The sequence below is a fragment of the Podarcis cretensis genome (assembly GCF_951804945.1).
Source record: "Podarcis cretensis genome assembly, chromosome: 7".
NCBI classification, from domain to species: Eukaryota; Metazoa; Chordata; class Lepidosauria; order Squamata; family Lacertidae; genus Podarcis; species Podarcis cretensis.
In genome coordinates, this window is record NC_137176.1 from 46,579,423 (window position 1) to 46,642,717 (window position 63,295).

General features: G+C 39.7%; 1 protein-coding gene and 2 long non-coding RNA genes across 5 annotated transcripts; 1 reads left to right on the forward strand and 2 right to left on the reverse strand.

Moving 5' to 3' along the window:
* Positions 1 to 23,918: 23,918 nt before the first annotated feature.
* LOC307220799 lies at positions 23,919 to 26,037 on the reverse strand. Its single transcript, XR_013841109.1, has 2 exons — positions 25,750 to 26,037; positions 23,919 to 24,698 (listed from the first exon to the last, which is right to left on the reverse strand). It is a non-coding gene; the product is annotated as an uncharacterized lncRNA (long non-coding RNA).
* A 2,916-nt stretch (positions 26,038 to 28,953) lies between these two features.
* Positions 28,954 to 60,057, forward strand: YES1 (YES proto-oncogene 1, Src family tyrosine kinase). 3 transcript variants are annotated; one of them, XM_079982726.1, is made up of 13 exons: positions 28,954 to 29,626; positions 40,765 to 41,037; positions 43,724 to 43,807; positions 45,706 to 45,805; positions 47,400 to 47,498; positions 50,949 to 51,052; positions 51,151 to 51,300; positions 51,484 to 51,639; positions 52,029 to 52,208; positions 53,906 to 53,982; positions 54,337 to 54,490; positions 55,049 to 55,180; positions 56,235 to 60,057. In XM_079982726.1, the coding sequence occupies exons 2-13, from the start codon at positions 40,773 to 40,775 to the stop codon at positions 56,441 to 56,443; spliced, it is 1,710 nt and encodes a 569-aa protein (XP_079838852.1). In that variant the 5' UTR covers positions 28,954 to 29,626; positions 40,765 to 40,772; the 3' UTR covers positions 56,444 to 60,057. The 3 variants fall into 3 exon arrangements, with proteins under 3 accessions (XP_079838852.1, XP_079838850.1, XP_079838851.1); XM_079982724.1 differs by lacking the exon at positions 43,724 to 43,807 and having other exon boundaries at positions 28,962 to 29,626; XM_079982725.1 differs by lacking the exons at positions 28,954 to 29,626; positions 40,765 to 41,037 and having other exon boundaries at positions 43,541 to 43,807.
* Positions 35,739 to 37,849, reverse strand: LOC307219839. The gene is made up of 2 exons (XR_013840593.1): positions 37,771 to 37,849; positions 35,739 to 35,928 (listed from the first exon to the last, which is right to left on the reverse strand). It is a non-coding gene; the product is annotated as an uncharacterized lncRNA (long non-coding RNA).
* Positions 60,058 to 63,295: the final 3,238 nt, after the last annotated feature.

Sequence of the window (63,295 nt, forward strand, 5' to 3'; positions counted from 1 at the left end):
AAAAATCCTATAAAGAACTTTATTCTTGGAGATGACATGCAAATAAACTCAGGAACTAACAGATGGTTTCTAGCATAAGCTTTTGTGGACCAGAGTCCACTTTGCTGGATGCATGAAGTGTTAACCTCAGCTGCCAAATGTATATTTGTGCTAAGCGGCAATGAAATGCAGAAAAATATATAGTCTATGGAAATGCTATGCGATGTATCTGTTATGCAAAGTGACCATTCATGACAGCAGAAATCGGTGATAACATAATATCCTTTGTGTCATTATGCTAATTAACATGGTGGGGCAGGAAACTGTTGTCTATCCAAGGAAATAATTGACACATATCTCATGTGTTTATACATGTGCCTATTAGCCTCAGACGTCCAGTGCACTTACACTACATGTATGAGGCATACGAAGCAGAATAGACACTATGTGCAATCATCAGAAGAAATGTCAAATACTGTATAGTATTTCCTACCCAGAAATAGTACCATACCCACATAGGAAATTAGAAAGACGTTGGGTCTTGAGTATGTGTAAATCAATGTCAGCCAGATTCTTGACTTGCATTATTCATAATTCATTTTATGAATCTTTTGCTGTTCTACTGACCAGAATAAAAAGTAACTCATGATTTAATCATTCAGAAGTGGCTAGGTGTTTCCAGACATGGCTACCCACCTCTATCCCCCTCAATGGTGTTTAGACAGAGCTTTAACCTGTAAGATTATTTTTTGTGTGTTCTCATTATTATTTACATTGTTCATATTTTATTTGTTTATATTTCATCTGTTCTTCATTATGTTTTGATTGGCTAATGCTTTTGAATTTGCTATTTTGCCTGTCATAGCTTTTATCTCTTGCTGTTAGCTGTCATGAAAAGGTGGGATATAAATATCTTTAATGCAACAAATAAAATAAAGTATCCATAGTGATAGTTAGAAAAAATCAAAATGGGATAGTCAAGATCAGTATGAACTGTATTATACAAAAAAATTCAAAAGAATATAACAATGAATGGCAGAATAGGATGAAGGCCAAAATCCTAAATGCACTTACTTGGGAGTAAGCCACATTGAATACAATGGGACTTACTATTGAGTAAGCATGAACGGTGCTGTTAAAATGAAGGCTTGTGCACAGCCAGTGAGAATTTAAAGTCTAGTAATTTTGTTACCTTGAAAAGCAGAAACACTTCTATCTGTTATAAAATAGTTTGTCAGATATGATGGAGTTCACAAATGCAGGGAGCTTTTTAAGTTTCACAAATCCAGAGCTTCCTTGGACACACAGAACCAGCTTCACAGTTTTTCGGATTCAGGCAAAAGACTTCAGCCTGACCTCACAATAAAAGTTTGTTTCCAACTTAGGTGCCAATTAAAGCAGCGTCCATGTGCAGATGCCTGGTATGATGCAAAATGCTCCATGTCTTCTACGCAGATGCCTTTTAGGTAGGATGACTCAGATATACAGATAAAGAATGACCCAAGTAGAGCCATTTTTGGTAAGCTATTTTTCTACTGCTGTGTCCACATATGGAATGAAATGAAAAAGCTCGTCCATCAGAACAGACACTCTTAATTTCTGTTTCAGCCTTGCATATCCACTGACCGTAACGTGACGAATTATAATCTCTGTTTTATAAATGAGAGGTAACATGCTGAAAGACATGTGGGAGGGGGCATATAAAATCACCCCTCAAAGGGGGAAATGACACGGGGCAATGTACACACCGTGATTAGTGATTCTGTAGCCTAATCTCATCCCTAGACCCTTCCCTTCATTTTTCTCTTCTTTTCATGCATAGTATCTCACCTCATCCCATATCATGTAATCATTCCATTTCTCTCCATTCTTTCCTCCCTTAAAAGAACCATCCATGGTTTCCCTGCTACTTGGTATCCTCATAACAATCCTGTGAGCCAAGTTAGACTAGGAGACTGTGAATGACTCAAGGTCACCCAGCTGTCTTCATTTGAACTTGGGCCCCCCTTATCATAGTCCAAAACTTGAACCATTACACCATACTGGCTTTTTACAACATTTCCTACTACCTGAGGCTGCAATCCAGTTCAAACTTACCTGAGAGGAAGTCCCGTTGAACTCAGCATGACTTACTTCCGAGTAGACATGCAGACGGCTGTGCTGCCCATTCTTTTCCAACTCACTGGCACCTCCATTCTCAAGAATTCCCATGGCAACCACCTCATATTCCTGTGGTCTGCATGTTGCTCGATGCAAGCATATACAGGGGGCATTTTCCCATGAGGAGAGCAAACTGGGGAGTTGTGTTTTTTGCTTTTTGCTTTTGTAATGTTAGCCAATTTTCAGGTTCAGCGCATGAGGAGCAAGTAGGCACACAAGTGATTGTTGCTAATCCCCAAAACAACACAAGAGTGTTTATCTCATTGGGTTAAAAAGAAAGTTGAAAGACTTTTTTTAGCTTCTCTGATTTATATATATCCCCAGAAATAATCTTCCCATATAAGATTCTGTATAATGTCATGCAAACTAATGGGAATGTTATCTGCCAATAACTGTGCCAACAGAACATTGGATTTATAATTAAGTGACATTTTATGCGATTGTGGGGGTTCTGATACCTCTTAAAATACCTCTTTAAAAGAGATATTTGTATTTCTGAGGTATAACTTAGTGGAATACGTAATGTCAAACATAAGCACAGAGAAGCAAATAGGCCAAATTCTTAATAATTAATCAAAAGGCCATTTCATCTCACCAGAGGAGAGAAGATAAGTGAATAAAAGACATCCCTGGTTTCTTGCTCCAAAATGCATTACGCATCATTAGCAGGATAACCATTTACTCTGTTTTTCTTGTGGTATCACTTAAAGAGATGTCGAAGGGTCAAAGTGTCCTTGTTTTGACTGCAGAAACTTTTGTCGCTCTACATTGATTTTAGATGGGATTGGTAAAAACCCCATAGTAAAATCCTTGACTTTTTGCTAAGGATTTTTTGTCAGATGGGTTTAACAGTCTTCTAGAACTACTAGGTTGAGGTTAATGCAAAGCAGGGCTGCATTCAGTCTTGCTTGGTTTATTGTGGTGTTTTTTAAAACTATAATCCTCTTGGTTGATGTGGTTTGAAATTATACAACAAGATGCAAGAACGAGATGCAAAATCAGGATCTTTTCATGTGTGTTAAGTGATCCTGACTATACAATATTGCTTAAGAACGTAAATGCATCTTTCAGGATCAGGTCCACCTGGTCCAACAGTCTCTGCAAGAATACCAGCAATCAGCCAGACCACTAAAATCTCTGTGGTCCACCAATGAACCATGATTTACCTTCTGGTTTCCCCACTCACCACCATCACTCACTACTGGAATAAAGAAATAAAGGTATCTCCAGCTGGAGGTATGCAGAAGAACTGAGAAGTACACCTGAAAGATCCCCAAAATTAACATGATCTTAAGAGTGTGTGTGTGTGTGTGTGTGTGTGTGTGCGCGCACACACACACACACACACACACACACACACACACACATAACTGGATATTTGAAACTTGCCTAGGAGATGCCACTCCAAAATATTATAGAAAACTGGGAAGGCAGAAATTCCATAGCTTCTCTACGCAATTTAAATTAGGACTAGAGTTTTCAGGACAAGGTTCATAACAGTAAGAACAGTGCCAAGGGGAAACTGTGTGATAGTCTTTCTTACAAGTTTTGAATAAAATTTTGGATAGATGCTTAAAATAAAAATACATTGTTTTAAAGTCAGAAGAGGGATGTTTGAATCCACATATTGCCTCCTAGATTAAAGCTTCTTGTTTAAACCTATCCCTGTTGCTAAAGAATCATTCTCATCTTATTTTGTGAGACTGTGTGATCCACTGGATGTGAAGCAAACTTGATATTTATTTAAAACCAACCATTTTGAAAAATGTCAACCCTTGTCCCAGTCATTGACCAAGGAAACTTTGTCATTTTTTGTTTAAACTGGAGGTTGGGTTGAGCTCGTAATTTTCCATATACTGCAATCCAGAAAAATATGGCAGCTGCATTCAGTCCAGTGCAGAAATAGAAATTCAGAGCCAAACAAGATGTGGTCTTCATTTTGAGGAGGGGGCAGGGAGAACAGCCCTGTGAACATCTGTTTCCCATGGTTCAAACATTCTCTCAAGGGGCCTGGTTCTAAACTGAGATGGAGGTTTCTGTTATTTGCTTCTTCCTATATTTTAGAACCGTATTAAGAATACCTTGGGAAATACTCAATTCATTCAAGCAGGCTACTAAACAAGATGTTATAAGAGCCCTTGGCAATTTTCAGAGGAATTTCCTACTAGGTTAAAGCACCTATGTGGGAATAACCATACATAATTTGATTGTTATAGCCTGAACTACACTTTTTCTTTTTAACCATGTAAATATAAACCATGTGGGGTTTTTTTACAGTGAAATTGTGCATTTCTGGGTTTTCAACCTAAGATACCAAAAATCATCATTCTATAAGACTATAAAATACTTCCTTCAAACAAATAAAGCCATCATAGAAAGCCTAGTGCTTTTGATAGCAGCTTTGCTAATATTTCAGCCCTACATTACCCATAACAATAAGTGAGATGACTTTGATGAATACCCCATATTTCATGTCTGGGTAAGCCAATCAACTTCTACCAGCTCCCAACATTTCATAAGGATGGGAGGACCAAACTATAGTGGCAGGACATTTGGATGAGTGGCAGAAGCGCCTTCAAGTATCCACATGTTTCTTTCAACAGATTCCACCAATAAGCAGCTCTTAAACATGAAGTTCTCCTATAAACCCATGGAGTTCCTTGTATGGACTGGTGTTAGCATCACCTTATGAAATGTTGCTAAAGACGAGCAGCTACCTAGTCGCTAAGAAAGCAGACAATGATTGATGCCCTTCCCAAAAGATGTACTTTCTGTCACTATGAGTGAGAAGGAAAGTTATGAATGCAGAACAGCAGAAATTCCACACAACATTTTACAGTCACTGATACTTTTTTTTGTGGAACATGATTAATCTCATAGCATTGAGGTAAACAAAATATTATTGAAAACTGCATTACTCATCCATACAGGATGGAATAATTGAAAAGAGTTCTCAGCTATATGTAAAGATGCCCTTCACCTGAATGTGTTTTTACTTCCTTCCTCTTTTCAGTGTTGATTCATGGCCGGGTTTGTCATTCCACTCAGCTGTGAACTTGTGTCCTACAAGTGCGTTGGGACACAGGATTTGAGTGATTCAGTCCTGTAGATATATTTCTATCCTACTGAACAAAATCATTCATTTTCATTTAGGGTTCACGGTTGACACTCCTGAAAGCCATAATGTCATCTCACTGGAATGTTCTTCTGGTATTGTCATCATAAGGCAGTGTTTTCCAGAATGAGGATCTGCATGAGAGGTTTTAGAAAACATTCTTGGGACTAAAGGGTATAGCAACACAGTTTTCTCAAAAGGGCTGATGACAATGCACCAAGGCAATGCCAAAAGCAAGCAGATTCCGGACATGACCACGGCACTGAGCAATGCACAGTGATTCATATCATCCTTATTACAACAAGGGAAAGTGCACTGTGAAAATCAAAGTGCTGATAGAACATCTGCTTTGCTCTCTGGCATCTCAAGATAGGGCTGAGATGGATCCCTGTCTGTGTAGATAACATGGAGCAAGATCATGGGTGGGAAACCTGTGGTCTTTCAAATGTTATTGCACTACAACTCCCATCAACTCCAGCCAGCATGGGCAATGGTCAGGGTTAAAGGGAGTTGTAGTCCAGCAAATCTGAAGCGCCACAGATTTCCCATCCCCAATCTAGATGGCCCAATGGTCTGACTTGGTATAAAACAGCTTTCTATGTCCCTATGCTTCCTAAAGCAATTTCCCAGTTCCAGTCAGTACATAGAAAAGGTTTCTATGTTTCTCATGGACACTAGAAAGTTGGCTGGTGAACTGAAGGATGGAAGGACATATTTTGTGGGATAACCAGTCTCATATAACCAACGTGCTGAAGTCTAATTAACACATGAAGGGGTTAAGACCATAGAGTAAGCTGTCCTGCCAGGTTTAGCTAGGTCATTCCCCCTCACCTTGAGAGGAAGGTAATCGAAGCTATTGTTCTCTCCTAGTCTTCCTTAGAAGCTCAGTGTGCAAAGGAGTCTGAGCTGGTTCTTCCAGCCTCTCTTGAGTTCCCATACCAATCATTTAGGAACTTTAAACACTGCAATTAAGCCAAGTTTTACTGCCTGTGTTTTCTGACTGATGTAGGAAAAGCACATGAACTTGACCTTTGAAGAGTTTGTAAGTAAACCAATTGTTAACTTACTAAATGTGTGGTCTTCTTCTATGCTAGTGGAAAAGGGGAACTTTGGAAGGAACTTAGAAGGGCATATTTTAAAGGTCTAACAGTCTATATTTCCACACTTTGCTGCATACAGTATTTTGTGATTTTAAATCTCTGCTGGGGTTATCTCACCAATCTGGATCTTGGTATTTTTATTCTCCGTTATAAAATTCCCATACAAAAACATATTTTTCCTGGGCTACCAAGCTGAATGGGATGTGATGGGTTTCATATACAGAAACACAAATTTTCCTAAACCCTCAGGGTTCTACAAAGCCTCATTTCAGTTTGTTTATTAAAGGCCTAGGGAAACTCAGTGGCTGGTGGAGAGAAAAAATGTTTTCTTGTTCTTTTACATAATTGCTTTCTGAAAGCCACTAAGAGGATCATTTTACACCACAAGGTCTTTCAAACGGACATCACAAAGTCTGACAGGGAATGTTTCAAATGTTTCAGAACTTTCAACGTCTGAAAAAACATTTCCTTGAACTTTTATTTATCATTTTATCCTTTCATTCTACGTCAGCATCAGTGGGAAGGTGAAAAGGTTAAGATAAGGTGCTTTCTGGAAAATAAATACATTTCAGTTCCAAGAAATCAGCCATCATGTCATCCATGGAACCCCGTGTCTGGTCTTCTAATAATGCAGGATCCATGTTCATGGCAGAAAGTGAAGTCTCAATTTGTTAAAGAGCAACTTTAATGAAGACCCATTCATGCTGAATTACACCAAATACATTAATGCAAATGGCTATATTTTAATGCAAACATGTTTCCATGAAAAGCATACTTCGACATGTTTTATTTAACATACCATATTTTTATATATACATCTTTTAATATATGCATAAATGTTTATGTTGAAATGAAACTAAATTTAAATACAGTTGGTGCAGGCATCAGAGCTAAATTGTAGGCACCTGTCATCCGGAAACCAGAAACCAGACCTAAATTCAGACCCAGAGCCTATAAATACTTTAACTCTATAACTGCCTAGACAAAGTTCCACCCTGAACAGGAATGGTATCCCTTACCAATGAGGAGAACAAATGGGCATTCTGAGCAAGTAAAATCACTCCTTGCCACCAGAAACCTTTACTACTTAGGGCAGGAGTAGGAAGCTCATAGCCCTGCAAGTGTTGTTGGACTCCAGTTCCCATCAGCCCCAGTTAGCATGGCCAATGGCCAGAGATAATGGGAGTTCTAGTCAAGCAACATCTGAAGGGTCATAGGTTCCCCAACCACGGCTTAGGCCCTCACTTTTCCAGTGAGGCAACTCTAGACTCAGACACCTTCCCCCACTCTCCCGCTGTTCTGTAGCTCTTACCTGTAACCCTGGTGTCTTATTACACAGAACATCTAAACAGTGATATAGATTACTGGTTCTGGCTCTAGGAGCTCCTGGAATTAAGAGGATATCAAGCACCATTTATTTAAACAAGCAAGGTATGGGGATTACATACCTTCCAGTGAAGCCAATAGACATTAACATTACTTTCAGCTGTGCTGGATCATCTTGGCAGATAATGGTAAGATCCCTATTCTCAAAGAATAGGCACAGATGACATGTCAGATGGAGCTGGTTTTCTTTTTCAAAGCACCTCTAGCCAGCCTAATTACCTGAGCATCAAGTAGCAAGACTAAGCCAAAGAGAGCAGCCATTGCAAACATTCCTCTATTAAAGAAAGTATGATCCTGCCTGGATCAGCTGGACTGTACACTATCATCACATCTGATTTATGTGTGCTCTGCTTCAGTTCTTTGCTTACCTCTGCTGCTCCTGTTTGTTAGTTCAAGCCTTTCCATCCCCTCCCCTCACCAAAAAAGATGCATATTTTGTGGAGCTTTCTGCAGCAAGAGTAATGTGAAAGCCTGCAGCAGCTTCTTAACATGGCAAAATAGTCCATTGTATTATGTTTGCATGTAGCACCGATTGGTGACATTCATTGCCCTACACCAAGGTCCGTAAAAATATCATGCATGAAGCAACTCTGAAAAGCCAGCTCAGGCAAGGTCCTCTAGCCCTTTTCAATAGCTTTCTACAAAATCATTTGTAATCAGCATTCTTACAAAGCACAGCCCACCAAGAAATTGACTTGAACAAGCCTCATGGGAGCAAACAGGAAATGTGTGAGGCAGTTGCATCTACTTTATCAAGGGTGTCTCCAGGTTTGAGGGTGCCTAGGGTAAAATTATCTCTACTGGTACCCCACAGGGCTTAACTGTGGCAGCAGAACTTTGAGTTCCCCTACAAGTAGCATCAGGTGACTGAGTCAAGACGCCATTTTAATTTCCCACAATGCTTCAGAGTGATCCTACCTCAAGATTTAATATGGCAACTAGACCTATGTAGCTATCCAGTGCTGTTTAGTCTTCAACAGTTTGGGATTGTCTTGCAATTCCTCCTACCTTTGGATTTGGCTACAGTGAGTTGAAAAGAAATGCTATAGGGTCTTCTTTAGGCATTTAGTACTTTGCATATGAAGCAACCAATTTTTACTTGTATCTAGGAGGCTACCGGTCTGATGAATGAATGCATTGAATGCATGGATAAATGAAAGAATGGTCCCATAAGGTCTTTCAGTTGTAACAGAATTTAAAAGTTAAGTAACCTTTAACACATTTTCCCCCAAGTACCAAAATTGTTATTCACCCAGCAGTGGTGCCTTTTTCTTTTCTCTTTTCCCCCTCGCTAGACAGACTGTGAAAGTAATTTGTGGCCTTTTACATCTTTAATGCAGGACAGGGCTTAGTCATTTCACAAGGAGATAGATGAGTTCAGCGTGGGTCAGTACCTCCGGGGCAATTTGTTAATTAGGAATCCACACAGCTGTGTTCAGGTATAGCATTCTGGAAAATGCAGTGATGAATGGTGGATTCCAACACAAAAGACTCTTGCTTTTGGATGCTAGTGTTGCAGCTGACATTCAAGAGTAGTAGTCTTGTGTAATATCCCAAACAGTTCCATTTCCCCTCTGCTCCCCACAATATGCTCAGACATCACTGAAAAGGTAGAAGGAAGATCTAAAATAAAAACATTTATCACTCTCCTCAACAAATTTGTTTAACTCTTGCCAAAGATATAGGCTGACTTCAACATCTGAAGTTGCATCTGCCTGGGAGATTATTCTCCCTGCCGTTTGAGTTTGCCTGTTGCAGTGATAGGAAGATACCAAGTAGCCTTTATTGAACTAGACAGAAGTACACAGAAAAGTATGCTATTTCCAGTTTTCAGACCCAGTACATAATGAAGCCTCAGAGGAATCCTGATAGACGTAAAGGTCACAGTTTTACTTTCTGTGTTAAATACTGTAGTTGCGTTGGAATTTCAAGACGTTCTCCTGTCTCCTACCCTGCAAGTGTCATTTGGTAACAACAATATCCAAAGTATCTGCCATGTTAGTCTGTTGCAGGGAGAAAGGGAGTGGGGGATGACAATTGGCTTGTAGCGCCTTAAAGACTATTTTGTCATAAGAAGGAGGAGGAGGAGGAGTTTGGATTTGATATCCCGCTTTATCACTACCCGAAGGAAGAAGAAGAAGAAGAGTTTGGATTTGATATCCCGCCTTTCACTCCCTTTAAGGAGTCTCAAAGCGGCTAACATTCTCCTTTCCCTTCCTCCCCCACAACAAACACTCTGTGAGGTAAGTGGGGCTGAGAGACTTCAAAGAAGTGTTACTGGCCCAAGGTCACCCAGCAGCTGCATGTGGAGTAGCGGAGACGCGAACCTGGTTCCCCAGATTACGAGGCTACCACTCTTAACCACTACACCACACTGGCTCTCATGGAAGCTTTCATGGAATAGAGCACACGTCATCAGATGTATGAAGTGCTATTCTGAATATGGGTGTAGCCAAGAGGGGGCAGGGGGAGTTGCTCCCCAATCAGTAAAAAAATAAAAAATACAAATATGAGGTTCTGCTCCCACCTAACAAAAGCCTTTCCCCCCAACCAAAATCCTGAGTACGCCCATGATTCTAAATTAACAGTATGTGTACCGATGGCTGGGCAGGGATGGGGAATTGGTAGGGATTCCGACAGGTGTTCCTGTGCCCAATTTACTGTGTGTGTACTGTGCTCTTCAAGAAAACAGATTTGCATAAAATGCCAGGTTTAATTGTTTCTCACATCCATTACATCAGCAGACACTCTCTGCCCTGTTCTAGTAAAGTTGCCCATCTCAATGCAGATTTCCTGGAATTGGAGGAGAGAAAGTTGGAGGAGATAGACTTGAGGTCTTTTAAGTTTAGCAAGATATCTCACTCATGTTCAAGTTAGGGCAGATCTACACCAAACATTTAAAGCACATCAACTCACATTCAAAGCACATGACTTCTCCAAAGAATGATGGGAAATATAGTTTGTTAAGGGTGCTGTGAATTGTAACACTGTTAGTGGGAACCACAGTTCCCAGGAACTGTTGTAAAGTAGAAATGGGTGCATTCAGTAATGTTTTAACCTTTGGAAAGCAGTTTCCTTTTATTTATCTGTAACCATATGGGTATAGCCTAGCCCTAGCACAACCATTTAATGGGATTTTTCTTTTCTCCTCCTAGAAAGGTTGCTATAAATTTGCCCATCTAACTATTCTTCATGCATATGGAAGAAAAGATACCTAAAGGTTTTATAACCCAGAGGTCATAAAAGACTCTGGAAGTTGAAGCAACTTGGTATAGCACTGATGAGCAATGCTGAATCCATCACAGTTCTAAATAAAGTCTTCTGGGAGATGTAAAGTTTCAGTGTTTTTGATATAGAACAGAAGTAGAATTTATCAGATGAAAAAAGTGCTTTGTGCATTCATTCACTTCCAGTTGTAAATCACTCTCTCCTTTTTTACAATATCTATTTGTCTTCCTTTTTTCACAGCAATAAAAAGAAGTAATTTTTTTTGCCCTGTTTTAATCACCATTTAATGAACTCATTCCGAGCATGGGAAAAGAAAGCCACAAGATTGGATAGTATGTCCAAAGCTCAATTGTTATTTATAGAACAAAGAACATATGACAAATATTCCCCACATTTGCTTTTCAGTCATTATCAAGGTTCCAGGAAAGAAAACGGCACTTCTGGTAAGTTTTCTTTGTGCAATACCTCTTCAGTGCTGTGATACAGCAGTTCATAAGAAGAACATATGGACTCCCAGAGCAGTACATGCATAACAGTAAGAACTTTATTTCATTTCTAGTTTAGTATTACATACCATGACAAATAATGGTGGGAAGCTATTAGGTACGGGGGAGAATTTTGGTCCTAATTCATACTTCCAAAAACATTACACAAACCTTTTGAAATTTTCCCAATTTTGCAATGCAGTTTGCCAACCCAAAACTTCACTTAAAAAAAAAAGCATTTTGTTGCACACCACCCCAATCTCTGAGGAGAGATTCCAGGGATTTCAGATCCATCTTTCCTTTTTGGAAATGAGGCCCAGTGGAGACTTTGGTGTCATTATGATATATGGTTTATTTATACATATACACAACCTGAGCCTACTATGGAGGGGTTCACAACAAAAAGGCCTTGTTTATCCCATAGCTGTATCCTTGGATTCAAGCAGAAAACAGTCATGGCCCTCTCTCTCTCTCTCTCTCTCTCTCTCTCTGTCTTTCTAGCCTGTAGCATTTTTCTCTAGGTCACATCACAGCCAACTCTGCCCTCAACACTCAGGCTTTGTCCTTCTAGCTATCTGAGAGCTAGAGGAGGGAAACCACCCATTTGCCATCAGTCATGATGCCCCCTCTCCTTTGCTCTCTTAATGGCCCATCGCCTTTCCAATGTTCTTTTTGTATTTTATTGTATTTTAATATTTATTTATAATATTGTATTTTAGTGTTTTGTTGGAAGCCGCCCAGAGTGGCTAGGAAAACCCAGCCAGATAGGCGGGGTATAAATTATTATTATTATTATTATTATTGGCTCATCACCTTTCATAAATGAAGTTAACAACAGCAACATAGATGAGAATCAACTGGCAGATCTCTTGGTGATTTGCAGGAGGTCATTAATGATTCCTGACTCCCAATTGTTTAACAACGGCCACAAAAAACAACTCTCCCCTAAATTAACCTGCTGAAATGAAGAAAGCTGGCAGATGAGGGAAAGGATAACCAAGACTGAAGAAGAACCGTGAGCTCCAGTTCTGGTACTCAGAACAAAATCCTGAACTTGCTATTATTCGATTATATGTCTTTTGCTCCTAGACTTTGTGTGGTGGATCCGAGGATTTAGTAACAGAAATGGATTATATCTTGCAAGCCTGATGTCTGTTCACCCCTGCTCTAAAAAAGACAAGTCTGGCTTTTCAATAAGCAGCTCTTGTTCTGTTAGACAAATGCTGATATGCAGAGCAACTCCTAATATAAATTCTGTTTGCCTACTGCTCATAAACTTTAGCAAGGATGAAAGCAAGGGGCAGCACCTCTCCTACCACCGAACAGATTATTGGCTCTGTTGCCCCTAGTTACCTACAAGGCAATTGAAAAGGAACCCCACTTTACATAAGAAGCAGTGGGTGGTTCAAGCAGTACAGGCATATAGCAGATGCATAATATTCCCAATTCCCCAGCTGGGGAACTCCCTAGGGAACCCCCAGGGGAAGAAGTCTCAGAGCCAGAGGATTGGTGGTGGGATGGTGCTGAGTGGTCAGAGGGAGAAGAGAGAGCAGACTGGGAGGAAGACATGTTGCAAGCTGAAGACATAATAGGGTTTAGGTGAGCAGGAAGAGGCTGGGGCAGAGAGCAGTCCAGAATCAGAGGCAGAAGCAGAAGCTGGAGAGGAGGGGGGGCAATGAGGTGGGCTGCTGAAGAGGCCAGGGAGTCTTCCAGTTCTGCTGTGACCAGCTCCCCTCCCTCCAGTCTCCCAGAACATGAAGAGGAACGAAGAGGGAGCACAGAGAGACAAGATAAAGGAGCTTCAGATTGCTGGGAAAGGACCTGGGGGAGGAGTCTTGAAGAGTGGTGGGAAAGCAGGAAACATCATTCCTCACAGCTGCCTCATTGGGGCAAGACCGACTAGGAAGAGTTGCTGTGCTCACTAGGCCTGTGTGGTTTTGGTTTCTTTGACTAAAGAGTTAAATTCACTGGTGTCTTGTGAGTTATTGCTGTTCTGCCCCAGACTGCCACTCCTGACAATACATTGCCTGATTCACATATTGCTTCTTTTGTTTATTCCCTCCGTATATCGGCCAATTTACCAATATATAAACCCACTTATGTACCTTTTCACCTAGATATTGGGGATAATTTACTCACCTGTTCCTTTCAGACAACTCTGCAGTGCCTATTGATCCAGTAATTAGAATATTAAAGATTCATTAATATCACTTCTCTTCATCCAAGTGCATGAATCACACTGGCAAAGTTCTATGTCTAAAACTGCCAAACCGAAAATAACCTTTCCCATCAAAGACACATTTCATTGTTATTCCTTTCCAATTTAAGAATGATTCTGAGAAAAGGAAATGGGAAGTCAGACATCTTGTTTCCTGAAACTGAATAACTTAAGGCTAGGGTGTCTTTTTTTTCTTGTAAGAAGAATTATATGGGGGAAGGTATTATTCCCAGGGGTAGCATAATACCAGCTCATTCCCTACCTTCCACAAGCTGTCTATGCAAATCTTCATCTCATTTTAGGTAATGACATGTGGGTAGAAGAGAATGGATTTCCTATGGGAAGGTTCTATATCAGATGTGGTATTTAGTTTATGAAAACAGCAAATAGATCTGTAGGGGGCAAACCTATCGAAACCTTATTTGATCTGACTGGAAATTAGTCCCTCAGCAGCCACTGCTGAAGGTGAAATGCCACTAACCAAGTGACTTTTCAGTATGTGCATAATACAAGATTGCTCCCACTCTGTTGAGTTCAGGTTCTGACATTTCTTCTATTCCACCCCCCAACATTTATAAGCAAGCAGTACTAATGATGATCCTAACTTGTGAAGTTGCATTAAATCAGGAGTGGTGCATGCACAGTCTTTCACACATACAAAAGTTAATACTGTATGTTCTATTCTGCCTAATTGGCAGTTTCCTTAATTCTGGGGTCCTTTCAATAGTGTGCAAGACTGCCACTACCTAATCAGACTTGCAACCAGTTACTACCCAACCCATGCCAGCAGCCGCCACAGCAGCTGGGACTCAGGAGCACCAGTGCTGGGTGAGCTAGTGTCAAGGTGGGCTATGCTCAGCAGTCCAGGGGACATGCACAAGCCAGCAAGGGGTCCCTTCATTACCACATGGTCCCTCTTTGGGTTAACCTTCTCAGGTGGGAACTTGGAAGAGAAGTCTTGGCCTGGTGAGGCTGAGCCCAGAACTTTCTTCTACATTCCTCGAATCTGGCACCGATTCTTGAGAGAGGCTGCTGCTGAAAGGAAGCAACTTGGCTCTTTTGCAGTGGCGTTATGCACACGCCACTGCAAATGCGAACAAAACACACAAACCAGTTTCTCAACTGCTTCCCCTTACCCAGGATACATGTGGGCACTCAGAGGTGACACAAGACGTTTTGCTGCCTGAGGCAAAGGACAAGACAGCATCTTCTCTCGTTGCTGAGAGGATTTCCAACACTGGTGATGGGTCAGCGTCCTCCACTGAACCTGAGGTTAGCAAGCTAACTTAGTCGGCACTAGACAAGCTGTGTGGCTGTCTTCCAGCATTCATCACAGTTCCTCAGCACCTGCTGCCTGAAAAATAATAAATAATAATAATTTATTATTTGTACCCCGCCCATCTGGCTGGGCTTCCCCAGCCACTCTGGGCAGCTTCCAAAATATATATATATTAAAAAAGCATTTGCCTCACCCTGTCTAGTATTAGGACCAGCCTTACCTGTGCAACACAAAGCTGTGCAAAATAAACTAACTTCCTAAATAATAAAATTAACCATGAGGTGGGAGAGAGAACTGGAGTCTACAAAAAAAAAAATGTGGCTTTTCCTTTCTTTGAACCCAGACTCAGACAGTCCAAAGAGGGATCAGGTTAGCCAAAAGTTTTGATAGACTGGCAATCTTTAACTCTACTTGCGGCAGGAGTTCATAGAGTTGATTCAGCATACAGGACTTAGTGTTCAGGTTCAAGTAGTGGGACAAGAGAGCAGGATGTTCCTTTGTTGTGGTGCCAGAAACTGACCCCAACAAAGGCACATGCACAAAAGTCACCATCCACACACTATTACACCTGCATTCTTTCCTTTTCCATGGAGAATACAGCTGCATAAGAAGATTCTTTTAAGGAAGAGAGGTTGGGTTTAGCAATGACTCCTTAGGCATTTATCATCTCTAGAAGTGGAATCACTGATGAAACTATATGTAAAAGCATCTCTATAACAAAGGGACAACCCTTCTTTCTGAGATAGCAATATGATGTCTGTACTCGCTTACTTTGTATAGGCCACTGCTTTAGTTGCTATGATACAAATGGCCACTGTTACAGCTAAATCCAAACCACAGGATCATTAAACAGGCAGGCTGTGGCTGTGTGCCCAATGCACCAGTCTACCTCTGCAAAACTCCTTCTCAGAAGGATGAATGCATCTCAGCTCACTTATTTCCAGGCTGCTGGAATCATATTCTGGTCTGATAGGCAACAAATTACACTTGCTCTCAGTGATTCATAATGAATCATGTCTGGGGCCCAGAAGGATTGAAATTATCACTCTGAACACAAGATGGCACTTGGAACCTACGTATTTTATAACAAAACCTGGGATGCCCTTTGGACAATTTTGGGGTGAAATTACTATCCTTTAAAGAAAGATCTATAGCATCAAAATTCACAGCCACATGAATTCCTGAAATTGATAGTTCTTGTATCTATTATCCCATAATTTTTTGAAGGAAGTAAATGCTCTCACTTGTTTATATCCACACAGAAGTCAGATGTCTATTAAAAGCATTGCCAGACGTGTAAAGCAATTACTGGTTTGGTGTGGCAGAGGCCTATAAGCAGCCAGCGATACTGAGCAGCAATCAGATTTTTTCACAAATAAATATTTTTTTTAATTTAAAATTGAGTTGGGGGAGGGCAGGAAGGAGAGGGTTTCCAATGCCTTCCTGCTTGTTTCCAAGGAAACACATTCATTTCTGGATGCACTGGAGGGGGGTGGGGCTGGATGTATATGCACTGTTGAAAATAGGAGGGGTGGGTCTAAGGGTTGACACAGGGGCAGAGAGATGAAAAAACAAAATACGCAAATTTGCAATGTATAGTCCTTGAAACTCTGAACTGGAAAACCGGCATGATTTGTATACAAAGTGGTCACGTACAGAACCACAGAGGGCAAGAGAGGGCAAATAGAATAGGGGAAACATGAATTTTCAGTTGCGGTGTCTATGGTCCCTCATACACACAGCACAGATCACACTGCACACATACACTCCACATATTCACAGCTACACGTTCATCTCTCCCTCTGTCACACAAGCAGTCAACACACACACCTGTCTACCCCCCCCCACACACCATATGCATCTCTCATTCTCTCTCGGACCACACAAACAGACACACTTCCCCTTCCGCTCCACTCTCAGACACCAACCTGGCATGTGAAGGCCACCAAATTGCATAGCTGTCAACTTTTCCCTATATTTAAGGGAACTTCCCTTATTCCAAATAGGATTCCTCGCAAGAAAAGGGAAAAGTTGACAGCTATGCCAACTTGGCACGTACAGGAGCCAGTTTGGCAATCCCTGATGTAGACAATCACATTGTTACTATATATATTTAGCCTCCATGTGTCTTTCCTCATAAACCGCAAAAGACCTTCGACTTTGACTGTGCTCTGCTTAAAACAGCCCAAAGTCTGTTAAAACAGGCATTTTATAGAGTCCTACAAGAATAAACCAATAAATCATTTGCTGTGGACACTGGCCAATTACAGTAATACTAGGAATCTAGAAGTGGATGGATGCGCAGGGAGAGGGTGCCAGCTGGCAAGCAGGAATGAAGCCTCTACAAACTATAAATTGACTTTTAAATAAAAGATTGAAGAATCAGGGGGAGAGAGAGAGATAAAGATAGAGGCCAGTACATTTGTTTACAATTGGGAGAAATGTGGAATTTACTCCTTCCCCCTGTCTTTTGAGATAATAAACCACTTAGCTCCCTTGTACAATCCCAATTTAAGATCCTGTGTAATGCCCAGCACAATTGTTTTACTTGGCCCTTACTTGCCATTCTCTTTCAATTATACACAAAAGGTTAACTCAATATCCCAGAATGCCATTTGAGCTATTTGTGTAAAATCGTTTGTAAAGGGCTGTTCAAATGGTGTGTGGTGATTAGATTTTTCTACTCAGCATTGTCAAATTAATTGTTATAAGCAAGTTAAAGTGTGCATGCACGTGTGCACACACACACACACACAGAGCGCACATATTCCAAAGTTTTATTCTTTTTTAATATCACCATTGTGTATGTATAGTCTCCTAAAAAAAGAGCAGGCTGTGTACTCACCAGACATCTAAAGCACATTTAAACTGCGTTCTTCCCGCCCCAGCCAGTGTAATGTATGTATTATCAACTAAGTGCAGTATCTAGCACACTTACCCTTTAAGAGAAACAACTGGAGAGATGTCCTGGAGAGCGGACTTAAAACTGGCTGTAGAAGTTTGCCACTACTTTAGGCAGGCTCCCAGGCCTCTTTAGAAATAATGTTTGTTAACCATTAACTCAGCCTGTTGTGAGTTTCTGCATAAACAGTTGAAAAGAACATATGGTGTCAGAAGTTTTCTGGGACATGCTTTTCACACAGAGCAATACAATAAGTATGCCATCCATGGATTTTGAAACTAGAAGCACAGCAGAGAACTGGACTAGATGAAAAGAGTTGATGGATCTGCTGTTTTCAGGACCAGAAGCAGCTGAATCCCTTTTGGTCTGAAGCCCCAAAGCTGCTCATTTGCCAATATGTTTTATATATTTGAAAAAGTATATATACTACTTGATTGTAGTAAAACCTCTAAATGATTTGCAAAAATATCAATGCTATCAAGAAAAACAGTTTAAAACATTTTAAAATAATTAAAATTAATAGTAAAAAAAAAAGATTAAAGCACTACAGCATACCATATTTACTCAAGTCTAATGCGCCATCGAATCTAATGTGCACCTTAATTTTCACAACGTAATTTGGCCCAAAAAGGTGAGCATTAGATTTGAGTAAATACAGTATATGTATTTACAGTATATGCCTAAACAAAAATGTTTTAAACAGCTGCCCAAAAAGAGGACAGCAGAGGCACCTAGAGTGCAGTGATGCATTGGGCAAAAGGGCAGGTACACCTGTAGTGCTTGGATCGCTAGTGGCAAGTTTACAGAAGCAGAAAAAACAGCCCCCAAAAGGATGTTTGAACCTTTTGAGGTAGACTGCAAAGCAAGGGGAAGGGGAAGCAAATCTGTTCAGTCTATTTAGCCCTCTGTCACAAAAGACTCTGGACAGTTTGTCGTTCTCCTCCGCCTCCTTCCCTACTTTCAGTGGGTTTAACCGTCAACACTCCTGAAAGAAGTTCCTCCAGTCATGGCACCATCTGGTCCAGACGAGCTTGTTAGCCAACTGGGACAAGAGCACAAGTCAGCCATCATTAGGCATCAAAGACTCACCTATTATTCTGTCTGCATGCTTGCTCTGAGTCATATGCTTCCTTTCAGAAGTGATTAATGAGTCCTAACAGCTGCTGTAAAAGAATAATTATATATCTAATGCACAGGTCATTGAAAGAAAGGATAAGATGATCTGTGTATTTACTGTTCAAACATCTTTGGGTTCTCAGAAAAAGCTTGGCTTTATCATAAGATCATCCAAGAAGTATATGAGTGAAATATTTTTTACAGAAAAATATTTTGAGTCATTTTCTCTAATATTCTGAAGAACACCAGCATTTGTCCTGAGAAATGAGACCAGGAATTTAAGACCTTCAGATCAATACACATTTTTAGAGTTGTATGTCTGCAGGTTATACAGTGGTACCTTGGTTCTCAAACGCCTTGGTTCTCAAACACCTTAGTTCCCAAATGCCGAAAACTCGGAAGTAAGTGTTCTGGTTTTTTAATGTTTTTCAGAAGCTGAAGATCCAATGTGGTTGTCAGCTATTGTTTCCAGGGCGCCTGCACCAATCAGAAGCTCCGCCTTGGTTTTTGAACATTTCAGAAGTCAGACAGACTTCCGGAGCGGATTAAGTTTAGTGCTTTTGTTTTTGCTATTTATTTTTTAGGCTTTTGGGTTAATTTGTTTTTGTGACTGTGTGGAACCCATTCCAGCTACTGATTGATTGATTGATTGATTGATTGATAGTGTGACTGTGGAAATGGATAAAAGCCTCCCATCGAAACAATGACTATCTTCAGTGCAGGTAAGAAAAATAATAATAATAATAAATCATCTACAATATAGTCCTATTTATTTTATAATACAGTACATTGATTATTGCTTTCATTTTATAGATCAATGGTCTCATTAGATAGTAAAATTCATGTTGAATTGCTGTTTTAGAGGTTCAAAACAAAATAATAATAAAAAAATCCTTCCAGTAGCACCTTAGAGACCAACTAAGTTTGTTATTGGTATGAGATTTCATGTGCATGCACTCTTCTTCAGATAGAGGTTGTTTTTAAAATTCTGGAACGGATGAATCCATTTTGCATTACTTTCTATTGGAAAGCATGCCTTGGTTTTGGAACGCTTTGGTTTTGGAATGGACTTCCAGAATGGATTAAGTTTGAGAACCTAGGTACCACTGTATTTCTATATGCTAATGTAGGTAGGTACTGTCAGGGTGAAGGGACGCAGGTGGCGCTGTGGGTTAAAGCCTCAGCGCCTAGGGCTTGCCGATCGAAAGGTCGGCGGTTCGAATCCCTGCGGCGGGGTGCGCTCCCGCTGCTCGGTCCCAGCGCCTGCCAACCTAGCAGTTCGAAAGCACCTCCGGGTGCAAGTAGATAAATAGGGACCGCTTACCAGCGGGAAGGTAAACGGCTTTTCCGTGTGCGGCTCTGGCTCTGGCTCTGGCTCTGGCCAGAGCAGCGATGTCACGCTGGCCACGTGACCCGGACAGCGCTGGCCCCTGGCCTCTTAAGTGAGATGGGCGCACAACCCCAGAGTCTGTCAAGACTGGCCCGTACGGGCAGGGGTACCTTTACCTTTTTACTGTCAGGGTGTGTTGGGGTCGCACGCCAGGTTGTCATATCTCCAGATCCAGACGGCTCCCAGTTGTTCTGGTGGGGGTGGGAAGAGTCACATGGGGAAAGACAGGCAAATCTAAAACTGGCAACTGAAGATTAGATGGACCAGGAACAATAGCACTATCCAAGGCAGGTCACAGTCCATAAGCAGCAAGGCATGTTGCCAAGACTGGGGCTGCTTACAGACAAGTGGCTCTTCCACTGTAAGCTTACCGTGAAAATTGCAGCGGATTTCCCACAGTATCAGGAGCATCAGAGGGCACAATGAGCTGCTGTGCTTGGGCCATTTGAAGCTCAGTACTTATCCGGGTGGTGCTGTGGGTTAAACCACAGAGCCTAGGGCTTGCCGATCAGAAGGTCAGCGGTTCAAATCCCCGCGACGGGGTGAGCTCCCGCTGTTCGGTCCCTGCTCCTGACAACCTAGCAGTTCAAAAGCACGTCAAAGTGCAAGTAGATAAATAGGTACCGCTCCGGCAGGAAGGTAAAGGGCGTTTCCGTGCACTGCTCTGGTTCGCCAGAAGCGGCTTAGTCATGTTGGCCACATGACCCGGAAGCTGTAAGCCGGCTCCCTCGGCCAGTAAAGCGAAATGAGCGCCACAACCCCAGAGTCGGCCATGACTGGTCCTAATGGTCAGGGGTCCCTTTACCTTTTACTTATCCACTACTGTATAATCCTTATGGTGGACACCATTTCATCAGTTTTGTTTTTTTAATCAATCTTTTTGATATTGCTAGAATAATGGATCTAAAATGCTTTTCTAGTGCCTTTTTTTTTTTAGTGAAAAAGAAGTCTAGAGTGATGAAACCTCAGTATTCATTCCTGCGTCCAACCCTCCAAACATCTTTTTCACTGTTACATCTTTTTCTTGAAAATATTTCAGTAACCCCCTCCACCGAAATAACCAAGTTCTTCTAGCAGTACTTGCTAATACAAAGAGACACTGAAGTAATTCTTAGAAAATCTATGTCCCCATGCTACATGACCAGGTTGGTTGTCCTGAGACTCAACATCACTAACCTGCTCATAGAAGCACATTGAAGTTGAAAGTGCCATTCCAATGTATTGCACTGAGGGGTATGTTTTGTATGAATTGACCTAATGTGGTAGTAACTATAGGAATCAAGGGAATGAGCTAATGTGGCTATGTTTCTGCCTTCCAAATGCATAAGCACTGACTCAAAAAAACCTGAGCTACGATATGAGGCACTGGAACAAAACTGCCAGGTTTGATCAAGAAGAGCTTTGTACACGTGGAAATCCCTGAACAGGAAATGTAATTTATCCATTCAGAGTTCTACCTGCACATGTTTACCCAAACGTGTGTGTGTGTGTGTGTGTGTGTGTGTGTGTGTGTGTGTGTGGAGGGAGAGATAGTTACTATAGACAGAGTATGACCTCAGTACAAAACTGAAAAATATGTTTTCTACGTAGCACGGGCTAAATAATAAAGAGGCATGAATCTGACATCAGAAACTGCAACATCCAAAAACTGGCGTGGGAACATTTCAGCACCCCATGACATCCTGTAGCTGACCTTAAGATGACCATTTAAGAACAAAGAAATCTCAGAGACAGGCTGCAATATGAAACTGCTAAATTATAATTCATAAAGAGGTTCAACGTTATCATGTATACCAGGCATGCCCTGCACCCAAAAAAATGGGGTAAATCACTGCCAATTTTTAACTCTGTAAGTAGATCACAGTCTCTTGGGAGTTGGCAATCCCTGATGTATACTGAATCAGGATAAATTTCAGTTGTGCTACATGAGTTCATTGCCTTCCAATGCCAGGTTATCTGCATTACTAATATTTTGTATGAATGGCCACTGTTAATAACATAAAGGTAAAGGGACCCCTGACCATTAGGTCCAGTCATGACCGACTCTGGGGTTGTGGCGCTCATCTCGCTCTATAGGCCAAGGGAGCAGGCGTACAGCTTCCAGGTCATGTGGCCAGCATGACGAAGCCGCTTCTGGTGAACCAGAGCAGCGCACGGAAACGCCGTTTACCTTCCCGCCGGAGCGGTACCTATTTATCTACCTGCACTTTTACGTGCTTTTGAACTGCTAGGTTGGCAGGAGCAGGGACTGAGCAACAGGAGCTCACCCCGTCACAGGGATTCGAACGGCCTGTCTTCTGACCGGCAAGTCCTAGGCTCTGTGGTTTAACCCACAGTGCCACCTGTGTCCCTGTTAATAACATAATTAGCACTAATTTTCCTTCTCATCTTGCTGTGTGTAATTCATTGCTGCTGTCATATGTATGCATGCCTGCAACTCATGACAACACTTCAAACTTCTGATGAAGTGGATGGTAGTCCACAGTAATAAATTTGTTAATATTTAAGAGGCACAACACTGTTGTTTTTGCTGCAACAGAGTAACATGGCTACTCATCTGGAAATTAACAATTAGGTCATACTTGAGTTTAATTTCAGCTTCAGTTCAGCAGATGGTGCTATGCCCCTGCTAGTTTTAAGGACCACAAAATCTTTTAAAATGCCATTATAAATTATTTGCTTGTTAAATTTCTATCATAAAGAATAGTCATAGTGATTTATTTTATTTTAAAAAATCATGTATTTTTAATAGATTATAAAAAGGCATTTTCTCTTTTGCTTGTTTAGCTTGCTATGTTCTAGAACAGACATAGGCAAACTCAGCCCTCCAGGTGTTTTGGGACTACAACTTCCATCACCCCTAGCTAACAGGACCAGTGGTCAGGGATGATGGGAGTTGTAGTCCCAAAACATCTGGAGGGCCGAGTTTGCCTATGCCTGTTCTAGACATACCCTAAATTAAAATGAGTTTGGGACTATGCTAGTGAATGATGTCAAACCATGTGCATCCTTTAATATTGCAGCCCTATACATGTAAAACTCACAAGCAGTTCCACAGAGTTATGGGCCTTATTGCCCATAAGTACACTTAGGATTGCAACATCTTGTATCCACTCAAACACAAGTTCTAGTGAGTTCATTCCTTATGGAGTACAGGATTCCAAAATGTAAAAGTAAGCAGTCACTTTTAATTTAAAAGATTTCTTATCTAATGAGAGACCTCACACAACAAATTAAGTAGATTTAAATCGTATGCATGTTTATGTTGTTAATTAAGAGATAAATCCTGTCATCTATTTAAAATTCAAGAGTAACCCAGTTTCCTTGTTCCAAATCATTGCACTGGTTATGCAAGTTTCTCACATGAGTGGCAATTGTTCCCATCCATTAAATATTGGAAGCTCAGCATTAACTTGAAAATGAAATGCCTGGCCAGAATTACAAACTATTTTTATTTAATATTTTCATTCTTGTTTTTGTAAATCTTGTTTATGAAAAACTGTAAAATTCTACCTGTTTCATAGGACACATAATCTGACTAAAAAGCAATAGAACCACAAGAATTTCAAGTGTTTTATTTAAACATTTAAAAGGTTTAAGAACACATTTCAAATGAAAAAAATATTGCAGACTGACAATGGATACAATCCTGCTGTTGCAAGAGAAGAATCAAAGTGTGAGCTACACAATGCCCTGGAGAGGTGAACAAGGAAGTGGTTATTTTAAGCAGCCATAAGCAACACTCATGTGTCAACAAATGGAGACAGGATATAGAGAGATAAAGATTAGCGAACAGCAATACGGTTTGCTTTATATAATGTAATCCGGTTTGTCTGCTGTAACTGCTTCTGACACAAACATTTCTGAACAGCAAAGACCTAGAATTGTTAATACAATGTTTGCAAATGCTTTTCAGTAGTGAACAATTTGGGTCACTCAAAAAGTAGTCTATTTTGCTTTTCTTTTTTAAACAAGAGTTTTCCTAGAAAGAAATTGAAAATGCAATCTTTACCAAGCCCACATGTAGGCTTTGTTTACCACATGGAGCAAATAAACAGTCAACAGATGCTTAAGGAAAGTGTATTTATTAATCTGTTGTTTTTCATACAGATTACTAGAAGAGCAGCCATTAAATATGTATTATCTGTTTATTTATGAACCACCATTCATATACATGTCTCAGAGTAATTTACAGAAACTTCATAAAAACAGCTTAATATGAGCTAAAACAGCTAATGTTAGAAATGTAGAACTCTGATCCTAATAGCTCTCATTTTAAATCGAGCTTTAAAAAGTGACTATGGGCACATTTCAAATAAGTCAAACGATGATCACTGAGACTTCTTTATAAGTGAACTGTAGTTTGTTTGTTTTTTTAAATAATATTTATTAAAGTTTCAAAAAAGTTACAAGAATAAGAAAGAAAAAAAGAAGAAAAAGAAGCAAAAAATACAAAATACAAAAAAGTAAAAACAATTAAAAACAAATCAACCTTTCCATGTCTTGTCTTTCATTTGCTTGTTTCCCTGACCTCCTCACACCTCCCTTTTTCGTATCCTAGTTCAATTAGCGATTTCAGCAAATCCTTTCAATTTTTGCTTTTATCTTAATAATTTATCTTAATATATTACCTTAACTTTAATATATTAACATTACCTTCTCACCTATTAACAATCCATTTTTACATACTCCTTTGTAACATTACTGCTAAAACCACATAACTTCATTCCAACATCCTTCTAACATTCCTTAATTTTACAATGTTTCTGTAGATAGTCTTTAAATTTCTTCCAATCTTCTTCTACCGACTCTTCTCCCAGATCTTGGATTCTGCCAGTCATTTCCGCCAGTTCCATGTACTCCATCACCTTCATCTGCCATTCTTCCCGGGTGGGTAGATCTTGTGTCTTCCAATACTTTGCGATGAGTATTCTTGCTGCTGTTGTGGCATACATAAAAAAAGTTCTATCCTTCTTTGACACCAATTGGCTGACCATGCCCAGGAGAAAGGCCTCTGGTTTCTTCAAAAAGGTATATTTAAATACCTTTTTCATTTCATTATAAATCATCTCCCAGAAAGCCTTAATCCTTGGGCACGTCCACCAAAGGTGAAAGAATGTACCTTCAGTCTCTTTACATTTCCAACATTTATTATCAGGCAAATGATATATTTTTGCAAGCTTGACTGGTGTCATGTACCACCTGTATATTATTTTCATAATATTCTCTCTTAAGGCATTACATGCCGTAAACTTCATACCTGTGGTCCATAACTGTTCCCAGCCAGCCAGCATAATATTATGTTCCACATCTTGTGCCCATTTTATCATAGCAGATTTCACCATTTCATCCTGAGTGTTCCATTTCAACAGCAAGTTATACATTCTTGACAAAATCTATAAGTGAACTGTAGTTTGTTAAGGATGCTGGGATTTGTAGCTCTGTGAGAGGAAAGCTACAATTCCCAGGTTCCTTGGGTATGAAGTGTAAATGTGAACTGGATGTGCTTTAAATGTTTGGTGTGGATCTGCCTACTGTCACAAATGTGATCTTACACTAGTTTTGAGTTCATGTGCTGCAATCACAGTCTGAAACGGATACGTTTGAATAATGATTTAGCATCTAGGTGGTATACGCCAATGTGATTTGGTCTTTATTAATTAGAACTGCTTGCCTACAGCTGATTTTTTTTTTTAAGTAATTTTTATTGGGTTTTCACATTTTAAAAACACACACAGATGAAAACAAAAACAAAACATGTATAATTTCATAACCTTACTTTCTTAACCCCACTCCCTAACTTCCCCCCACCCCCCCTTCATACATCCCAAATCCAATAATTAGCTCAGCAGGTTCTTATCTCTCTTCTTTAACATATTATTGTTATTTTTAAAATTAATTCTTATTACTTGGCCAAATTTTACTTGTCCAATTTTCTTATAAATATTAAGTCCTTTTCTAAGGTCGACCCAAATTCCCTTCCACGAATTTCCCCCTTTTTATATTGAATGTAGGTCATAATAGCCAAACACAAAAGTCATAAAAGTTTTAAAATTCTGTTCTCCCCTCCCTCCCTACCCCGGTTTCTGTCCCTTCCCAAATAGATGTCCACAAAACAGTTCTTAGCCTGGATTCCTCACATCAGAGGCCTTCAAATCTCTGTCAGTCTCTCTCTGCCGGTTTTGTTGGTAGCCCTCTTTGTTGGTCCTCAGTTCTCGAAGGAGCTCTGGCACAGTCTCATCAGATTTTCTTCCATCCAAAATACTTGGTAACAGCTGCTGCAACAAGCCAACTGATCTCCCATACTCAAAGAGGAAGCCCCAATCATATTTCTTGTTTCTTTTAAGTTCCAGTATTCCAAGTGTTCCATGGGCTTCCTCTTTCCACTTTCGCATCTTTCGCAGATTGGTAATCCCAAGATCTTCTTCTTTATGTTCTAGCAGTGTAGGCTTCAGATTGGTACTCTCCTGTAGTTTCTTAACTCCTTCTTCCCTCTCCTGGATGTGCTTTAAATGTTTGGTGTGGATCTGCCTACTGTCACAAATGTGATCTTACACTAGTTTTGAGTTCATGTGCTGCAATCACAGTCTGAAACGGATACGTTTGAATAATGATTTAGCATCTAGGTGGTATACGCCAATGTGATTTGGTCTTTATTTATTAGAACTGCTTGCCTACAGCTGATAATAAGTTACTGTATATAATTTGCAGTTTTCACATTTACAGGCAATAGGTCAGCAATTACTAACATGCTTTCCCTCCCTTGTGTTTCCAAAATGTACAATCTACCATGGCACTTTCTGTTAACTACATATGCAAGAAGTGTACCTAGGTAGCAGTGCATATGAAAGTGCTTAGAAAACCTTTTTAAAAAATATTTGTTTTGTAAAATTCCTGGAGACCCAGTTCTCAAAGTCCAGAAGTCTCATGCAACTGTATGCAATTGGCTGTGCTGTTGCTTGTTTCTGCATATCAACGTTCATTTTTCTCTTCTACTTCCAGGCTTGTCATGTAGTCACTTTCCTTTCCTTTGCCTAATTTATTATACATCCTTAGTGTAACAAGAGGTATTTTGGTTGCTATGCAACTTTTCTAATTGCTAGAATGTGATGCCTAGTATGTCCTTGTTGATCAGTATTAAGCGTTTCCAATGATGAAAATAACTGTGTGCACTAGGGAAAAATTAGTCTATGACGGCTGATATAACAGAGGTACTAAACCTGCCTTTTTGTGCCTTCCTTTCCTATCATTTCCATTACAGTTAACAAGGGGAAGGTATTTATGGGCCTTTTACCAGGTGAAATGTTGACCAAAATACAATGTGTATGAGACAAGCAAACACTGTGGGTAGTTTTGTGTGTATTAAATAAAATGTTTCCAATGAAAATACAACGATTTCTAGTTGTGGTTACTTTATACACTCCTGGACAATTTCTTATATATTTTTGTTATTTTTTTTCCTTTTCGGTATTGTTACCTCAGATTTTATGTGAGCAATTTACATAAAACAATTTTATAGTTATATATAGTATAGCTTATATAATTTACAATATAATCTTAAGGGAAAGTTGATTTTACTGATAGTTGACATATGGTATATATAACCTCATATGATACCAAGAAGCAAGCATGCTTGTTCTGTTCTGTTTCTGCATTGCAAATAACTATACACAAGACACATAAAAGTATTAAGTTGGGTTTCTTAAGCTCTACTTTTTTAGTAAGAATAAAAATTCGTATTCAATATGAATGGACTAAATATGGACTAACGTTAAGCCTTCACATAGCTCAGCCTAAGTGAAAGTCAAGTACTGAATTTTAGAACTTGAGCACAGAACTTCAAGCAACTTTGGGAAATGCTTCATTCAGGACTTTAAAGACTAAGTGGCAACAGAAGTAGTATACTGACACACTGCAATAAGTTTCAAAATGCATTCAGTTGCTTGTTTTAGTACTTGGCTTTGTTTCACAAACAGAATTCAACACACACATTTTATAAAACATTCGTTTTTAGTGATAGAGCATGATATTTTCCTGGACCATTGCTAAGCAGATCAACTCTTGCAAGCTTAAGACACTCTTGCAGGGCTCAAGAGCAATTATTATAAAAGCCTTCCAATGCATCCAGCACTAATTTGGACCCTTGCGCTGCCAGGTCAGACCTAGAGCATTTTCTAGGGTTGTTATACCAATGGTTCACTTAAAACGTTTTAATTTAGTGTATAGTCTCCAAGGACTTTTAAAAAATCAGTTTAGCTGAAGCCACGACTCTGAACACAATATAACAACCACCCAAAGTCTTTTTAAGCGGAAGCCAATTGTGCTGACAGAAACAGCCCTCTGCCGCGTCGACTGCTTTTTGAGGAAGAAGCCCCGATTTATTTCCTGACGATGCGCAAACACGGATTGGCCACGGGACACCAGGCGCGTCGTGAGGATGGACGGCAGCGCTTAAATTTTCCTATATTAACACTGCATTCACAACACCGTCGTCGTCATTATGGAATAAACTTGCGAAACAAGCCCTCCGCGATCCCTGCCCCACCCCAGGGCTGCTCTTCCCAGCAGGCTCCCGAGTCCCGCTCCCAAAGCTTCCCTTCCCGCCGCCTCTCTTCTCCCGGAGGCACCACCAGCCCAGGATTCCCAGGGAGCGGCCTGGGCCAGGCGGCGCCAAGCCAAAGAGGCTCAGCGGGAGAGAGTCAGGGGGCGCTGTCGGAGAGCCCGCCGCCTTCCGTCGAGGGAGCCCGACTTTCCCCTCCTCAGCAACAGCTGCTGCCCCCTTCCTCCTCCCTCGCCGGGTCTCCGCCGGCCGCCATGTTAGGTCGGGATGGTGAACTCGGGCTTTGCTGAGGGGGACCCGGCGCCTCCTCCGCCTCCGCCTCCGCCTCCTCCCTGGTGCGCGTGGAAGGATAGCGAGCGAGGGCCCTGGCTTCCCGGCTCCTCCCTCTCCCCACGGCCTGGGCTCGCGTGCCGCCGCCGCCGCCGCCGCCTCGCCAAGCGGCCGCCCAGATCTCTCTCTCAGCCCGGGGAACCCTAGGCCGGGGCTGATGCCGAGGGGCTGAAGGCTCCGGGCGGCACCTGCGCGGTGGGGGCGTCGCGTCGGGCGCCCCCTTCCTGCCTCCATCTCCCCCTCACGCGCTCCTGCTCCCCTTTACTCGACGGGCCGGAGGTGCCTCCTGCCCTGAGGCGGAAGCGAGGGCGCCCTCACGCCCTCAGTCCCAGAGGAGGACTCGGCGCTTTCTCCCGGAGCGGGCCCAGGAAAAAGCAGGTGAGCGTCCCGAGCGCTTCCGTCGCCTTCCCCGCTCTCTCCCGGGAGGCGGAGGCGCCTGCAGAGCGCTAGGCCCCGCGTGCTTCTCCTCCCCCGTCCCCCCCACCGACCCCTCCGGTCGGGAGGGCTCGGCTTCTTATGGTACTAGCGGGGGGGGGGGCTCTTCCTTCTTTGCTCCCCACTTCCAGAGTTTTTAAGCAACTCCTTCCGCCCATATGGGTTCCCCCCTTTCGTTTAGGAGAGTTGGCGCCTGTCAATCACGCAACAGTGTGGGAATATTTCAAAAACGCTGCCTTTAAAAGTTTCATTTCCATGGGGTGGGGGGCGTTTGGATGTCGTCCCCCCCCCCACTTTCTCCTTCCCCGCTCCCTCCCCTTCTCGTGTGTAGAGGTGGCAGCCTGGCAGGAGACGCGCCTTCTGCTTGTGTTTGCTCCTGAAAGCCAGATAACAACTGTTCCCAACAGAAGGGGTCCTCTTCGCCCTCGCTTGCTTTGATTGACGATCCCAACAAGTTTCCTGGTTAGGCTTTGTTTGTTTTGTTTGTTTTGGCAAGGGGAGGAGAGGAAATAGGAGAGGAAACTCAAGTACTGTACCAAGTTATGCTTTCCAACCTTCACAAGCGCCCTTTCCAGTCTTCTCAACTTTTAAACTCCTGGAATATGTCTCGAAGTGAGTTGATGAAGTCTCTCTTTGTAGTCCCCTCAAGCATATGCTGTATGTTGCTAATAAAGTAAGCCGGGACCATTTGCTCTCTTGAGTGTCAACGTCGTTTAAAGGATTTAGCACAGTTCTTAGTTTTAAATGTACAGTAGTCTGTTTCTCAGCCCCAAAAACTGCAACTGTGTTGTTGTGGGTCAGAAGGAATTCAGAAACTAAAAGCTGATTCCTGATCTGCACTTTGGTCCCGATATATGTTTATTGTTTTCCAAACAATGATACCAGAGATCATGACTCTTAAGAATCATTAAGCATTTATTACAGAACAAAATACAACTGTGGTTTCCTTCAAGCATTTGGGGTTTTTATTTTCCCACTGGGGGGGGGAAGTAACTTCCTTTAGAAACTTCATGAGAATTCATGACATGAAGACATAATGAACTTGCTTAAGTTAACAAGGCGGTATACAAAATGTATAGGATAATGGCACATTTCAGTTAGTATATCTATGTGTCCACAGGCTACATCATTTTGAAGTGTAATTAGTATTTACTTGAATTTACAATCAAAACAATTTATTAAATGTTAGGTCCTAAACAAAAATTTTTTTTTTCTTTGAAATGAATATGTTCATGTACTTACATGCACTGAGCATGTTTAAACCTTAAATTAATCATGAGCAGTTTCACTCTTAACAGTTAATATAATATTTACTGTGAGTCCACCCATCACATTTTGTGATACTGTACTATGTTATGTAATTTTTAAAGTATGCTGATTAGGGAGGGACTGTAATGATTTGTTGTCAGTACTTGGGGAATATTAAAGTTGCATTGTCAAATAAAAACCATTTCAAGTTCAGATATTAACTGAAGTGTCTTGGAGTAAAACAGTCTGAAACTACTTTGCAGCAGATTAGCATTTTGCTTTAATTTTTATTTTGAAAACCAGTGGAGTAAATGATATAGTTAAAAGTAGTTTTAAAGGAGGAAAGCACTTCTTTATGCAATAATAAAATAATCAGTATTGAAGGCCTTGTTCTCTAGTTAAGAACACATGCAACTTTTAGTGTTCCAAAGAAATTTCAGCGTTGAAAGAAATTATAATCAAACAAGCATATAAGTTTATCAATGAATCACTTTGAGTTGTATCTAATGTTAGTCCTATTCAAAGTCATTTATTTCAGTGGATCTTCTCTGACTTAGTTAGATATCACCCCTAGGCTGCAATTCTATACACATTTACCTGACAATATCAATGAACTCAGTAGCCTTTACATCTAAGAACAAGCATAGGATTATGCAGGCTGTATGTGTGTAAAATATTGGAAAGCAAGAAGCGTATGTTTTAGATACCATACACATACCATAGCAGGCATTTCTTCCTACATGTGAGAAAAGATGGAATGCCTCTTTTAAGATGATGAAATTTTTATAAGTAAATCTGTTTTTTAAAAAAATTAAAGCTGCTGTAAGGTTAGTCAGAGGCACATTTTTAGTTGACTAAAAAAAATTTCCTTAGTTAAGCAGTGCAACCACTGTACGTTTGATTTCAAAACAAAAACAAAAAAAGCCCAGCCCCCGAGGTGAAATGCATAATACCAAGCAGATCTCTTCTGCTTAGCAGGGTCAAGTGTTAAGACAATATTTACTATAAAGGCAAAGCATAGTGTTGCAGATCAAATATAATCCATACAGTCTTCAGAGAGCAAGTGATTTCTGATAATGTTTCATGGTTTTCATATGTTAGTTTTTAATCAAACTGCTTGAAATATGTCACTTGCATTAATTGTTACAACAGCTGGGGTTTTTCCAAGGTCTTGCTGTACTATCTAAATTACAGTTTTACCCTAGTGAGTGAAAACCTGAGGTTTTGAATTTATAACATAATCCTTTGCACAGATTTTTAATGGAACTTAGTCCCAAGTAAGTAGGTAAAGTGGGGGGCATAACCCATGGGCTGGATCATCTCTCCCCCCTCCCAAAAAAAAACTTGATTCCCAAAGACCCCCAACAAGGTCAACCCCACTACCAGTCTATAGGATTGCATTACCATGTAGCAGTTCAAAATCGCTTTGGGGGTCAAATATTGATGGTGGAGATGCAAAGTCAAGAGGATGTACACAGTACAACTTCCAGTTTTCCAAAAGCTGTGTAAGGTTGTCACCAACTAGCTATTTCCCCATTCTTCAGAAGATTGGAAAACTAGCATTATGTACAGCCTCCAGTGCAGTGCTAAGAGCTATGGTGTGGGTGAGTCTTGAAGTGAATAAAGGATGTAGGAGATATTTTCTGAGCCTAAAGGCTTTTTTGGATCCCAGCTGTTGTAGTGTTGATAAGATTGCTAGCTGAAAGTTTCAAGTTACAAGATTGCTTTTAAACTGTTGCAGTACTTACAATGAATATATTGATAGACTTAAATTAAGATTTCTATATTTAAGCAATAACTCTTCATTATCTTATGAATGCATTAATATACCACCTTCTAAAAAGTCTTTTCACAAGGCTACTTGGAAAAAAAATCTATAAAAAGCAATCACATATATCTTTTTTAAAAATAAAATCATTCCTCCCTGAATGAAGATGTTTTCAGTGTGCATTGCGTTTCAAAAGTACAAAGAAAGAGGCTTGTTCTATTTCCCGAGGGAGGGATTTCCATAATTCTGGTATCACTAAAGAAAGGGCCTGTCTCTGGTACCCTTCAAATGTGTCTGATTTTAATGAATACCAAAGAGCTGATCGTGATGGGGCACTCTTAAATGTTTGATTCGTGCAACAGCAAAGGCAGTTCTGTAGATCACTTTCCCCCAACCTAATGACTTCCAGATATTTTAGAAAACAACTGTCATCAGACCGTCAGTCAGGGATGATTGGACCTGTAGTCCTAAATACGGTATATGAAGCACACCAGGTAGAGCAAGGCTGTTTTAGATAAACAGCCCCCAGGCTGTTTAAAGATTTAATGATTTGGACCTGCACCTTAAATTTAACTTGGAAACAAATTGGAAAGTAAGCTAGTGTAACCAGTGCATAATAGGTGTTGTATTTATTTTACTTGAAAATTTATAATCCACGCTTTCATAAAATTTAACAAGTCAGTTTACAGCATATGATGTGCAATAAAATCTGTCTATAAATATCTATAAAACATAATTAAAAGCATCGATATGATCTGATTGTTGTGCTTCTACGTGCATGTTATGTTGACAACCGCATTTGGAGTCAGCTGAATATTTTTGTGCAGTCTTTAAGGCATCTTCCTAGGGAGACTATTGGAGTAGTTCTGTCAAATTCAGTCCCCAGACCTTAGGTTCAAAACCTCTGTTGTATGCCTTGAAATCCCTACTGCTGGCAAGCAAGCAATGGAGAATGTTTTTTTGCCATAATGATGTGCTTTTTGGGGTTCTCAGATGCATTTAAGCTATCTACTTTGGGAAAGAAGATCAGGACTGTAGCTAGGGAGTGGTGAGGTGGGCCCCTGCCAGGGGTGCAGGCGATGGGGGGAGGCACAAAATCGGCTAAAAATATGTCCATAAATATAAATATTGATTATTGCCTCATAAGAAATGGTTTTAAATAGAGGGTGAATTGAATGGGTGGAGGGGGCAGCGTTGGAGGAGAGGCAGAAAGAAGAGCTAATTTGTCTGTGGCTAGGGGGCGCAATCTGGACAGTTCTGCCAGGGGCGCAAGATCACCTAGCTACGGCCCTGAAGAAGATTCACTTTCATCCAAGACCGTTCTTATATACTTATGTTTGGGATTTCTGATAAATGCCAGCTAAGAAAAAGAGCTGAGAGAGCTGAGATCATTGTTTTCCTAGAAATAAGTTTGCTGCTTAGAAATTATTGGCAACACAAGTATATTAGTACAGGATTATTATAACAGTATACTATTATGGGATGGAACAACATTACACCACCTAACTAATTTTGCTTGAAAGGAATTCTATTTATGTCAGCGAAATATCAAGTAAATATTTTCAGGAATGGGATTATATCACCAAATATCCTCCATACCCATATGCTCTTCCTTCCACCTTAAATCAACAAGACAACTGTTGCATTATTGTATATGTCTTATGAAAATCTAGTTCTTGGGATACGTTGTTTAACCTATTGCACACGTTTAGCTGACAGAAATACTTTTAGATTACCACAATTCTTTTCTAAAAGGTTGTTGTCTTGGAAACACTGCCTCTGCTTTGTATTCATTGTCTCTGAGAATACAGATGATGATATTCTGGTACTGATGCTTCTGGAGGTATATAGACAACTAGTCCCCCTTGATGGTATTCCACTTGAAAACAACTGAACATAAAATGGTCAGGCATTCTAAATTATAAAAAAAATCTGCTTGATCTTGGGTAATAAAGCAAATACCTCACCCCCACCCCATCCCAGAATTGCTCCTAGAGATAGTTCTTTTTTTCTCTTCCTTCCTTTTGGTGCTCCTCTCTGTTCCAAGATAGGCCTGTCACTATCTCAAATGGAGATGACTTCTGTTAACTCAGGGGTAGGCAACCTAAGGTCCGTGGGCCGGATGCGGCCCAATTGCCTTCTCAGTCTGGCCCGCCGACGGTCCGGGAACCAGCATGTTTTTACATGAGTAGAATGTGTCCTTTTATTTAATATGCATCTCTGGGTTATTTGTGGGGCATAGGAATTCGTTCATATATTTTTTTCAAAATATAGTCCGTCCCGTCCCCCCATGGTCTAGAGGGACGGTGGACCGGCCCACGGCTGAAAAAGGTTGCTGACCCCTGTTGTTAACTTATGGATTCTATGATAAGGAGGTGATCTTCAGATAGGCCACCTTCTATCCCAAGAACACATCCCAGTCACGGGGCATTCCTTCTGCTCTGCATTTAAAAGCAATTGGCCTCATAGTATCTGTGATGGAGGATACACTTATATCAAGCCCATTTTCCTCCCCCTGTAGGAAGCCATTGCTTTCCTTTCTCCCAGCACTGGAAACTGAAGGTCTGTTTTGTACCTGTGTCCTCTGTCTGCTGCCAGTATTTGACGATGTCATGAAGGTAGCTCTGGGTTAAGATGGTTTGAAGGGAAGTGGGGTTCAAAAGTGTAGGGCATTTGTACACCTAGAGGTTCCTTTGTTGGTGGAGATTAATCTTGTCCTCCGCTCCCCAACCAGTCTGGGGAACCAGCATATTTGCAGTTGGGTCACCCACTTTCCTAATATATAGAATAAAATAGTGTGCATTCACAAGTAGAATTCTTTGGCTGTATTTCTTGGTGCAGATTTGAATACATTTCTATATAATGTGGAGAACTTTAAAAAATGCATGGGACTGATGAAAAAATAATTGATATCCTTTCCAAAAAAGAAGAAAAGACAAGGCAAATGTCTTAACACATGCCCAGAAAGCCAATAGAGTTCTGTAGTTCTTATCTTTAACATTTAGGTTCACCATAGAACAAATGGTCAGAACATGCAGATTGTCAGAACAAAAGTTTACTTATTGTATTGCTACATAGTGTTATGGGATATAGTTGGAGAATGGAGAAGCTGCAATAACCACAAAAACCTCAGACAAGTATCTGGTTTTCTGTTCTTGTTCTTGTAGTATGTGACAGAGGAAATTAGGTAACATTATTCTTCCTGTCATGACTTTGTTTCTGTTGCTCCCTAGAGGTGAAAATGCTTTGCTGAAATTTTGTTATGATGTTACTATATTATTTGTTGCTGCGTGCTTCAAAAGCCATATACAGTTTAGTAAACTGTTAACAAATAAATGAGCACATTTTGAATGCTTCATACAACTTTTGCAATTAAATGTAAAAATCTGTCAAGCTGATGGAAGTTAGCTCTTGAGAACAAAACATCTGGTATGTAAAATGATGTCCTCTGAATCAATGAACAAATTACTCCTTGTCCAGAATTAAGAATTCCTTAACATCCTTTATCTGTCACTTCTGCTGCAGCAATGAGCTTACTCTTTTATAGGCTTACTAGGCAATCCTATTGACCTGCAATGTCAGACACCTACTTTGGCCAGCATAGGTAGCCTTGATGCAACTTAATCAGGATCATAAATTTACACAGTAAAAAGTTGAAAGGGCAAAGAAAAATAGCACAAAAGCAGAATGCAGAAGCTATAACAGTTGAGGCGCCATTGGTGAGAGTCAGTATTACTCAGACAATCATGGTGCATCATGCCATTGACACCTGTCAGTTAGGCATAGATGAAACCGATCTGTACACAGTATAGAAGCACATGACGTTTTCCATCTCCACCTCACACATGTAAAGCATAGCCTGATACACGGGCACCCAAAAGCAATCTACACTGTGATGGAAACAACAAGATCCCTGCAACTCTGAAGCACCAGAAATCATTGCACATGGGAGATTTCAGTATTTTTATGCCTCTTGCATTAAAAGTAATAACTCCTTTGAATGTACAACATAAAGTGGAGGAAAGATGGCAGTATCTCACAGTACCCATGGCTCTATACCTACTGAAGGGGAGAAGGAGCCTTCTGCCTTCATGGGAAGGGAGGAACTAGGACTGGCAATAAGGGCAGCCATACCTGCACCCTCCCAGGAGTATGTCCATAATCTAGGGCATAATACTGGGAAACAGGAAATGTAAATTCAAGCCCCACCTTGGTGAATGGCAGGAACAAGGCCCAGCTGACCATTTGCATTCCTGGCCAACAAAGCATGAGCCATCCCTGAGTCTGCATTATGTACATCTCTCTTGGGAGTATGTTGCTAAGCTGTGATTCCTAATTGACCAACCCTCTTGGAACAGTATGTGCAGCCTGAGGAAACTTGTTTGCTGCTCAAAGTTCCTCAGTTCCAATCTTTGCACTTAGTTGTTTTTCAACAACAAATTGTTGCTTCAGTAATACCATCTCCATCACTTGGGGAAGACTCGTCACTTTCATTTGCTTGCTTGGTTTACATGGGCAGAGCCACTTCCTGAATGGCATATGCAGTTGTAACTGAAACATCATTAATCTCATAATAGTTATGCTGATACTGTTCTGAGACATAGGACCATGTGGGAGCAGCATTCATCCATCAAATAGTAGCAGAAAAACTCCACGTTGAATAATCTATGTTTATTGTGGGACTGTTAAGGTTTATTTGAAATTAAGTTAAAATCCTGGGTTTGGGCAACTCTGTATAATACTTCAGTCATGAAAGTTCATTGTTGGCCTTGAATTGGTTTGAGTTCATATTCCCTTCTTTCTTTCATCTTTTCTAAGCTGAACTTCATTCCCTGGTCTATCATGTTGTTTATTATTAGATTTCTAGGCTTGTTGGACATAAAGGCAGTGAACTAACTGACCAATGATACTATGGCAGGAGCTGAATGATGGCTGGAACAATAAGCTCTTTGAATTCAGAATAATACTTTGTTTATGGTGGAATGCCGTTCTTGCAAATTTCAAAAAGAAAATCGTTCTAGATTGGGCATGGTACATACACATCAGCACCTGCTGAAGGGAAAAGACCTACCTTGCGCATTTCTTCTCGTTGTTAAGTGTGTTACATGAGTGTCCACATTTTCTGTACATCAGTTGATTTTCGTTTCAGCCATTTAACAAGTTTCTCAACAACCAACAGCACCTAAGACTCAAATATTCCATTTCTTGGCTCTCATTCAAGCTTTTTATTACTCTGTGCACTTACTCAGAACATAATTTGAGAAGAAGGAGTTCAGCATCAGCAATACAGTATGATCGCAACACACACACACACACACACACACATTTTATTTGCACAAAATTCAATTATATGCGCTTGTTCTGAGGGCAGCAGTGACCTTCCCCCTGATGTAGGAGGCAACTCGGAAACAAGTGGTGAAACAAAGGTAGATGGAGGAAGAAGAAATATGGGCTTCTGGAAAGGCCAACAGAGAGAGCTACAAGCAAAACAAAATAGCTAGAATGGAGCTACAGCTTCTGCCTGCCTCTCTCCCTGTCTGCCTTTCTCCTCCCTTTCACAGCTGAGGGAACCAGGTTTCTTCTTCCTCTTTCTGCCTTCACTACTTTCCCCACTCATCTTGCAGTCTAGGGAACCAGTGGGGACAGGAAGGTCTTCCACACAGGACTGCAGACAGCTTTTTGCTATGTTTGATTTTGCGTATGAGTTGTGATTGGACTGTATACTTATTCACTCCAAATATCCTGATGACCTTTTCCAGTGGTTTCACATAAATGTTAAACAATATTGGAAATGATTGAGTCTCGTGGAATTCCACAGCAAAAATACCACAGGGCAGAGCAACTGTCTCCCAACACCACATTCTGGAACTGATCAATCAGGTAGGAGTGGAACCAACAAAATGCAGTGCTTCCAATTCTTACCCCAGATGGTTGATAATCAGAAGGATAATATGGTCATTGAAAGCTGTTGAGAGAATGAGCAGCGTTGCAGCTCATCTGTCATTCATCAGAGTAACCAGGGCAGTTTAATTTCCAAAACCAGGTTAGAAGTCAGAGCGAAATGGGTTAATATGTTTCATCTATGACTTGTCTGGAGTATGGGAGTAAACACCCAATCAGGCTCTTTGTCCAAGAAGAGAACGTTGGTCCTTAGTCAATAATTATACAGAATTTTGAGGTTTAGAGATATCTTTTTTAGGGGTCTCATAACTGCCTTTTTAAAGGAAATATATTTAATATACATGAGCATATTTTCAAATAAATCAAATACATATTTTGTGTTGTTGTTTTTTTAATGTGATTTAAGTCAGAAGGCCACAGAACTTTCAGCCTCTCCTGGAAACATTCTTTATTTGTATGCTCTTCAGCTAGCTTCATTTATTGAGAGACCCAGTGTGATTTTTAGAAAATCTTGCTGCAGTTTCTTTGTAACTGAAACACATTGTCAGTCTGCTCAGTCTTCTCCATGCCAGCCAACTGTCCCTTAATGAAGCAATTCAACTCAGTGAATAGGACTCATACTTTAAGGAGACAATTGGCTAGCAGAGAGAGTTCCAAATGGTTTAACTTTGCACAAGTGTGAAAGAGTTTAGTAAAAAGACACTGTCAGTTAATGTTGGCATAAGTTCTTACTATATGAAAACACTAAATTGATAAGTTCCCCATTTAATTAAATGTGAATATAATAATTTACAACACACTGTTTGTTAATTTTTTCTAAACAGTTTGAAAAAACATCATATATTTGTGATCTCAGTTGCCCACATGCAGATGTGGAAGGCTACACATGGGTGGCCTCCACATGGATCTCCTACCTTACTTGAACCCATTCTGATTTGCCAGTTTTGCACACAAAAAGCTAAAATCCCAAACAAAGCTGAAGCGGTATCTAACCTGCAAGTAAAAAGTATGAATAATGTAATGCTTCATACACAAATCAACATATTTACTCATCAGCATTCATGTAACATCACATAGCTGATCATGTCTATATTTCAGAAACCTGGAAGAATAAACAATAATAACATACCTTGTTAAAATTGTTTATCTGAGGTGGATCATTGTAAACTACTTACCATTTCTACAGAGGCAATGGAATTAAACACTTTGTGTAACTAAAGTAACAGAGCAACCCTATACTGATATTACATCAAAGAAGAGCTGCACCTCTGCTACATTGGCAAAACAGCAGCCGTATTCTACAGGTGCTTAGCTGGAGTGGGAAGAAAAACACAAAAAAATAAATAAAAACCATGTGCACCTAGCATATCCTAGAAACATGACCAAGGCTGTGCCAACAGTAATGCCCAGGAGTCACCTACTTCAGTTTATTTATCTTTTTCAAATTAATTAGCATTAACTTCATAGAACTTCACCAGTTCAATAGTACTGTTTATCAGTACTGAGGACATCTTTCCTGAGCAGGTTTTGAACTCAGTTACCTCTGTAAAAATGCAAGTAGAAGCAGCTTACACAACTGAGATGTTAAATTTAAAGATGTGAAATTACTAGCATGGATTTGTTTATTATTATTATTATTATTATTTAATGTTTAGAGAATAAAATTGCAAGAGTGGTTATTAAAATAGTCCATTTTAAGTTGATGCCTTAAAATGCAATGTTATTTTTTTGTATTCTTTTTATAACAGTTTTTAACTTAAAGGGCTGCTAAATATTGCACTGTGTGACTATGTACTTAAGAACATAAGAAGAGCTTGATGGATCAGGCCAATGGCCTATCTAGACTATTATCCTGTTCTCACGGGGGTCAGCCAGTGCATTGGTGTGAGTCCATTAGCTTGAAAATAACTTATGTCAGAGATCGAAGGGTCTTTATTAGTGTAATAAGGCCATACAATTTCAACCAGGCTCAAAATTATGAACTCTGCTGTCAACAAATTCAGCTTTTTATTCACCAGGAAGGCCATTCAGTTTCAGAATTTAGATGTCGAAGCCTCAGACACTTAGATCTCCAATTTGTTCTAAATACTTATCTAATGACTTAAGAAAGAATAACTTATTTAAATATTGACACATCAAAGTGATGCTATCTTTCTCTCTACAGAAAAGACCATGGGGTGTATTAAAAGTAAGGAAGATAAAAGTCCTACAATGAAATATAGGACTGAGAATGCTCCCGAACCCATTACTTCCCATGCCAGCCATTATGGAACAGATCCAACCCAAGCAAACCAGTCACCTGCAATAAAGGGATCATCAGTTAATTTTAACAGCCATTCCGTGACTCCTTTTGGTGGGCCATCTGGGATGACACCGTTTGGAGGAGCATCTTCCTCATTTTCATCTGTGCCATGTCCATATCCTAGCGGTTTAACAGGTGAGCATCATTTCAAAACTAACTCCAGATTCCAGCAGAGTCCCTTAGGAGTGAATTAACTAAACCAAAAGCTGCATGTGATTTGGTCTATACTGTGTCTACCCATTCATTTTCTAATCTCTGCCATGGTCTCTGGTCAAAAAGGTATTGTATTTTTTGGAAATTATAAAGCAATGTAGGAGAAAGCTTAAACTAATTCTGACCAGTGAAATCACCTGTACTTCACGCAGGTGTAGCCTAGTGATCTAACAGATGGGCATTACTTCAAAAATAAATTTGACTTAACTATGAGTTTGTACTTAAAAATATAATGATGGCAGGAGGAAAATGTTAATGGAAAGCATGCCTTGGAAGTAAAAACATGACTTGGAGACAGTAGAGCTGGAATAGGGAATCAGTGGATCTGCAGGTGTTGTATGACTACACTCAAATCATTGGAAATAAAATATCTAATGTTACCTTTTAAATGAAAATGTCATATATTGATTTACTCTCTCTGCAGAATTCAGAATTGTTTGGTGGTGCTTTGGCATGGGCTAGAGTTGAGTGGTTGAGACCTGCACAGTTTTTAGAGTCTTAGGGAAAGACAGGGACTTGAATTGAATGAAGAAATTGTATGGAAACCCTTCTGTTTTTAAGATTGTGCACAGATAATAACTTTCCAGTAACTTGGAGACAGTAGAGCTGAGATAGGGACCACCTTGGGCATGAGCTGCTTTGGCTCAGAAATGAAACCTTGTATCACCTTGGAAAATCCAATACTTCATATGGAACCATTCATTGTAACAAAAATATCAACAAATGGCTGCATTTTTAACTATTTGACAGCAGTGGATGGAACTTGCAGGCATAATAGCACTTTCTAAGTGGATGAAGCCCACCAAATTTTAGAGTGAGGCTTTGGGGCTTTTGCACTAGGTGCAATTAAACTTTGCTAATTTATTTAAGAGGATGCATATACTTTTTATTTCTTTACAGAAGTGGATGGAATTTTATGTTGGTTTGACCTCCTCCCCCCCCACCCCCAATTTCAGACAGATAGGTGCAGGGCAGGTTATGCAAGGAATGTCTTTAAAGGCGGGAAAGAACAGACTTGCATATCACTCCTGTGGCTTTTCTGAAGAATTTCTCTGAAAATGGCATTGTCAAAAGATGCCAAAATAATATGTAGAATTTCATAAGGATAGGCACGGGGTGGGGGGTATGCAAGGGGATGGGCAGTTATTAAAGTGTTTGGCAGAAAGGAACTAACTTACCCTTCTGTGTGTTTTTTTTGGGGGGGGTCAGTATGTAGAAAACAGGATGCGGGTGGCGCTGTGGGTTAAACCACAGAGCCTAGGACTTGCTGATCAGAAGGTCGGCGGTTCGAATCCCTGCAACGGGGTGAGCTGCCGTTGCTTGGTCCCTGCTCCTGCCAACCTAGCAGTTCGAAAACACATCAAAGTGCAAGTAGATAAATAGGCACCGCTCTGGCAGGAAGGTAAACGGCATTTCCATGCGCTGCTCTGGTTCGCCAGAATCTGCTTAGTCATGCTGGCCACATGACCCGGAAGCTGTACGCCGGCTCCCTCGCCAATAAAGCGAGATGAGCGTCGCAACCCCAGAGTCGGCCACGACTGGACCTAATGGTCAGGGGTCCCTTTACCTTTACCTTTATGTAGAAAACAGCATGGAGCATAGAAGGAGAGGTGTGGGGAAGTATGATAGATGAAAAACAGTTTGTGGCTTTTCTTTTTGATTTCTGCTTAGTTGACACTTCTCTCCCTTGCAGAAACACCATGATTGGAAGTAAAAAAGGAGCCCTGGGGAAGCTATTTTCCACTTAGTCAGTCACAAAACTGCACCCTCTACTCTCCCTTCCCCCTGTCCTTTTTGGAGATCTTGAGGAAATGTTATGATTTTAAGGAGGCAGTTCTAAGTTCTCTGGGACCTCTGAAGCTTCAAAGCAGCCATGAGGCTTCACTGACTTTGTTTAGGATGCCTCAGAGGACACCTGCTTCACCTTAAACAGCACTGAACCTGTCCCTGGCAGCCCAATTTGGCTTGGGATATGTCTGAACCAAACCCTGCTGAAGATTTAGGGCATGTGTTTGTTTGTGTGCTAAATGAGCATCCATGGGATAGTCACTTGGGAAAAAAGGTGACAACTTTGAAATGGCTCTTTTGACTGGTGGTGCATCCATTCCTTATGCTATTAATTAATTATATGGACCACTTCATTTTTAGAAATGGGGAAACTTCTACAAAAAATATAGAAGAAAATTTCCAACCTCACATCACTGCTTCTACGCTATCCAGAAAACAGAAGTGTATAGATATTTTATATATATTTCTAGACATGCTGATTACTAGAAAAATCTGAAAATTAGACCTTTTTGCACATAACAATCACATTTACCTCATAATGACGCCAACATTCCAGTACAGAGCAACCGAAGCCACACATGGAATGGAACGTCTGGAGACTAGAGTTCCGCTTTCTCTTCAAATTTGGATTTATGGGTACTTCCAGTATGCATATTTGCTTGCAGAATTCATGCTTCATTCATTCATTATTTTGAAAATATCTGTCATGTTCCAACCCTTTTTTAAAAAAAATATCCAAACTGAATAGCCCCCAAAGGGTTTTCTATTAAAAAAAAAATCTGCTGAAATTTCCCCACCCTCACACATTATGTTTCGACAGTTATGTTAGTTTTGCTGGATCAAGGGGATAATATGGTTGCAGTAACAGGAAATCACTCTACAACAATGATCATCTGTACTCAGTGTAAGTCTTTAGGAGGAAATGCATACATGTGTACAATGAATTTCCTTAGACCACTGAGGGGTAAAAAAAAAAGTTCTCTCTTAAGCTAAATTGAGATTGAGTATTTACAGTGATACCTTGGTTCCTGAATGGCTTAGTTGTCGAACAGATCGGCTCCCAAACGCAGCAAACCCAGAAGTAAATATTCCAGTTTGTGAACGTTTTTTGAAAGCCGAATATCCGACGCAGCTTCTGCGGCTTCCGATTGAGTGCAGGAAGCTCCTGCAGCCAATTGGAAGCCGTGCCTTGGTTTTTGAACAGTTTCGGGAGTCAAACAGGCTCCTGGAATGGATTAAGTTCGAGAACCAACTTTGTACTTTGAGGGCTCTGTGAAAACTGCAACCATAAGGATTAAAAAAATCTAAGAAGTTTATCCATAGCGTGTGCTGTACTTCAGGAATTTTCTTAAAGAAACCCAGCAAAATTGAAGAGGTGGCTTGTTTTTAGTATGTGGGCAGAGTTTGCAGCCTGTATTTTCTGTTGAACTGATACTTGCTTCTTCTTGAAATGTGATCTATACAAAATGCCAATTTGAGGCCTTTCCTGAAATGAACTGTGGTAGAGTCTTAAAATAAAGCATACTGCAGTAAATGTATCTGCAATATTAAAATATGTGCATTTGAAAGCATTGTGCCAAAGTAGTGAATTCAATGAGAGAATATATAGCTACCATCTGTAGAAAAATCAATTAAATTGTTCTTTACAATCCATTATAGTGATCACAGCACTATCTTGTTCTTGTCATCTTTTATTGAAAGTTGCAATTCAGACTGGAAGTTTAGTTCTGGCATCTTGTGTGCTCTGGAAAAATATGGTCTCTGTGTGTGCTGAGCTTAGCTGCCTATGGGGAGAAAAGAAAACATGGGGCTCAATAATGGGAAACAGATATGTCTGCTGATTGGAGTTGCTGAGTTAGAAAGGGTGCCATCATCTGTGTCACTTGCATTCCTTATTCTTCAAACTTAATTGCTACTCTCCAGTTGGCAGTTGGAGTAAGAAATAGTCACTGAAGCACATCACACACACACACACACACACACACGTGTGTGTGTGTGTATATGGAGTTCCTACAAAGCTCAACTGTGCTATTTTGTTTTTTCTCCTTCCTGAAGTGTTTGAAGGACATTTGAGGGTCTGAACACACATGGTAAACGTACAGCTAGAACCCTTGCCCAGTCATTTATTGTAGAGCCGTATTTCTTGAGTTTTTAAGCATGCAATGTAGTCAGCCTGTAGTAGAACCATAATGTGAAATTCAGCTCTTGAGTATTAAAGCAGTAGGAGCTAACCAGAATTCTTAAAACAAATAAATTGAAATTGGGCAATGTTCCCATTGGAAAACACTTACAGACATTGCATTAGATCCAGATCAAGAAAATAGCTTTTAGTTTCCATTGCAGTAAGTGGAACTTACCGTATTGGCCTGAATATAAGCCTCATTTTTTTTCCAAATTCAGACCGGGAAAAGTTAAAGTGCGGCTTAAATTCACGACCTTACCAAAAATTGGCTTTTATGATATCGCTACTGAAACAGACATACGGTAAAACGGAATGGGTGTGAGTGCCTGTGGAATTTTAAGGGAGCAGCTTATATTTGGGTATTGTCTTTTTTTCTCTCCCCCCACCCCTTGAATTTTAAAGGTGCTGCTGATATTCAGGTGTGGCTTATATTTGGGTCAATATGGTACATCATGACTAATATTTCACATGGATTTTAGTAGGACCTAGGTGCAATGAAGCTCGTCTGGATGCAGCCCATTCTTCCCATTCAAATTACCCTCAAGATGAAATTGAAAGAACACTTTATATGCCTCCTGTTTAGCAAAAGACCTGATTTTCATATTTTTGCTTTTCCTAAGGTGGTGTTACTATTTTTGTGGCCTTATATGACTATGAAGCCAGAACTACAGATGACCTTTCATTCAAGAAGGGTGAACGGTTCCAGATAATCAATAACACGTAAGTATTTTCAGCTTCCTGTTGACCTGACTGCACATGTTAGGCGTGTGTAGCTGTCCACTGACAGGATGGCTACTGACTGGGATAGCTCAGTTGGTAGAGCATGAGACTCTTAATCTCAGGGTTGTTGTTTTGAGCCCCACATTGGGCAAAAGATTCCTGCATTGCAGGCGGTTTGACTAGATGACCCTTGTGGTCCTTTGGTTCTGTGGTCAATGGTAGGAGCCACTTTTATGCACACCATGCATGCAGGAGGGGTTGGATGCAAAAGGAAACTGGATTGCATCCGCTGTTCATTTTAGGGGTCAGGATTATCTCCAAAACAATACCACCATCTTGTTAGCTGCACCGCCGTCAGAAGTGTGGAGAGTGGCAGCCTGGAAGAGGGCATTTTTCTGCAGCAGCCCCTAAATTATGCAACTCCCTTCATTGCATAGTTTATGCCATTTGCAGAAGTGATGCACTTCTTTACTCTGTGCCCTTTAACAGTTAAGGTTTCTTATTTTGTGGGACCCAAGTCTTGCTGAATTCATATTGTTCTAACCCATTTGGAATAGTTTTATGTGCTTTATAATTGTAACAGTTGTATTTGTTTTTTATAATTGTATAATCTTACAGTGGTGCCCCGCAAGACGAATGCCTCGCAAGACGGAAAACTCACTAGACGAAAGAGTTTTCCGTTTTGGAGGTGCTTCGCAAAACGAATTTCCTATGGGCTTGCTTCGCAAGACGAAAATGTCTTGCGAGTTCCTGCGGGTTTCCCCCCCCCTTCCCCCCCTTTTTCTAAGCCGCTTATCCGATAAGCCGCTAAAAGCCGCTAAACCGCTAATAGCGCTAATCCGATAAGCCGTCAATGGGCTTGCTTCGCAAGACAAAAAAACCGCTAGACAAAGAGACTTGCAGAACGCATTCTTTTCGTCTTGCGAGGCACCACTGTATCTTTGTAACTCATCCTGTGACCTTATAGTGAAGAGTGGGTAAGAAATAAAAAAATAAAGGGCAGGTAGTAGATCTAATTATATACGCACACACACACTATCTATCTATCTATCTATCTATCTATCTATCTATCATCTAATATGCATATATTATGAAAGTTTTTGCCAAATTGGAACTTGCAGTAAGATACTTCCAAGTCTTCTGAGATTCCAAGTCTCCTCTAATAATGAAACTGCTTTTTGACATTCAGAAGATGATCATATTTTATTCCCTAATTGAAGAGTTATTTTTAAAAGTCACTTTCCATTATTTTCCAGAGTTGAGAGGACATTCTGTCTCCTCCAGGGCTTCCTAACCTTGGGAAACCAGAGCCTTTCAGGATCCATTTTCTAGATTCATCCTTTCCAATTATTGGTCAAAGGTTTACTAGAGGCAAGGTGGAAATTGACCTTTCTACTGCATACAGTTGCCCCTAAACAGGGGGGAAATTACTTGTTTCTAGTGCAACCTAGTTGAGATTCCGTTTTCCTAAATTTCAGTAAGGCCATATTAGCTAAGCCAGGACTGAAGATCAGTTTATGTATGCATGTCATTTCACTTTGCAAAGTGACTTATTGTTCATGTATATTCAGTGTAATACCTTTTTTTTTCCCAGGGAAGGAGACTGGTGGGAAGCACGATCAATTGCAACAGGAAAGAGTGGCTACATTCCTAGCAATTACGTAGCTCCTGCAGACTCCATTCAAGCAGAAGAGTAAGGCATTGTTGTGTCCTTGGTCAGTCATTTCACCCATAACCTTTCAACAGAATTATAGGCAGAAGACTTATAGGCAGACGAAAGATTGTCCCATTCCAAGTGCCTTGAGGGACTAAATGAAACCAATCTCTTAATAAACATTGTTTATATTTTAGCTTATATTTACATAACATACACCAGAGTTTTGGGAACAGTATTTGCATGTGTAGATGCTGATGCAATTATTGGCCCATCACAGCCTGCAGATATTGGGTAAGGGAGAAGCTAAATTATTAATAGATACCATTTACAACAGCTTTGGGGCCAGATTCAACTACTCTCTCTCATGCTCACCCGCTAGCCATGAGATGGCTCCAAGGTTTTGATTATTTGTGATTTTCATATGTACATGCAACCCTTGGAACTGAAGTCCCACATAATATGAAGGATTATTGCACATGCATAATCTAATGCTGATAGAAGAATGCTCTACAATGCTTGTGTTGTTTAACAGATTTTTATATTTACCAATATTTTTTACATTCTATCCTAGTTACTAAGGGCAACAGGGTCATGGAACACAGCTAGATGGCTACACTTCCATTGGGAAAGTGCTGGAGTACTACTTGTAGATTATGAAAGTAACCTTCCATTAACTTGCTGTGGGTGGAATTGAATAATAGTGGTTGATGACTCATGCATTAGCAAGTCCTTTGACATAGATACTCCAAGAATTTATTTATCATGCAGTGTTTGTTGCTATGAATTATACTTTGTTATCTAAATCTTGGGTGAAAGCAGTTCGTTCTTTTTTTTTTTAGAATAATTTTTATTCGTTTTTCAAACACATAATAAAAACAAAACAAAACAAAAAGCGAAAAATCAAAACACAAACAAAAGCATACAAAACATTTAAACCAATATAACTTCAAAATTATATTTTCATACCCTTCTTTCTTTTGACTTCCCCATACCTCCCCATTCCTGCATCCTTGTTTAGTGATTCTTTAGCAACCCTTTAGTCAATTATCCTGATTCCCTTTCATTAAATTTCCTTTAGTTTTTTAGTTACAGCTGCAATTCTCTGCTTCTTACCCCATGACATCTTAGAATTCCTCAATTTTGCAATAGTTTTTAAGGTATATTTTAAATTTCTTCCAGTCCTCTTCCACTGTCTCCTTCCCCTGGTCGCGGATTCTGCCCGTCATCTCAGCCAGTCCCATAAAGTCCATCACCTTTGTTTGCCATTCTTCCAGAGTAGGTAGTTCTTGCATCTTCCAATACTTCGCCAGTAGAATTCTTGCTGCTGTGGTGGCATACATAAAGAAAATCCTATCCTTCTTTAACACCAATTGGCCAACCATGCCCAAGAGAAAAGCCTCTGGTTTCTTAGGAAAAGTCCACTTAAGGACCTTCTTAATTTCATTATAGATCATTTCCCAGAAAGCTTTAATCTTTGGGCAGGTCCACCAAAGGTGGTAAAAAGTGCCTTCAGTCTCATTACATTTCCAACACTTATTATTGGGCAGATGATACATTTTTGCAAGCTTGACTGGGGTCATGTACCACCGATAGATCATCTTCATAATGTTTTCTTTTAAAGCATTACATGCAGTAAATTTAATACCGGCAGTTCTTTCTCTCTGTATTGCTGCATTTTTAAGTGCTTTTAAAAAAAGGCTTTGCATACTAGACAACCAGTTTTTGTCTTGCCACCAATCCACTCTCTTAAGTCCTCTGGCATGCATAGTGATCTTAGGAAAGGGTGAAACTGCATCTTATGATGGCGCTGAAGTTATCCTCACCCGGGTTTTGATGCAAACTTAAGGAACTTGTTAAACACCACATCAGATGAGAACTCGCAAATTCTTATCTGGCTCAGGTCACGATCAAATTTGGAGAGGAATTAATGGCTTCCCCCTTAACGCAATTCCATTTACCATTTGCAAGGAGGCAGCAGGAGCATTGAGCATACATAGGGCAAGGGAGAAAATTAAGCAGAAAGGCTTTGTTCCTTCTCCCTTTCTGTTTTCCTGACATGACAGTAAGCCTGGGGAAATATGAGACAGGTAAAGTCTCCTGTGGGGTACTGCAGTTGCAGCAACCTTTGGGAGAACTAAATTGCCCATGACCACTCTGCCTTTGTACCCAGCGCATTGTTAATGAAAGAAGGAGAAAAGAGATACCCCTCTCTTCTTCTCCCTCTCTACAACTTCCACTGCTGCTACCAGATTTCTGGGTAAATGTAGGGAAGAGGAGTTGTGCTGAGTGTGGTGGACTGATAGGACCATCAAAGGCAGGCACTAATTTTTTTATTGGACGTTTTGTTTGACTTGGAAAAATATTTTCAGTTTTTTGGGTTTTTTTCCCCAGGAGAACTTGGATAATATCTAAATTAATCTGGGGACAATTTTAGAAAGCTTTCCCATCTACAGTCTTATCTCATTTCCACCTGGGCTATGGGGAAAGCTAGAACTAGCAGAAGACTCCTTTTGCATACCTCAGTATGAATGAGCGCCCGCCCTGTGGAACACCCTCCCTTCAGATGTGAAGGAAATAAGCAGCTATCTTCTCTTTAAAAGACATCTGAAGGCATCTGTTTAGGGAAGTTTTTAATATTTAATTTTGTATTGTTTTTAACACTCGATTGGAAGCCGCCCAGAGTGGCTGGTGAAACTCAGCCAGTTGGGGGGGTATAAATAAATTATTATTATTATTATTATTATTATTATGAGAAGGAACCATGTCTATAGTTTATTTTTTAATCTATAAATATTCAGTTGCATAAGTTTAATTTTGTTGCTTGCTTAATGTTTGTTTCTATGCTAGTCAGGAGTGTTTAAGATATGATAGGAGACAAAATGATATGTCACACATAACATAATGTGTTTTCCAAATTAATAAATAGTTATAAATATTGCCTCGCTTTAAAATACTGTTTGATATGCTTGACATTTAAAAAATACCACAAAACTACAATGAAACAATGAATGTTAAATGAAAAAATGTAGGGGAACAACAAAATTACATTGAAGCTACAATCCAAAGACTGGCTCAGCAAAACCAGTGATTGCATTAGTCCAGTGGAATTTTTAACTATTTTAATTGAGCAGTTAACCCCCCTTGTCATTCCACAACTGTGGGCCACAAAAGAGTTTGCCATGGGGTATGAGAGAGTGGCTAGAGTTCAAGAATAAGAATAAAGACTTAGAGTATTACTGGGCCTTTGGAACAATTTCCATGGTTCTTAAACCATAGTCCATAAAGAAGGAAACCATACTTCCTGTTCAAATAGAAAATATTGCAGGTTTATAGTAGGATCAGTGTGGAAAGCCATATTCTTATCACTTGAGATGCAATGCAATTGACTTTTTTTTGTAAAATGTTATCTTTACACTGCAGTATTATCCAGACTGTTGCAAGAGAATCCTTATTTGACCATATTTTTTTTTCCTTTGAATTATCTAGATGGTATTTTGGTAAGATGGGCAGGAAAGATGCAGAGAGATTACTTTTAAATCCTGGGAACCAACGTGGTATTTTCTTAGTCCGTGAGAGTGAAACCACAAAAGGTATATCATTAATTTTGTTATTTCATAGGGCAAACAACTATTGTTGTTTATAAATACATTGACAAAAGCAAAACTTTACTTTTTTACCTTTTTTTAAGGTGCTTATTCCCTTTCTATACGTGACTGGGATGAGGTTAGAGGTGACAATGTGAAACACTACAAAATTAGAAAACTTGATAATGGTGGATATTACATAACAACTAGAGCACAATTTGAATCTTTGCAAAAGCTGGTCAAGCACTATACAGGTAAGTCTTAAATCTTCCAGCTTCATATATAGCTGCAGAAATGAAAATATATAGAATCAGATCTTAATATTCTTAAAAGATGTATAAAGAACACTTTTGGTCTAATGAGAGAATTTATGGAAATGACTTTTTGTTGTTGAAAAATGTGACTATCTGGGATTTTTTTCTTCTTCTAATTACCAGATCATGCTGATGGCCTGTGTCATAAATTAACAACTGTGTGCCCAACTGTGAAACCTCAGACACAAGGTTTAGCAAAAGATGCCTGGGAAATTCCTAGAGAGTCTTTGCGGCTAGAGGTTAAGCTGGGTCAAGGATGCTTTGGCGAAGTATGGATGGGTAAGCATTGCACAGGGAAGGGTCATAGTTAATTGGTGCATCATAGGCCCTACATGCAGAAGAAACAAGGTTCAGTCTGGCTCCTCCCATTTGCAAAGGATCTCTGGAAGGAGGGCTAAGAAGACTTCTGCCTTAAGGCCCTAAGAGCAACTGCCAATCAATGTAGACAACCCTGGACAAGGTGGACCATTGATCTGATTCAGATTAACACTGCTCATCGGTTCATGAAGCATGAATAAAGGGATTTTAATATGATTCTCTCTATAGTTTTCAAAGTAAAACAAAGAGAAAGCAGTTATAGGTAACTGATTAGTGTAATGCTATTTATTTATTAGATTCTGAAAATCTCTCTCTGCTGTAACTGACAGTATAATGCACTGCTTCCATAGGAACATGGAATGGAACTACAAAAGTAGCAATCAAAACACTAAAACCTGGTACAATGATGCCAGAAGCTTTCCTACAAGAAGCTCAAATAATGAAGAAATTAAGGCATGATAAACTTGTTCCACTTTATGCTGTTGTTTCTGAGGAGCCAATCTACATAGTCACTGAATTCATGACAAAAGGTACTTGTTTCTTCTTAGATGGATACAAAAGAGATTGAAATGGAAATATTTTGTAAATTCTGTTGTTTGGTTTGCTGGGTCTCCCTTACAAATAATTTGCTGGTCTTTAAAGGACTGACATATTCTCTTTTTTCTTTCTTACATTGTCACAGTTTTAACTGCTTAGCTGTTTGGTGTTCCATTAGGAAAAATTTGGCATCAATAGTTTGCTTCAATATAAAAAACATAAAATAAAGATTCATTTAAAACTATTTCAGATAAGACTTTCTAAAACAGGGTCTGCTTTGTATGTAATGCTAAACAATAGTTCAGTGTTACATGCACAAGTCTCAGGTTCACGCACCCCACTGTCCTTTCTTATCTGGCTGTGACCACCATGAGTCAATTGGAAGCATTTGCTTCCTTTTTCAACTAACCACTGTTTGTCATCATGTCTTAACAGTCTTAATACTTCCAATATCCCCCTTGTAGCTATGCAGAAGGAAAAGTGAGGGAGAAGACACAAGTACAAAGCTCATGAACATAACATTAAACTGTGATTTAGTGCTTTGTGCAAACTCAGCCTATATGTCAGATACAGTCTGACTTCATAGAGTCTTTTGCATCTGAAACAAAAGGATAGTTCTTGTACTGCAGACATGCTGATCTGTTTCCAATTTAGCACTTGGTGCATCAGCTGAAATGAGGCCAAGACACAGGCTCCTGTGCTCCCCCTCTTCAGTCTCCTCCACATGGTCCAGAAGAGGATTTGGGCAATATTTAGTTATATTTTCACAGAATCCCAGCTTGTTGTTGCATATGAACTAGTTTAAAAAGCTAGTTTCATAATGCAGAGTTTAAACTTTTAAAAAGTTATAAACCACCATCTTTGATTTTTAAACAACCATGTGCTAGTGACATAGAAGAAAAAGACTGGGCACATGAATCTCATTCCAGCTTCTCCATATAGTGCTCAACCATGACTTAGCATAGTGTTGTGTGCGAACACAACCATTGTCAATTAATGTTGCCTTCTGTATGTGAATGCACATGAGTGGATGAAAACTTATGCACTCAGGTGCATAGCAGTAGTAGATGAAATTTGAACTGGCTTCAGTTCCATTATTTTCCTAGCTGCTTGCTGTAAATGTAGAAACTGCTGTTTTATAGATTCTGGTAATCCAGTCTCTTTGCAAGAGGGAGAGCTCTGCTCAAATGCTGCCTGTGACTAATAGATAAATCAATACTACATTTGCATCCATTTCCACAGGTCACTTGTTTGTTTGTGCATATGTGATGTAAAATTGATGCCTCACAAAGTTATGGAGGTGGTTGCTTTTGGGGAGTCTCATGTTCAACCAATAAATTTTAAATGGCTCTAAATTAACAGCATTGAGCCTCTCATCCAGATAAACCCAAGGAATTAGCAGCAGTAGCAGCACTGCAGTCCCTTCTATCGATTTCCTTCCTTTTGATTCTGTCAGTGTTAGGTTTGTGCAATATGCATGAGACAACCCTATTTTCAACTGAGTCCCTTGCAAAATTATGTGAAATCATTGTGTTTTGGACACTATTGTGTTTTGCAAAGAATATTATCTATGCTAACAGATTCCATAGCTGAGAAAACAGCCTAGAACTATTCCCTGTAAATTACTTTAATAATGTCTCGTATAAGTTTCCAGCTGCACCTAAATAAATGCACTAATGTCTTTCTGCAGGTAGCTTGCTAGACTTTCTTAAGGAAGGAGAAGGGAAATATTTAAAGCTTCCGCAGTTGGTGGATATGGCTGCTCAGGTACTTCTTTAAATCAAGAGAGGTCATTTTGCTAGATTATTATCTTGTTACAACATGGTAGTATTGGGTAACATGTAGAAAAGGTTGAACACAACAGTCTGCTTTAACTAGTGTATAGCTTTTTCCAGTTTATGAAGAACTTTTAATTCTGTTGCAAAATAATAATTACTACAAGCTTGAATAGAATATATGCATAGTTAAGTCAAAAAATCTTAAATCTAAAAATGGTAAAGATCTAGTGTTATGTTTGTAAAATGTAACTTAGGCAGCTAAACAAGAGCAAACATGTTTATTAGTATATGTTAAGTATTTGGGAGGCTATGCGCTGTTTTGTTAATATACAGTTTTTTAAAGATTGCAGATGGCATGGCCTACATTGAAAGAATGAACTACATCCATAGAGACCTCCGGGCAGCTAACATCCTTGTAGGAGACAACCTGGTGTGCAAGATTGCAGACTTTGGCTTAGCAAGGTTAATAGAGGACAATGAGTACACTGCCAGACAAGGTATATCTGTTATTTTGTTATATTTCTTATTAACCAACAGAATTAATTTGAGAGATTTAAAATCTAGAACCACATCTGAGTTCATGATCAGCAGGGCCTAAGCATAACTGTTTGGGGCCCAATACACGCTTGTAACATGGGCTTCTCTCACACACATATTACAGTTGCATACCATTCTTGCAGTCTCATGAACCATGAAATAAAAATTTCTATTTCAATTCTGAAATTGCATTTTCTATATTTCTGAAATTACACCATGTCCTACACTGGGGCTTTTTTATAATACCTGAACCCCATCATTGCTTTATTTATCTAACATTAGATCTAGCTTGAAGTTCAGAAATGTCATTATTTTGCAATTTGGGGGGTTGGTCCTAACAAAGGTGTTACCCCATCAGTGTTTGATCCCGCCTTCCCACAAACCTGCAAACATTTTATAAGGTTATTTAAATGTTTATACTTCTGGCCTTTTTCATTGTAAAATTATGAATTCTCTCCCCAGAGTCAATCTTGCAAGTTCACACCAAAACTACTTTTTATACTTCTATCCACTTTTAGGGGCCAAATTCCCAATTAAGTGGACAGCACCTGAGGCTGCATTATATGGTCGGTTTACAATTAAATCTGATGTCTGGTCATTTGGAATTTTGTTGACAGAGCTTGTAACAAAGGGTCGTGTGCCATATCCAGGTAAAAAAAAAAAAGAATAAGAATATTGTTGTTTGCTTATATGGTATCTTGAATGTGTGAGCCAACTCACTGTTCTATTTCTTGCTGTGTGTTTTTTGCTTAAAAATTCATGCAGTGGAAGAAAGCCTGTTTTATTCACTAGTATTCAAAACTGGTTTGTCTCCAGCATTGTTTTCACATGTGAACAAGAGTTCACCACTAAACTAAAAGTACTGAAGATTAATTTGTTAGTTTAGTTAGGTGGTTTATGAAAGGACTGGAGCCTATAAATTATACTATTATTGACTTTGGTCACCTCAGAAAATCAATTCTCTAGACAGTATACATACCAATATGTGAAACAAGATTACACCACCACAATAATACAATAAATTCAATGCTAAAAGCTGTCCCAGCATGAAATAAAACAAATGTCCATCACAGTAAACAGAACATTTCACAAATAAAAGAGCTAAAACCAACCTATCAGCAAAGACTAATATGAAAATGATATCAATAGGCCTGGGGGTATATAAAAGTTGTTGCAAAGAGAGAGAAGGTGAAGGAGCCTCAGGTTTCTGGGGAAGAACCTGGGTGAGGAGAGCCGTGGGAAGGTGAAGACCCTCAGTCCTTGCAATTGCCTCATTAGGGCAAGACCTACCAGGGAAAGTTGCTCTGATCACTAGGCTTGAGCTGTTCTGGTTTCTTTGGAGTTAACTTCACTTACACTGGTTGTTTTTTTTGCTAACCTGCCCCTGACTCCAGCTCCTGACATTATCTATAGACAAAACTGCAAACTGTAGTTAACAAGACAGTGTCTATTCATTTCAGATCTCGGTTTGTCACCCCCTAAACAAATCAAGACTTATGACTGACTTCAGGTTTAAAAACTCAGACAATCGTAGCTTAGTGACACAAACCATGGGTTTGCATTACATCTGAACCCAGCCAATATCTTGTTTCAGATACACCCGTTATTCATAGATTCTCAAAAGGCCAGAAAATCACTGGCCACTCCTTAAAAGCTCTTCCATGTTCTTGACTATAAACCTCAATCCATATTGTATAATTTTAGGCATGGTAAACCGGGAAGTTTTGGAGCAAGTGGAACGTGGCTATAGAATGCCTTGTCCTCAAGGATGCCCAGAATCTCTCCATGAGTTAATGAAACTGTGTTGGAAGAAAGATCCTGATGAAAGACCAACATTTGAGTATATTCAATCTTTCTTAGAAGACTATTTTACTGCAACAGAACCACAGTACCAGCCTGGAGACAATTTATAAGTCTTTGGCCTACATTCATTGCACAAATCTGCCAAATATAAAATACTTCCAAAAAAAATCCTTGCTGATTGGAAGGACTCAGAGGAAAGCAAATTGCCATTTGCATGCTCTTGATGGCTAGCAAACTGGAATTCCATAATACAATTGCACAAAACCACTTTTTAAAGTGTTATACCCAAATGTACCAATGATGTGATATTTTCCTTCCTTATTCTGTCAGGGTCCACAAGAAGCATACTTTAAAATTGGTGGTAAAATGAACATTACCATTACAGTTTATAAGAGTGGCACAGCTAATCTGTTTCTTTTTCTCTTGTCTTATCTGTACTGCAAAGGGAACACCAGCAGTTAGATAAACTTCTGAATGGAAATGTTCTGAGAATAAGAAAGGAGGTGTACGGGACCAAACAATTCATTTCCAATTTTATAAAATGCCCTGTGTCCAAAAACTGAGATAGCACTACAGTTGTGATCTTGAGACCCGACCCATTTTACATTGATTTAATTAGGATAGGAAAGTATTCTTTTAAAAACCAGACAATTTATGATAAACTTGATTAAATTGTAGACCTCAGTAGTGGAAGTGAAGAGCATTAATGCACTGTAGAGATACTTTTATGTTAATGTAACTGGAAATTAGTATATGCAAGTTGATCTCCCCCACCCCACCCCTGTTCCTGCTTTACTTTAATTATAAATGATAAAGGTAACCACAAGTTGAATTAATGCAATCAGGGGGAAAGAGAAAGTCTCATCATTCTTTCAAGAGGTAGCCTTTCAGAGAGAAATGCCCCATGAAACATGCCTCAATCTTGTGAGATTCTTTCAGGTGAGAGAGAGAAAGAGAGAGAGGGGGAGGAAGAGGTGGTTAGTAGCTACAAACGCTTCCTATAAAACATTGCTAGTTCAGGGATTCACAAAATTGCACTTCTGCTTTTCTTAAGAAGATACTCTTATGTATCATTTACAAAGTATTTATGGGAAAAAAGTGTGAAAAGTTGAGGAGCCCAATATATTTAGTATTAGATTATTGACAGCAAATTATTGATGGTTAGTTGGCCCAGCTGTTGCATACTATATTCAAGCTCCAAGCCAACAGAGCATGCATACAGAGCAGGGTTTGCACATGGACGGGCTATTTAGAAAAGCCAGACACCCACCAATAAGTGGCTGTGTGTGGAAGGGGGAGTGGTTGGTAGGATTTACCATTCCCGCCCCCCCGGGCTTTGCATATTCACCCCACTAGATGCAGCTAGTGGCAAGCGTGGAGAAGCCTTCTTCTACCTGCCTGCATATTGTCCTTAGTTATATTTGGAAGTAATAGTAGTTAACATAACCTCTGACATATCAAGCAATAATGTGCCGTTGGCATTGTTCGAATTTGCCAATTTTACTTTTAAAAAAATTCTGCACAACAAACTTTTTCTGTGAAAATTATGATCAACATCATTGTCATATCAGACAAATCGTATGGATTTAGTTCTTAATGGTTACATTTGTTGCATCGGGAGTTTTGAATTATGCTCCTACAATATTTTTTGTAAAACGGTGCAATTATGTTGCATTTTCCCTTATCATTTATGCACCCCTAACTATGAAATTTTCTAAGGGTTTTATGTAGAAAATAAATTATGGGATTGTGATTTTTCCTGTATGTTAGAATGGGTAATGCAATTACATTTATGTAATAATGCAACACATCAGTAAATTATAATGATATTGATTGGATGTTAATTAACAAATGAAACAATTCATTGTAACAACATTTGTATAGTGAGGAAATAAAAAAACACAACTTTATGAGCCAGTTCATGAAAAACGATTATGTATTTTAAAATGAATGCCCTCAGTATCTAGAACTTTCTTTGTGATAAGTCTTTTACCTCAAATCTTTGATGTAATTAAGCTGTTTCGGCAAATAAGAACTTGACACTGACATACTTTTTTATTAAAAGTAATACAATACACTACCAAAATTAATTATTTTTATAAAGTATGTTTTTAATTTTGTTTAACAGGATTGATTTTAAATTAAATTCACCCAAATTATAGCAGCTTATCTTTTAAAAAAAATAAAAGAAAAATCCTGATAGGTTCCTGGGCTGCTTTCTTAAGCCAGTATGACAAAGGGGTGAGTGCCAAGGAGAACAGGGTGCAAATCCCCACTTGGGATTCATGCTCACTGGGGGTCCTTAGGCCAGGCACTGCCTCTCAGCCTAACCTACCTCACAGGGTTGTTGTGGGGATGGGGGAGAGCTATGTGTGCCACCTTGGGCTGAAAAGGGCAACCTAGAAATGCAATAAATAAATAAATAAAATTTGAACATCACTTTAGAACTCTAGAGGGTTATAAGAATCACTATTCTGTTGGTGTTTCATTTTGCATTCTTCTAAACATTTTTTTCAGCAGTCCATATAGACTATATCTTGCAGATGTCAGGGCTTACTTAATTTCTCCCCCCTAGAATATTAATTACTTTTCATGAATTATTTTGTCAGTCCTGTTTCCGTATCAGTGAGCAAGTGAACCCTTCTAAGATACGCTCTGAACTGTTTCCCCTTACCAATTAACGATAAGAAAACACTAACGACTACTTTGCTCCATGTGGATGAGGCGTCTTGTGATATTATGAATGTTTTGTTACTAATTTGTATACTTTGCATCGGTTCTTGGGCTACAGTCCCAGGACTGCAGCAGTATTTGTCGATCTTCCCTGCTCCAGTACTTTGCCAAATAGATCAGAGACTGAACTGTACCATGAATTGAATAGTATCACTGCTATGTGTGTGTGTGGATCTCAGGATTCTCTCCCCTCCACTTCCTTCCACATGTGTGAGCTGCATTGGTAGATGTTGGGGAGTTTGCACCCCACAGCAGCCTCTTGCATGAGTGGTGTGTGTGTGTGTGTGTGTGTGTGTGTGTGTGTGTGTGTGTGGTTGTGGTTTGCTCCTCAGTGGACTGGGAGTGGTAAACATAATTAACTAAGAAAATTATGCAGAAACACAGCTGAAAAGAATGGATGCCACCATTTCCTTGTGTTGCTCCTGTTCATTTCAAAGGGATCCGTGCTGGGAAAGTTCCCAACAGATTGTGCTGTTGGTTATAATTTCTCAGACACTACTTCCATGCCATCTCAGCTCATTTTTAATGCAAACGACACAAAAGCTTAGTTTTGTGCATTGTTTCCCATGTCTTCTTCCACAACCTCATTCTTCATTCAATATTGTACAGCCAATCCCACATCTCCAGTGTACAGAAGTGCCGCTGTATATTATGACTGTAGAAATCCTAGTATACTGTTTTCTAAACAAAACAAAACGACGATGCAAACTTTTTACATGTTTTCAACTACTACATTTATTGTATTTTCAGCACTTGCGCTACTGTAATCAATCATTTAATAATGATTTTGATATTTTAATGGAAACAGTTATGTAACATTTCTGATCAAAACTGTATTGCAAACCTTGCCCATCTGTTTTGTTGAAGCTACATTGTGTGGTAACTTTTCATTTTTAAATTTTGGTTTGGTTTTCCTATCATGCTGTGTACACAAGCTTAAATATTTTTAATATTTTATTACTTTTGCATAATTAAACTTCCTAAAGTATAATCATTGTGTAGTGAATACTGTTTACAAAAACAAACAAACCATGGTTTAACATCTGTGGAAATCTAAGTATAACTCATTATTCCTCTATTCAGCAGTGGTGCTTATTTATATTACAGTCTATTTGTTAAATGTCATATTTTGCTAGATGTATGTCAATTCATAACCACAGCCCTTTCCTCAAAAATGTCTGATACGAAAGTTCAAAAAATAATAGCTGTGACATTGACAATTTGTATTTTCAGACAGTATCCAGGGCACTCTTCCCCATACAAATTTCCTGGATTAAATCAACTTTTACCCAGACTTATTGAAAGTGGCCACTTATTTGCCTCTGAATCTTATTGAAGTAGGCTATAGCATTAAGGTAATTTGTAGTAGCACTTCATATTCCTATGAAATTATATCAAAACTTCTTGCATATATATCCTATTAGATGAGGTAGTGAAACCTGATCCAAAAAGTCCCCACTTAACAACTCCCTACTATTTTGGAAGATGCTCATTCCTGAAACTTGCTACTTCCACTGATAACTCCCAAACGTCTCTTACCCCTGGTTTTGCTGCCTCCTTGGCCAGCTGCTGCATTTGTTCTAGGCCAGTCATTTGTCTATGATGAAGAGCAAGTGAAATACTGTCAAGGATAAAACAGCCTTAGAAAATAATAGTTTCCTTGCGGAGAACACAGAAGCTTGGGGAAATCTCAGGATAACAGTGCTGCAACCAGTTACTAGAAATTGGAGAGAGATGCAGGGATGATCTTTCTCTACTCTCACCCCTTAATTTCAGAAGTACAGTAGACAAACTCCCACACAGCTCAAGGGAAAGAGACACAGCTTTGCTTCCTGCTAATCAAGCAGCACTATATGCAGTTTCAGCAGAGACAAATATCCACGGGGTTGTTCCTATGTCTTATTTATACCATCTATTTGCAGTCTCTCTTTCTTTCTGTCCGTGTGTGAGAGAGAGAGGGAGATAGCAAGTGTATGAAAACAGCTTGAGGCCTATTTTGAGTGTGAAAATGCACACAGCCTTTCACATCAGTAACGAACAACATACATTATAAGGTATGATATTATCAGTTCCCATTTCTCTGATTTTAAATATGTTTTGTGACCTGGCTTTACTGTGCTTTTATGAGCAATTTATGCATTTTCCTCCATTAGTCCATTTTATACCCGTCAGCCTCTTCTGACTTGCCAATTATGTCTCCTTACTGATTTGTTTGCCTATCCCAATAATCAACATAAGGTATTTTTATTTTTATTTTTATTTTGGTCTACATAAACTGATGTGAAACCCAGATACCCAAACTTAATAGTTTTTTCTGGTTTTGAAATGACTAGTGAATTTAAGAAGCATTTCCTCAAAACCATAGACTTGCAAGTACTGTACAGTTAATTTTGAACAGGGCAACTGGACTGTAGCCACAATTAGCATGTTCCAAAAATTCTAAGGTTGGCATCCAACTAAGTCACTGAGTCACTGATCTCATTCGACTATTTTAGAGAAGTAGGAACTTTTCATAAAACACCACCTTTACAAAGTACTCAGTCCAGATTTCAATGAGTCTGCTCTCAGTATGACTTGGATACTACCCCAGATGCTTAGAAAGTTAAGATAGTTTTAATCTGTTGTAGCATTTTAACTTTGTATGTTTGAATTTTTTCCTTGATTTTATTGTTTACTCTTTTGTAAACCACTTTGAGGGGGTTTTTTATGATCAAGCAGTGTATAAATTTTATGAAATAATACGTAAATAAAATAAAACTGTCATTTCCAACTGCTAGATCTCTGTGCCCTCCCATTTAAATGGTGCAATGATCATGTTGCTTTTCTATCTATTGGCACTCCTTTCAGAAGCAACACACAAGTATTATACTTCTCAAAGACTTCTAAGTGTGTACTGAGCTGTTCTACAGAGTCTGGTGACAATACCGATAAAGCATTTCAGGGATGCAAAACATTACAGTGGAGGCAGCTTCAAACACAGTATCATAGGAGCTCTGCAGTTTCATGGGGCCTGTTGTGCCTCTTTAGGAAAACATGTTAAATAAGGATAATACCACTTATTTCAGTCTTTTTTTATATAAGCGTATCATGCAACCCTTCTCAAAATGGCCCAATTTCATCCCAAGCCAAAAGCTGTTCATTCAGTGATGGTGGTAAATAAGGGCTTAGCAAAAGTTTGAGACTTCTGTCACCACGTACAATTCATTCCCACTGAAACAGGGAATGTTGAGGGCTGAAGGCAGTTTACAAGAGCTGGGAAGAGGTCAGCACAGGAACTACAGGAAGACCAAGGAGAAGGCACCAGAAGGCATACCAGGAATACCAGATAATCACAAAGGCCCAACTGATGCAGTGGTTAGCCTTTCAGATGCTCTTAACAACATAACTAGTTGTGGGGTTTTTCCAGGATGTGTTCTAACATTGGGGTTGACTTAACAGTCTGTCATTTTAATCGCTACCTCACCTGCTCTTGCACCTGTAGCAGGAGCTTTGGGTGTAAGAATTAGCAAGTGAAGTTTTCGTTGGTATAGAGAGAAACGTGATCACTTGCTAATTGGTGCAGATCAAAGGGGTTGTTCAGGCTCAGTTAAAGGTTCCAGTTCAAAAGGCGACAAATGGTACAGTAGCCCTCTGGATTAGTCTGTTTTAGATATTTTTGGCTTGGTCTGTTTGTTTTAGATATTAAAGCATTAACATTCCCTTTGATTTAAAGCCTGTTTTGTTAGGGTGATCATTAACGGCCATGCATCTGGACCATCACCTGCTTGGCACACATTTAACATTAGGTCCACGCTGGAAAAAGTTTCAGCTGCTAAAGCTTCAGAACTTGTGCCAATCTCAGCAGTAATGCCTGTTTTCAGTGCCAGGGGCTCAACAATGGAATAGAGATGGGATAGGGAATCTGTGGTTCTCCAGCTGCTGTTGTATAACCACTCCCACCATACCTGGCCACTGGACATGCTGGCTTTGGCTTGTGGCAGTTTGGGAGTCCAGTTACATCTGAAGTGCTTGTCCACTCCTGGAATATATAGATTAAAGTGCACCTGAGTGTGTGCAAAAAGCATTTTCTATACCAATAACTCTGGAGAATCCCTATCCTCATCAAGGATTGAGGAAAGAACTTCCTAGTCAAAGAGGATGTGTCCATAAATGCTCAAGTCCCAAGTCTTTGATGTGTTACTTTGTTGTGGGGGGGGGCCAAGAGTTAAGGCTGCAATCGATCCTGTTCA

What these genes read in the sequence shown, in the direction of transcription:
- YES1 (XM_079982726.1), top strand. Translation starts at nt 40,773, where the DNA reads ATGGGGTGTATTAAAAGTAAGGAAGATAAAAGTCCTACAATGAAATAT. An exon ending in GCTGGTCAAGCACTATACAG is followed by an intron (nt 51,301 to 51,483) that starts GTAAGTCTTAAA and finishes TCTAATTACCAG; the next exon opens with ATCATGCTGATGGCCTGTGT. An exon ending in CTTTGGCGAAGTATGGATGG is followed by an intron (nt 51,640 to 52,028) that starts GTAAGCATTGCA and finishes CTGCTTCCATAG; the next exon opens with GAACATGGAATGGAACTACA.